General features: G+C 38.6%; 2 protein-coding genes across 2 annotated transcripts; one reads left to right on the top strand and one right to left on the bottom strand.

Moving 5' to 3' along the window:
- Nucleotides 1-244: 244 nt before the first annotated feature.
- LOC147503616 (uncharacterized) lies at nt 245-44,577 on the top strand. Its single transcript, XM_086604906.1, has 3 exons — nt 245-530; nt 634-1,640; nt 44,503-44,577. The coding sequence occupies exons 1-3, from the start codon at nt 245-247 to the stop codon at nt 44,575-44,577; spliced, it is 1,368 nt and encodes a 455-aa protein (XP_086461032.1).
- A 4,927-nt stretch (nt 44,578-49,504) lies between these two features.
- LOC147503615 (uncharacterized) lies at nt 49,505-49,936 on the bottom strand. Its single transcript, XM_086604905.1, has one exon. The coding sequence runs from the start codon at nt 49,934-49,936 to the stop codon at nt 49,505-49,507; it is 432 nt and encodes a 143-aa protein (XP_086461031.1).
- Nucleotides 49,937-53,889: the final 3,953 nt, after the last annotated feature.

The raw sequence follows: 53,889 nt of genomic DNA, 5'->3' as shown, positions 1-53,889 counted from the left end.
CCGATACCAGCTCCCTTCTCCCACCCTATCTTCGTCATAAACCAGTGTTCATTGAGAATACTTGAAGGTATTAAGAATGGAAAATCAGTTGGGAAAAATGCACTGCAAGGGCATGAAGCTAATAAAAAAGGTAATATGGAACTATCGAGGCTAGTATCCAATATCAACTTTGGTGAGGAGATTGTGGAAGGGAGTTCTAGGAGAGGGGGAAGAAACCAAATTGTTATACATGGGGCATAAAATTATGTCGTGGAATGTTAAGGGGCTAGGTAGCAATAAGAAGAGATTTGTTATTAAAGAGGTCATTAGGAAGGAGAAGCCTTTAGTTGTGCTGCTCCAAGAGACTAAGTTAAATTGTTTTGATCTTAAGGTTGCCCGAGATATTTGGGGAATCAATGAGATGGAGTGGATAGACATACCAGCAGTTAAGTCAGCTGGAGGGATTTGTGTTATATGGGATAAAGAGAGGGTTGAGGCAGTGGACCAACTCCTTGGATCCTCTTCCGTGTCCATTTCTTGTATATTTGACGGTGAGGAAATCCATAAGCTTGTTACTTGCGTTTATGGTCCTTCTAAGAGGGCCTATTTTCCGAGTTTCTGGGCTGGACTTGACGACGTTTATGCTTTTAGTAGGGGGGGTTCTTGGTGTGTGGGCCGTGGTTAGGTTTTCCTATGAGCAGAAAAAGGGAGTTCCTAGTCCCACTATCAGTAGGAGATTTGATAATTTTATTAGGAGATGTGAGTTGGTGGATTTACATCTTATCGGGGGTAAATTCACGTGGTTCGATAGAAAGGTTGAGCCGATTCTATCTCGTTTGGATTGGTTTCTAGTGAGTACGGAGTGGGAAGAGAGTTGGCCTTCTCTTGCCCAGTCAGTTGTTGCTAGCTCAGCTTCTGATCATCACCCTATCTTGTTAACTAGCGAGGTTGAGAGGAGACGCCCGACTACTTTTCGTTTTGAGAACATGTGGCTAAAGGACAACCAATTTGTGGAGAATGTGAAGCAGTGGTGGAATTACGAGACTGATGGAGATAAAGCGAGTATTAGACTCGCAAAAAAGCTTCAAATTGTGAAAAATAAAATTAAGGAGTGGAACAAGAATGTCTTTGAGCGCGTGGACAGGAAAAAAGAGAAACTTTTAGAGGATATTAGGAAAGTCAATCTCAAAGAGGAAGAAGGAAACCTCGAGTTGGATGAGAGGATACAATGCCAGGATTGGAGGGCGGAGTTTGAGAGGGTGGTTTATTTGGAGGAGATGTCCTGGAGACAAAAGGCTAAGGTCAAAGATATCAGGGAGGGGCACTCTAATACAAAAAAAATTCATCAAAGAGCAAGGGCTAGAAATAGAGAGAATATGTTAGAGAGTTTAAGGATTGATGGTGAGGTTATTTGGGGAGAGGATAGCTTGAGAGAGGAGGTGGTTTCTTTCTACTCTAGGCTTTACACCGAGCCCGTAGGTAGACGCCCTCTTGTAGATGATCTCTTCCTTCCTAGCATTTCGAGAGAGGAGAGTGTGGACATAGAAAGAGAGTTTGAGGAGGAGGAGGAGGTTTGGAGGGCAATTGGCGATCTGGGGAACGATAAGTCTCCGGGACTGGATGGGTTCAATACTAAGTTTTTTCGGAAGTTTTGGGATACAGTGAGAGATGATGTCATGAAGACCGTGATAAGCACCCAAAAGTGTATTATGAAACCCCATTGAGACATATAAATTTGGTTAATTATGTGTTTAATAATCATGAAATAAATATGTTTTCATACTTTTGCAGGTATTTGCAGTAAACATGGAAATATTGGTTAAACTGCGATAAAAGCCACGAGCGGAACGCAGTATATATGAATTCTTCAAATCCATACGAAGCATCAAACTTCCAAAGCTCCTACCTCTCGAACGGGACTCGAATCGACAAGAGCTGCTTTCGGTTTAATCAGGCGATGAACTCTACGCATAGGCGGGAAGTTGTAAAGCGCCCAAAAAACGGACCGATGGGGTACATGCACATGGACCCACTATGTGGGGCCACAAGATGGATGAGTCATCAATCATGGAGTATGTCAAGACAAAAAAATAACAAATTATTGGTGCAAAGTTGACACCTTGCATGTAATAAATTAGATTAGGTGTTAATAGTGAAAAAAAGGCAAGGTGTCACTTTGTTTTAATGTGGTGGATAAAAATGAATTAATGTGGTTTGATGATTCACGTGGGAGGAAATGAGATTTTTCTCAAATGGAGAAGAAATAAGTCAAGGGAGTCAATGGAATGTCCCCCACCCTTGTCTAATTTCTTCTCCATTTGAGAGAAATCTCATTTCCTCCCACGTGAATCATCAAACCACATTAATTCATTTTTATCCACCACATTAAAACAAAGTGACACCTTGCCTTTTTTTCACTATTAACACCTAATCTAATTTATTACATGCAAGGTGTCAATTTTGCACCAATAATTTGTTATTTTTTTGTCTTGACATGCTCCATGATTGATGACTCATCCAATCTTGTGGCCCCAATGATAATGGGTCCATGTGTCCCAGTTGGCGTCCCGGTATTTTGGGTAGTTTTACAACTTCCCGCTTTACGAGAGAGTTCATCGCCTCGATTGTCCGAAAGCACTCTCTTGTCGATTCGAGTCCCGGGTTCGAGAGGTAGGAGCTTTGGAAGTTTGATGCTTCGGCGGATTTGGAAGAATTCATATATATGCCGCTCTCGGATTTTTATCGCAGTTTAACCAATATTTCCATGTTTACAACAAATACCGCAAAAGTATGAAAACATATTTATTTCATGATTATTAAACACATAATTAACCAAATTTATATGTCTCAATGGGGTTTCATAATACACTTTGGGTGCTTATTACACTACCCCCCAAACAACACTTTGCTTGTCCTCGAGCAAGAAGAGACACTAAAATAGATAAGTGGCCAAAAATGTGTAGTCCTAAACTAATTCTGGTTTAGAGAGTCTTTGTTGCATTGACCATATGCAACAAAGGCCTTAAACCACTAGGAATTCCCTAGTGGACAAGTTATAGCCTCGTGAGAGTTTTCGGAAAAGATACTCACAAACTTCATTTATACTACAACGACTCGGTGATGTAAACTCGTTTCCTAAATTAATCTCGGATATCCATACATCTCCTTAGCGGGGGGAACGAGGATTGATTTCTTTGAAACTCAAGTTAATATGTATTCAATAATTAAAACATCTACATATGATTATTCATGCAGTGAACTTTTCATTGGAATGTACTAGCAGGGTTGTTTCTGGATCCTTTGGAGAGCATACCTAAATGGGTTCTCACAGGTATGTGTTGAAACACAAATTCACTCAAAAATTTTCCACTCAGGTTTTGTTAACTCCGATTAAGTGGGCACACTTTTCCTTACATCTCAATGACGGTCGAGGGAGCCGATGTCGATCAATCACGTCTACTACTTATTATCACACCACCCTACTCCTAATTGAGCTAAAGGTCTTTATTAGGCATTGTGGGGCTTAGGTGATAGTGTACAAGAAAATGGAAATGGATAATCAAAATTTACGAAGTATGAGAGAATAGGGTCTTCATATATTTACATTAGAGAAATCCTTGTTTCCTTTCCTTCTTCTAACTAAGTTTTTCCAACCTTGTTCTTAAGCCTCACGGATATCGATGATGATTTATATATATATATATATATATATATATATATATATATATATATATATATATATATATATATATAAACTTAAAAACATGATTCTATTTTTTTTTCCCGGAAGCAAGTAACCGACTTATATTTAGGACAAGTCTTTCTCTTTATTCTTCCACATTTCATCCTATTTCTCATACTCATCACTTAGGTAGGTTCTTTTATTTGGTTTAATAGATGGGTAAGGAATTTTGTGGTGAAAGTGAAAGGTTTGATGAAAGGTTGATTGGAGTGACTAGCGGTAATATTTTGTAAGGTAAGAATTTTTAGCTATGTCGATCTAAAGAAGGCCTAAATTCTCGCCTAGGGTTGGTGGTGATCAAGTAAGTAGATCGTGATTTCCTCTAATCGAAAAACTACTCCTCCGTGTCATCACACACAAATCACTCATGTCAAGGCTTTTGGTTAGATTCTCACAGATTTATAGTTTAAGTAACTAACCGTTGGTTCGAAACTTCTTGCTATGTACAATTGATGATACTTTCGCATACATGAATATTCATGAAAAGATGTATAAACTATTGCATCATGATTATCTAAAGTTTCTTAAAACAAATCCTAATTAGGATACTAATGTGAGATTTCTAGACAATTTTCATCATTGAAAAGTAAACAAGACTTTGTCACTAAGTACAATTATTAATATGAAAATAAAAACTATATACAAGGCTACAAGATGCCTAATTTTTGCTCTCTGGGTTTAAAGCACCCCAAACAGAATGATGCTTAGTCCTCGAAGTATCAATAATTAAAAGAGAAAGTACCGAGAACCGTGGAGCAAAATTAGGACTAGATTCTTTGGAACGCGAAGGTTGGAGAGCATAATATATTATTCAGAAAGAACAAGAAAATGTTCAATAGTACACTAAACATAGCACACGAAATAATAAACAATAGCATACGAAACATGAAAAATAATAGCACACCAAGCATAAGGTTTAGCTAGATATATGTACAATGGCAAACTCTAGTTTACCATCCAGTAGGATGTGAAGGTCTGGCGTCCTCTTTAAGGAAATGCATTTCCTTAGCATCGCGCCAATAGATAATAGTCTGCCAAATTTCTGCCCATTCTTTGTCTCCGGATTCCCTCAAATTGGTCTTCATCTTTTCGTCCTTTGGGTAACATCGAACATGCCTCGGTATCGGGGGGACTTCCATTGACGAAAACCTCAATGAGCCGAATGATTACGTTTGCTGGGCACATGGAATCCACCTTGACCCAGTCATGAAAAGTAGCTACAAATTGTGGGAAATGTGTCTTCATGATCCGGCAAGCGGTGACTGGTAAAAGTATATACTGATCCTGAAAAGTGCGAGCTCGTTTCAGGTTGGAGACAACACAACCTAAAATGTTAAATAATGCATGACCCTGAGCTAGTGCACTGAATACGACGCAAGCAGCCTCATTGGCGGTAGAAAAATGCCAATCTCCCATAATGTTAGGAGTACAAATAACATTGCAGTCCCCATGTTCATGGTCATGCTTGCTAATGGAATGGTGATGTTGCGCCATGGCACATGGCCATTGCCTTCTCGTTTGATCTCAAGACCATCACCATAAGAGTCCCGAAATGCTTGCCACTGAAAGGAACGGTAAGAATTATGATAGATGTAATGCCAAGATGCAGGAGGTTCGTGGTATGGAAGGTCCAAAGTTAGGGCAAGTTGTTGTTGAGAAAAAGATATGAGGTGTGTCACCAACTCGGATTGTGAACCCGTCTAAGTAGAAACCATGTGCATGGTTGAATACTGGTGTGTCTTCCATATTAGCATAAAAGTATGCAGCCAAACTCGGAGAATAAGTTTGGTCAGGTTGAAGAATTAGGGAAGACCACCCAATGTTTGTGATGTAATCATGGAAGAGATGGCCATAGACATTGGAATCCATCATAGATTGAAAGGATTGCTCAGGAATGAGTTTGGGAGGTACCATGGATGATGAAGATGCAATGTTTGATGAAGATGCCATGGTGGATGAAGTAAAGAAATGGGTAACGATACCGGCAACTGGATGGAAAAATGAGTATGTAAGAAAATAGATCCTCCTGTAGCACATGTTAAAATTATATTAGTCACAACGGAAATGATGACAATCCTACTAAGCATTTCATACAAAAGAAGACAAAAAGATAAGACAAAATACATAGTATGACGGAAAAACGTAATAACATATATGATTATATACTTATTGACTTAGTAATATCATGGATTCTTATATTGATCTTGGAGATGCATATTTTGCACTAGACTGTTTAGGTCTTCTATTTGTTGGCCGAGCTGCATTTGAATGTCCCCTTGGCTGGCAGAGAGTACAATTTGATTTTCCATTAGGAGAGCGTGATTTTGCAAGGATTGAGAATGATTTTCCAAGATCTCCTCCCCATTTCAACATCATCGTTGCTTGACGATCTTGAAAATCTGAAGAGTTGTGATGATGATATTCGACGGCGTGTAGTTCCTCAAACCCCGATGAAGAAGTTTAATGCCTTCCATGGGATTAACAATATTCAAAGATGGCATTTTCATCAAATAAAAATGGTCAATTTGAGCTTGGGTTGTTCTCGCTCATCTATCGAGTATCGGGGGTCCAAAAACCAACGAGGTAGTCTGTTTGGAGTAATTTTATATATGCTCTTTGAAGGGGTGTCTCTGGAGAAATTATTGGATAACCCCAACGATCATAATCTGCATTACAAAAGTGGGTAGGGTCTTGACCTTCTTGTTTTCTTGGTGATTACGTTCGAGGTGTTGGATTAGACAAAAGTCATCTCTTTGAGTTTGCAAAATCCAAAGTAGGTGAAGTTGAGGCTTTGTGACTTTCGATTGGTGTGATGTACCTACCACATTATGTCCCAACCCGTGGAGCACAACACGTTGATTCCGTTTCAAAAAGCGTTGAAGAACAATGTGATGTGTATTTTCGACGTCGCCATGAGATACGGTGAGCTTCGTAGTAAAGGTTTTTTCGCGGAATCAAATGATGACTCTTGAAAAAGGGACTCACGGGTATTTATTGGGATTTGAAGTATGTTGGAGATCATTTCCTTATTCAATTCCAATCGTTGTCCATAGGCATTGAAGTAGAATTTTCCATCTTCATATCCGCTAAATTGGTAGAACATCAAAACCAATTCTCGGGAATAACCATTTCTTTGAATGATATAGAAGAGGCGCCCATCCATGACGTATGATTTGGTGTCAAAATAAGGAGAAAACCGCCTTCTTGAAAGTTTTGAGGGTTGTCTTTCTCTGCCGTTATTTTTCTTGGTTGAGCCATTACTGAGGGAAGGATAGTGAAAATTGTTTGAATAAGAATGGCTGAAAAAGAAGAGATTTATAGCCAATCTATGAGTCTATACCAATTTGGAGTCCAAGTGTAGTTAATGACCCATGTGATTATGAACAGCATCGTAGGGGATCCACAGTAAGTCTTTGTCATGTCAGATATCCAAATACAATTAATGAGATGGTTTAATGTTAGAAAATACGGAGGAAAGTTTCACAGGGTAGTTAGACTTACACGTAATTTCAGAAATGATGATCATAACTCAGTAATAGAATATGGATAGAATAATCGAGCTGCATGTGTGACAAGTGTTATGTGTACCTTGTAGCATGCGCGATTTTCTCTGAACACCATGTGTATCCATTAATTATTTTGGTGAGTTTTGGATGGCCTTTCTTTGTTATGGTTTATTTATTTATTTACTTATTATTATTTTTGTTATTATTATTATTTTTTATATATTATTATTTTTTATTATTTTTATATATTTTTATATTTTTATTTTTATATTTTTATATATTTTTATTTTTATATATTTTTTTATTTTTATATATTTTTATATTTTATATTTTATATTTTATATTTTATTTTTTAGAGAGGAAAAGACAACTAATATACACAAATATTTAATCTGAACTTCTCCATTTTAATCGTGAACCCGCATACAAATGTGTGAGAATTATTTAACACACCATACTAATATACAAAATGAAAATCAGAAAAAAAGAAAAGAAAAACGGTTACATAGATCTAGATGTTCTGGATCATGTTATGCATGAGTGACAAGAGAATAATGATAAACATTATTATCACGATTAATGTGATAGCCCATTCGCGTTGCTCCTTTTCCCATCGGTCTATTTGATTCATTATGTTCAAGGAATTGAAAATTTGTGAAGAAGAATTTGTGAAGAGTGAGAGAAGGGAATGAGTGAAAGTGGAAAGGAGAGTTGTATTTATAACTTGATTTCTGACAGTTGGGCATCTGACCGTTTGGATCAGTCCGTTGGGTTTTGACCATTGGGCTTTGAGAGTAGGCCCAATGAATCAAGGAGCAAACTCATATTTTTGAAAGTACTATATTCGCATAACATAAATAATTTTTCATTCAAACCATTTGGAGATACAAAATTATGAGAAATCAACCGATATATAATAATTTAGCACTAAAAAAATAAGAAAAATGCAATGCATAAAGGAAATAAATGACATAGTCATTGCTAAGCCTAGGAAAATAAACAGCTATTGTGAATCCTCCGGGTTAGCAGAAGAAGAACCCGGGTTTCTACGTCTTCGGCCACGATGAACTTCAGCCGAAGCCGACCGTGCGGAATGTGGCCTATAGATCAGAATAACCGATCTTGGAATTCTTCTTGCTGATTTGCCATCATCATTCTCTGGAAATGGCCTTGGCGATTTCTCATTTCTTCTTTGGAAGTCATGCGGGAAGTAAGCATCTCTTCCTGGCGAAGAAACATCCTGTGCATACTATTATTCATGTGCCTCAAGGCATCCATAGGAGTATTGATCCGGCGCATGGTATCTTCATTAAAACAGTCGGGTGGTGAAGGAGGAGGAGGAGGTACGTTATCATGCTCAATGTCATCTCTAGCTATTGGGTCCCGATGGTCTAAAACACAAGTCTCAAAAATTCCAAAATTCTCGAAAGACCTTGTTTCAATGAAAAAGAGTAGCGGATTTGGAACCCTAAGTTAAGCATAAGCCGAGTAACAAGCACACAAGAGGAGTCGACTGCTTGATTTAGTCGTAAGAATATGGCCCGTGAAATGGACCATACGTAAAGTGTTCTTCCTCTCTTGTAGGATCCACGGCCAGATGCAAGAAAGTCTTGTTCCGCGTCGACGTCTTTGAAGTTCCAATGGCGTTTACGCCCAGCCGAAAGTGACGGCTAATTGGTTTTTGCGGCGAATCTTTGGTACACGCAGATTCGAGCCGTTGTTGTACTCTCCCTCGAAAAGCGTGTCAAACATCAAATCCCCTCGTGGTCGGATACTCGACAATAATGGTCGGACTATCGAGTTTATCGGAATGCGGGTTTGAAATCAACTCCAGCGTGAGTTCACGTTCCAACCCATCCGCCGTAATCCAAAATTCGTCACCCGAAACCTCCATTGTTGTAAAATTTCAACACTAAATCCTCGAGTAATTGAGCTGGAATTGATGCAATAGATATTCCCCTCTCTACTAGCAATTTCTTCATCGAAAAATGGGTGAAACATCCGAAATTGTAGAGATTTGCGAAAATTCCTCTCAACTGTAATCCACCTTCGTGCTGCCATAGCGGTGTAGAGGATATTTTGAGGGTGCAAATAGCAAGAGGAGGTGGAGGAGATGGTGCTTTGGAGGAAGGGGTTGAGTTTGGTGGACTTTGGCACAGCGCGCGGCGGGTCGAATTCACCTCTGCCTAGTCGCTGCCGAGTGAGTGATGTGTGGGGGGACCAAGATCCGATTTTTGTGGAAGAAGAAATGAGAGGGTGGACGCCGTGGGTGCCTGTGGCGTGGGCTTTGTACCGGATTTTTGATTTTTGGTCGGGTCAAAATTTTGGCCCAAGCCCAAATGAATAACATAAATTCCCCTTATGTCCCAAAATGTTCCGAAATTTCAAACGTGGAAATTCGATTCGTTTCAACTCTAAATTGAACGGATGAGATATCAAAACGATCGGCATTAAAATTGCAATCCACTAGAATATGAAAAAAAAATCACATTCAAACATTTTTTTTTTTTTTTTTTTTTTTTTATTTATTTACACTTTTATATACAAATGTACAAGTCGAGAAGAACCTGTCAACAACACCGGAAGTCCAAATAAAACAACACATCAAAACAGCTTAACTCAGGCAACTTTCATGTCGGCTCTGGGCGAAGCCAATCCAGCCAGACTGTGGCTTATCCTTTATGTTTTGGGGGCCTAGGGTTCAGGACGGTACCATCCCTGACCAATGTGCAATGGTCTAATAATAATATTACCCTTAGTACATATGGTATATATAGCCTCAAACCGCCCCGAAACAGTCACATAGAAAACTGATTGGGGTTGGCCTGGTGGAATCCATTGCCCGTACGAACTAGGAAATGTCCGATGGTGCATATCACGACTCTCTTTGGGCACCATGCTGGGTGCTAAAAAAAAAAAAACGAGTATATACATGTTGAGTCTTTTTACGTCAGATCCTCAAGACGAATGTGAGTCTTTAAACGTCAGATCCTCAAGACGATTGTGAGTCTTTTAACGTCAGATCCTCAAGACGAATGTGAGTCTTTTAACGTCAGAAATGTGAGTCTTTTAACTTCAGATCCTAAAGACGATTCTCAACCTGTGGGAATAACGGGACGACGACGAAGTTTATCCTGCTGAGCTGGTGTCAGACAATAATATACCTTATACCGGCTCATCTCGGATAGAAGATCAAGACCTGGACAGAAAGTAGTTTGGAGGTTCATACACCACCCCATCCTTTTCGCGACGCCGCCGAGCAAAAAGTACTACGACCATTACCAATTCGAGATGGGTGAGATTTACACCAAATGATGAGTTGGAGTTCGCGAGGAAGAGAATAGAAAAGGGAAGAAAAAAAAGGATTTGAAATTTTTGGCACCCATTGTTTTCCAGAAGGCACGTTTGCTCGATTATCAGAAGACATTTATACTCAGTTCTGAAGTAGAGTTTTGTGGACTAAGGTTCCGGCGCTTGCAACCACACACTAGGGATTTTTAGAAAAGAAAATAGAAGAGGGCCCGGCTACCCTAATGGCATACTTTTCCTGTTTAAATACATGAAAAGAAGTACACCAGCGAATCTATTAGTCTGTGTAGACTGGATCATTGAGAAGAGTCTCTTCGACATCTTGAGAGCGCAACTCATGATAATGTTTAAAAGTGGCCATTTACTTGAAATTCGCTACCATCATTTACGTTTTTCACGAGATAGCCCCATGGGGGGGTGGCAGAGACGATGAAAGGACCGGACCATCGAAGTTTTTAATTTTCCGGAAAATGTGTAATCTTGAGTTGTACATCAAAACTTTTTGACCGACTTTGAACTCTTTTCTCAATATGTGCTTGTCATGCACTCTTTTCATGTTGGCTTTATAGGATTTCGAGAGATCATAGGCATCACTCCGAATTTCCTCAAGCTCATTTAACCGCAATTTTCTCTTTCACCGCCACGTTAGTGTTATAATTGAGGCTTTTGATGGCCCATAGAGCACGGTGCTCAAGTTCAACCGCAGATGACAAGGTTTTCCAAAAATGAGGCGATCACGGAGACATCCCTATAGGTGTCTTAAAAGTCGCTTCAGTATGCCCACAAGGCATCGATAATCGTAGAGACCGATCTTTCCTAGATGGATTGACAGTTTTTTTCCAAAATGGATTTGATTTTCGATTAGAGACTTCTACTTGACCAATCGGTTTGAGGATGATACGGAGTTGCCACTTTGTGCGTGACTCCATATTTCTTTACTAATGATTCAAAAAATTTTATTGCAGAAATGTTTTCCCCGTCACTAATTATAGCTTTTGGAACACCAAATCGAGAAAAAATTTTTTCTTTACTTAACAAAACGACGCTTTTATGATCGTTAACCACGACATGCCAATGCCTCAATCCATTTTGACACATAGTCAACTGCTACAAGTATGTATAGGAAGCCATGAGAATTTGGAAATGGACCCATGAAGTCGATGCCCCATACATCAAAGATTTCCACAATTAGAATGGGATTTAAGGGCATCATATTGCGTTGAGTAATGCGACCTAACTGCTGGCAGCGATTGCATGCTTTGCAATTCTCATGTGCATCTTTAAATAGTGTTGGCCAATAAAAACCACATTGTAGAACCTTGGCCGCAGTTTTCTTACCACTAAAATGACCACCATAAGATTGTTCATGGCAGAAGGATAACACATCGTTGTGTTCCCAGTCGGGAGTGCAACGATGGATTAGTTGGTCTGAATAATACTTGAAGAGGTAGGGATCATCCCAGAAATAGAATTTCACAGTGGATAAAAACTTTTTCCGATCATTACGAGACCAAGATAAAGGGACTTCCTCGGTAACTAAGTAATTTACTATGTCTGCGTACCAAGGGGACGAAAAAATAGAGTACAAGTGTTCATCCAGAAAGGAATCACAGATAGGTTCGGTATCAGTATCAACATCATTGACAAGTCTTGATAAATGGTCTGCAACCACATTTTCGCTACCTTTTTTATCTCTAATTTCGAGAGTAAACTCTTGCAAAAGGAGAATCCATCGGATCAACCTTTGTTTTGCATCTTTTTTCGCTAATAGATAACGAAGTGCCGCATGGTCAGTGTAGACAATAGTTGGAGAACCCACTATGTAAGGACAAAACTTATCCAACGCATATACAACGGCGAGAAACTCTTTCTCAGTGGTGGTATAGTTACGTTGAGCTTCATTAAGGGTTTTACTCGCATAGTAAATGACAACTATCTTATCTTCTCGACGTTGCCCTAGTACAGCTCCTATAGCATAGTCGCTCGTGTCACACATTAATTCAAAAGGTTTCGACCAATCAGGTGGCTGAATTATGGGAGCGGTAGTTAATGCGGGTTTTTTATATCTCAAAGGCTTGTTTGCAACTGAAACTGAAATTAAAAATGGCATCTTTAAGCAGGAGATTGGTTAAAGGTCTAGCAACCTTTGAGAAATCTTGAATAAATCTCCTATAGAAACCTGCGTGTCCTAAGAATGCGCGAATGTCTCGAACTGTTTTTGGTATAGGAAGTGAAGCAATTTTTTCTATCTTAGCTTTGTCGACTTCGATTCCGTCCTTTGAAACGATGTGTCCTAAAACTATTCCTTTAGTAACCATGAAATGACATTTTTCCCAATTAAGAACAAGGTTTTTCTCTTCACAACGTGTAAAGACCTTTTCAAGATTTGATAGACAGCTATCGAAAGAATCTCCATAAATTAAGAAGTCGTCCATGAATACTTCCATAAACCGTTCAACCATATCACTGAAAATATGAAGCATGCAGCGTTGGAAAGTACGTGATCGTGCAAAGGCCGAAAGGCATTTGTCTATATGCAAATGTACCAAATGGACAGGTGAACGTTATCTTTTCTTGATCAGCAGGGTCTATGACTATCTGAAAATAGCCTGAATAACCATCAAGAAAGCAGTAATAGGCATGATGATAAGAGCCCAAAACTGTAGTTTTAACCCTTTAACAGTCATACTTTTAGACCAATTATATGAGTAATAATTAAGAGTTAACACTGATTACGTGTTTTTATGCATTTCAGGCTTCAAAGTCCATTATGTGCAGAAATGTGCCACTTTAGCGAGATAAAGGAGCAAATGTCGGTTACTAAGGAGTTCCGTGATTAAAGGCCAAGTTTCGAGAAGACAAAGCCTTTCTAAAAGCCCGGTCAAAAGCTGAAAAGTCGACGCGGGCCGAAACAGCACACAAAGTCAGCAGAACTTCCGAAGGACATATCTTGGGACTCAGACCTCGGAATGGGGCCTACCTTATGTCAAAACGACCGGCTCGGAAAGATCTTTCCAATGGTCTAAACTTTCACCCAATCAGAGGAGCAGAAGTGGACGGAAAGTATGTTGAAGGCAACTGCAGCTGAAGAGCGGCAAGCCGACCAGTAAGCCGTTGAATTTCCTTCTTATTTTTTGGTGATGGCATATCAATAATGGCACGGATCTGATCAGGATTAGCCTCAATACCTCTACGAGTCATGAGGTATCCCAGAAATTTTCCAGAAGAGAGGCTAAAAGAACATTTGGCGGGATTCAGTCTCATGTTATACTTGTTAAGCCTATCAAAAACAAGTTGAAGATCGGAAAGATGATCACCCGGTGAAAGCTTCGATTTAACCGACTATATCATCAATATAAGCCTCCATTATTATTCCCAGCAGATCGGAAAAATTGTATTGACAAGCTTTTGGTAGGTTGCGCGGCATTTTTCAGACCAAAAGGCATAACAATTAGTAGCAGAAAATGCCTTGGTCAAGAATGAAAGCGGTGAACTCTTGGTCATCAACATTCAAAGAGATCCGGTAGTACCCGAAGAAGCATCCATGAAAGATATTTGGAATCGAAGTGGCATCCACTAGTTCGAAATTCGTGGCAATGGATACGGATGAATCGGACAAGCTGCGTTAAGGTTTGTAAAGTCAATACAAATTCTAATTTGTCCGTTCTTTTTTTTTGGCACCGCGACGACATTAGCAAGCCATTTCGCTAAGTAACTTCGTCGGATAAAGTTAACCGCAAAGTAGCTTATCAATCTCCTCTTTAACTTTGACCTTCCGATCAGGTGCCATTCTTCTTGGTTTTGGCTTAACCGGAAACTTGGATCAATGTCAAGTTTATGACAGGCAACAGAAGGGTCTATTCCCGGCATTTCCTCAATTTTCCAAGCGAAGATACGCTTATTTCGCTGTAAAAGGGAAACCAACTCTTGTTGTTCTACGCTCGAAAGTTCAGCGGAAATAAAAGTGGTTTCTTCTGCTGAATCTCCTACTTGCACTTCCAAAAGTCGATCCACTGTCGGCGGCCCTTGCACATGAGCCTCAATATTATAGATGGAGGGCACGCCGCTTGGTAACTGTAACTTGGGCAGGGCACTTGCAAGGATCGTATTACCTCGAACTTCAGATTTTTTATAGTCATCCATTGCTTTGTCATGACAGGAATGGGCAGATACCTGGTCACTACGAACCTTGCAAATATGCCCAGAGAATGGGAACTTGACACACTGATGAAATGTGGAGACTACAGCCCCCATGGAATGTATCCAATCTCTGCCCAAAATTGCGTTATAGTGGGATCGACAGTCCATCAATAAGAAATCGAGCTCAACTTCTTTGTTCATTAATTTGATCGGTAAGGTAATTCTTCCAACCGCTGAAGATGTTGTCCCATCAAAACCGATGATAGGATTGTCTTCGGCGATGATCATACCCTCGAAGTTGCATCGAGAATAACATCCATCGAAAATGGCGAAGAAGTGGCCCCGTGGTGTCGATCATTACCCGTTGAACACGAGAAGCACCTATAGACACGAAATTATAAACTGCATCATAGTGAGGGTGATATACACCCACGAAGATCATCATCGAGGGGCTCTTCTCAGAAGTCTCGGCGGATTCCTTTGACAAAATCGACTTTGTTGATACGGTTAAATTCACCAACATAACTAACTTTCAAACGCTTTTGATTCTTACTCTGACTTTTGGAAAGAGACTCAACATGAGAATGGGAGACATTAATGACATGCTCATAAGTTGCAGCAACTGCCTGTTGAGAGTTTTTCGTAAGATATTCGTTCAAAAGTCCTTTCTCCACTAATTTCTGAATCCGACCCCGGAGAGAGCGACAAAGTTCTGTCTCATGGCCATAGTCATTATGGAATTTACACCATAAGGCTTTGTCCCTTGTCGCTTTGGTATCTTCTGAAAGTGGATACGGCGGGGAAAGAAGATTCCCACTTTTCAACTTCTCATATATAACAGAGTACTTGGCATTGAGCGGGGTCAGTTTTAGCTCAGGTAGAGTTTTTCCATCACGATTGAAATTGACTTGCCGATTGTCATTCTTTCCATCGTTATGTTGTTGATCCGATCGTCCTTGCCCGGCTTAAAATTTTTGCTTTTCAGAAAAATCTTTACTCGAATATCTTTGTCCCTTTTGCTTTTCGCCCGATAGGTTCTCCTCGATCTGAATGTGTTGTTCAGCCCTAACATACAGATCGTGATCGAAGTTTAAGGACATCTTTAATTAGAGAGTGGTAAAGATCCCTTACAATGAAGTTCGAACTTCGTCTCTTTCATAATATAATGCTTCTTTTAAAGGCGAAAAGAAGCATCCCATCAAAAACGGAACATCTGCTGCGCTTCGAACCTAGTAACAAAAGTATGTAACTTTCGTCACGCGTTGTTGCTTGATGTTGAAGTGAGTCGACATCCTTTGGCGTCTTGCAATTGTGGGCGGAAACGATTAACAAACTGATTTTCTAGTTCATTGAATTGGTGAATTGATCTTAAAGGCAACTCACTAAACCAGCGTAATGCTTCTTCCTTTAGAGTCGATGGAAAGAGCTTACATATGAGCGGATCATCTCCACCCCATAACACCAACTTATTTTTGAGCGATAGAACATGCAAGCCGGGATCTCCTTCCGACTTATCATAAAGTTCAAAATCGGGTTGTTTGAAGTCGGGATGGTGGTAAGCTTCTTGAATGTCGACCGAAAACTTATCAAAGCACGCCATCATTGGATTGTCAAGTTTTTCGTTCTTACATCCCTTGACTCTCTATCGTTAAGTTCTTTTGCAATCAACTCTTTCAGTTGTTGTTCATTTAGAGTTAAAGTATTGGCTCGAATAATTTGGGGGCCCCGGTCGTGCCTATGTGGAGAAGGATACCTTCCATTATCTCTTATTAGAGTTAGAGATCTTTGGCGCATTACCCACGATCAGCTCCAACCGGTGATTGTCTTTGTCTATCCTCGTAACCCAGCTGTCTAGGCGGTAGTCACCCTTGGCGGGTGGTCGGAATAATTATACCACTTCTCCATGTTTTTTTGCTCTTATGCGGGATGCCCGCCTTCCCAATCGTGTCGGACATATCTCGGATGGCGGTCTTCCCGAAATTGCTTCTCGAGGTAAATCTTCCCTTTGAGATCGGACATGTCTAGGGTAGTAGTTATCCCCGCCAATCCGATTCTCCCCATAAGTACGGGTAATAGGGTCATTACTCTAGTGCCTTTGGTTGATTGTGCTTGAGAAATAGCACGTTGTTGAGGACGTCGAAGTGGATCGTCAAGACGGTCCCATACACTGGAATGGCCTGCGTCCCTTCGTGGTCACCTTGATGTTGTTGAATTTGCAACATCGTCCACCGGCCTTTGCCTCTTTGCCAGCTTCCTTCTCAAATTCCTGTTTAAATTTTTGACTCGTCGTAACTCCCGCTCAACCGTATTAGGGGTGAATTGGCTGTTACTATCACCTTTTCCGCTAGTTGGCGTGAGAGTAATGTCCACGTCCATATCCATGTCAACTGAAGGATCGACATGGACAGACGACAGATCGCATGGGGGACTACTGACTTGTCGATTTTCTTGTTGCAAGGCCGTTAAGGGTGGTGGCACTTGTACTGCTTTTTGCGGAGGCGGAGGCGGTGGCGGATGCGCTGCTACAGTCGGATGTTGAGAATTGATCCTACTACTAGGAGCAACTTGATTGTTCAACGGTTCATGTATCGGCCGATTTGAATTTCGAGGGTTGCGATTCTTGTTAGTAGGAGGAATATGTTGACTATTTGGTGTGCTTCTCGTGCTTACCATCTTGATTGTTTCACGTGATAATGAATTCTCGGTCCCCACAGACGGCGCCAATTATGTTTCGGCAATAAACTGCTTCAATACAACGAGAGCAATGGTGACGAACGCACTAAGAAACAGAGGATTTTGAAGTTGGGGGAGATGAAACTGAACCAAATAATGGCCCCACATTACCCAAGATCTGTTCTCTAGGGATCAAGTTTCCATGTAGTTCCTTATGAAAAATAGTTTGTTATTTATAGAGGTAGAGTAGAGAGTCCTTGTAGCTCAAGTAATCTTGTATCTTGAGTAATTGTGATAGAGTATAACCGTAACCGATAACTATCTCTTTGATAAGAAATGAATCACGGACATAAATCAACGTATATTAGTGGCAAGCCATGTGGCTAAGGTTCAGCCTTAGACACATGAGTAAATGGGCCTGTACATTGATCCATGATATTGCGAATTGGGCTTTAGCCCTGTTGATTAAATGAATAAAATAGAGACCCCTACTAATGGACGTTTGCCACGTAGGTGGGGGTCGAAACAATTACTGTCATTTATTTTTATGTAAGTTTATTTTCGTAAGTTGAATTTTGTAATGAAATGTACTCCGCATGAATTATTTTTAATATAATAGGTCATTTTCATTATGCATGGTTGTTTAATATTGACCCCACCTTCCCAACTTGTTTGGGGGTGGTTTTATCAATTCAAGCATTATTTTTATAACCCTCGTGTTAGAATTTATTGCGGAGTCAAGGTGAAAATATGGCCATTTAGGCATATCTATGATTGAGTATCATTGTAGGATGAAATCTAGATTAAATAGGTACATTCTATCATAAAATCAACCTAAAAGATACTGGGTTTGAATTAGAATCAAGGATATGAGTTGTTTCCGTTTTCGGGTTTGGAAATTTTAGGATTTCCGGAAACTGCCGTAATTAGTTTTGGCAACTTCCCGATCCATTTTAGTAACTTTAAACCTATATAAACTTGATACAATCTATCCTCACAACTCACACTACACCTAAACTCCATCACTCACCTTTCACTCCCGCGATTCCCTTGTTTCGGCTCATTTTTTGAGTTTACTCGAAACTCTCGCTTTTCCTTCTCTGAGGGCAGACTTTCGCTCTGTATATTTTTTTGAGTTTTTGTCGAGCTCGCTTTCGCTTCAAGCTGAAGCGACCCACGCTCAAACACTGGAAATTTCAATTTCTTGAGGCTTTCGCGCTTCAGCGCTATCGAGCGACTTTCGCTACGACTTCGTGGACCGGGGAAATTTCCGGTTTTAGATGCGCGATATCCGGATCATTCGCAGCTATTCCAAAGCGTAATTTTGAGATGACATCTCCAACATTGATACCGGAACAGTCTTTCGAAGATTTGTTCCAAAGCACTACTTATGGTGCTTGGTTTCGCGAAGCGATCACATTCGTTGGCTGGGAGCCGCTTATGGTAAGACCGGATGCACTTTATTCTCCGACTCTAGCATCTTATTTTGACGATAACTGCATTTTCTTTGAAAGACCGGATGGAGAACAAGTGTTCTCCATCAACATTGATAATGAACCAATGGAAATTACCGGGTTCTTGCTAGCATTTGTTCTTGGGTGGCTATGCGGTTGAAATACAAGACCCATGGTGCTATTGGGTCGATAATATGTATGTCTACACTTACGAAGTTTTTGCATGAGTCGTATGGCGGGCATTTTCGTTATTGAGGACCAAGGGGAATATAACGTCGCCTTTGGTAGCCCGGTCCATAAACATCGAATCTGTTATGTTTTGGATCATGCTAAACATTTTAGGGAATGGCATTTTTCTTACGTGAATGATGCCACTTGCGGCGTCTTCCTTGCTTTAGTCACGCGGGGCGTATGTGTCATGACCTTCCCGAACCTTGATGTCTAGTTTAGCTTCGATCCCATAGCATGAGGCATAAGTACCTTCTTATGCCTATTCTAGTTTCTCGTATTATGCTATGTTTCTTCCTTTTTTGTACACGCTTCACGGATTGGATTACGGTCGACACTATACGACCCACCAATAGTATTATTCGATCTTTCCGTGCAATGACTTGGCAAGGGTGGAGGATACAACCTCATTTGGTTGCACCTTACACCCCGTCAGACCAAGTGGCTCTTAATAGGTTAGCAATAATAGATGATAAATGGCGGGAAGCCTGGCAAATTATCATGGCATGGCGGATTAAAGGAACCTCACTTCTTTATGGAAGAAGATGATGAGTAAGATGATGAGTAATCGCGGGGGATAAGGTAAGTTTTCATTCTAGTTAGTGTCGCTTATGTCCCAAGCAATTTCATTCTTGTTAACCCCATAATGGGTAGAACTTCGTATAGAGTTGGTCGGGTTTTATTTCCTATATTAGATGCGTTCTAACCTTGTTTTACAGATGTTCCTAAATTTCACGCGTTTCAATGGTATTTTTCCTACCCTCTTTATTTAATTGCTTTGAAGACAAAGCATGCTTTTGTTTGGGGGCATAGAAACACATGTAATTAAGGCATCTGTTAGGATATAGATATGTATAATATGCATTTATTTCTAGTTAAAATTTTAAAAAATTCAAAAATATAAATAAATAAGTTCATGCTATACACTTAGGAATATTGGTATTGTTTCTTTCTCCATGCTCTTAACAATCTAGAAGTCTCAATGTAGGCATTTGCATCGGAATAATTGTTAGAAACTTAGGTTAATATATAGGTAATAATCTTTGCATCTATCTATAAATATATTACATGAGTATCTATGATTGTTAGCGATAAGTTTGAAATCTAGGCTAGAGTACTTATTCTACAAATCCTGTGAGAATATAGCCTAAAGCCTTATATGGCCCGAAACATTTGAGAAATGACACAAGGGAGAAGTAAAATCCGGATAGAGAAATCACACATCCACTTGCTTGATCACTATGCCATATCCTAAAGCGAGAATTTAGGCCCTTTTTGGATTGATATAGCCAAAAATTCAAACCTATGAATTATTTCCGCTAATTAAGCCCCTCCTCCGAGCATTTCTTTAGCCTTTCATAAACCACAATCCCTTTACCCTGTTACAAAAAAACAAAAACAAAATAAAAAAATAAATCAACCTACCCAATTTAGAATAAGTCCGAGAATAGAATGAGGAAGAAAAGAAGAAGAGAAAACCCGTGTAAAACAAAAGTTAGTTAATTGCTTCGAGGAAAATAAAGAAAAGAAGTTTCCATCCAAGGAAAGAAAAATAAAAATAGAAATAAAATAAAAACTCCAATAAAAGGGAGTCAAAAGCCAAAGAAAAAAAAAAAAAAAAAAAAAAAAAAAAAAAAAAGAAAAAAAAAATATGGCTAAGGATGGAAACAAAGTGTGCAAAAGTAAATAACAAGGTTTTCTCTAGTTACATAATATGAAGACTCTATTATCTCAGACTTGTCCTTTTTGAATATCTATTTCCTTCCTTCTTAAACCATCTCCTAATCCCCGCAACACCTAATAAAGACCTCTAGCTCAATTAGGAATAGGCTAGTGTGATAGTAAGTGGCAGATGTGTTTGATCGACTCCGGCTTCCTTGTTGTCATTGAGATTGTAAGGTAAAAGTGCCCTTGGCTGCAAGCACTAGAGTAAATAAACTTGAGTGGAAAAATCAGAGTGTTGTATCTTGACTATTATTGTGAGAACCTACTTAAGGGCCTTAATTTCGAAGTTTCAAAACGGACACGCTAGACATTTCATAGTATTACTCATTGTATATATGTTTATTATAGATGATTGATTATTATGCATATATTAGTTTAGTTTTTGACTTGGTTATTCTTGTTCATAGCTAGTGAGATGTATAGATAGTTTGGAGCATGAATAAGGAAACAATAGTTTTATTTCTTAGTCGTTGTAGTATAGATGAAGTTTGTGAGTACCTTCATCGGAAAACTCTCACGAGGCTATAACTTCGTCCACTAGGGAATTCCTAGTGGTTTAAGGCCTTGTTGCATATGGTCAATGCAATCGCTCGCTAAACGAAGTAGATAGAACTCATTTTTGGTCACTTATGTTAATTTCTCATCTTTGCTTGAGGACAAGCAAAAAATGCTGTTTGGGGATGGTTTGATAAGAGCCCAAAATTGTAGTTTTAACCCTTTAATGATCATACTTTTTAGACCAATTATGTGAGTAATAATTAAGAGTTAACACTGATTACGTGTTTTTATGCATTTCAGGCTTCAAAGTCCATTATGTGCAGAAATGTGCCACTTTAGCGAGATAAAGGAGCAAAGTTACTAAGGAGTTCCGTGATTAAAGGCCAAGTTTCGAGAAGACAAAGCCTTTCTAAAAGCCCGGTCAAAAGCTGAAAAGTCGACGCGGGCCGAAATAGCACACAAAGCCAGCAGAACTTCCGAAGGACATATCTTTGGACTCAGACCTCGGAATGGGGCCTACCTTATGTCAAAACGACCATCTCGGAAAGATCTTTCTAATGGTTTAAGCCTTGACCCAATCAGAGGAGAAGAAGTGGACGGAAATTCTGTTGAAGCCAACTGCAGCTGAAGAGGCCTTTTTGGACTGAAAGAATTGGGTTTTGGGCCTGATTCTCTGGCCGAAAACATGGCCCCAAGCCCATGTATGATTTTTGGATCTGAATGTATAAAAACAAAAGCTTAGCTCTTTGTTAATGGTAGATAGTTAGACCTAGAAATAGATTAGATTAGTAGCTTCCATTAATGAATTCTAGATCTAGTTTTTCATGTAGATTAATTAAGTTTAGTTCCATTTCAATTATTGTATTAGATTAAACCTTTGAATCTTGTTCTTCATTTTGATTAGATCAATAAAGTAGTATTTTTATCAATTTCGATTTTGTCATTTCCATTCCTAGATCTAATTTCAATTCCTGTCTTTATTTCATTTGAGTCATTAAATTAGATTTCATTTTTGTTTAATTAAGTAAATTTCAATTCTTTATATCATGTTTAGTTTAAATGTAATCGAAATGATTAGCGTAATGATTCTCGGCTAAACCTCCATTAGGGGTTAAGAAGCCTTGATGAAAGCTTGATTACGAATATCATTAGAATCATCGTAATTTCCTTTCCACTCTAAAGCGATTAGTTCACCATGAGAATGGGTTTAATCGTTCACATGCTAGTTATGAATTGGTAGGAATGCCATGTGTAATTAGGGATTAGGAAGAACCAATTGTTCTCTTGGGCGATTCAATTCGGATTACTGACGATTAAAATCGTTAATAGGATAAGTCGAGTTAAGGTGGAATCAATCCCCTCTAACTCCTTATCATAGAATCAACGTAGCATTCCCTTAGTTATTCCCATCGTCGACTAGTTGCATTTCGTGAGTAGTTGCATCGTAGTCTAGTTGCCTTTTTCGTAAATCTCTCGTTAGACTTTAAGTTTAGAGTACTTACACTTGAGAACATAGCATGCGGAAGGACTAAGAGTGGAACGAATCACTCTACTCCACTATATCTCATAGACTTGAGAGTAGAATCTTTGATAAATATAAGCATCATAAGATTAGTTTAGTTTACTTACGTTTTGATTTCATCGTTCATTTCGTAGGTAAACTATTCAATTTTATGTTTATCACATGACCAGCTAAACGTTCGAGCATCTGATCGATGAATGGAAGTGGAAAGTGATCCTTACGAGTGACGACATTAAGTTTGCGATAGTCAATGCATATTCGCCATTTTACTGGGATACGAGCGGAAATGCATTCATCTTTATCATTTTGCACAACTGTAATGCCAGATTTCTTTGGAACTACGTGTACATGACTCACCCAAACACTATCAGAGATAGGGTAAATAATACCCGCATCTAGTAATTTTAACACTTCCTCTCGGACCACATTAGGCGACGCTGTGGTTCACGATGTCTTAGCATTTTCTTCCAAGTGTATGCGATGGGTGCACACATTAGGTTCAATGCCTTTAATGTCATCGAGAGACCATCCAATAGCAGAAAGATGTTGTTGAATGACATTAATTAAATGAGCTTCCTGATCGTCAGTCAATTGTGAAGAAATAATAACTGGGTGACGACCATCGGCATCAAGCTGTACGTATTTTAATTCCGAAGGAAGAGGTTTTAATTCAGGGGTGGGCTGAGTGGGTATTAAAGATTCTTGAGGAAGGTCATCATCCATGTAGTAAACAGATTGATGATCATCCAAGTTACTTGACATCACTGTTGTAGGGTCAAATAATGTTACTGACTCTAATAACTCATTTACTTCTTGTGTATAATCATTGTCCTTAAACTCAGATTTGCTAAAGGAAAGAAATTGGTACACTTCATCTTCAGGAAAAGAGTTTGTGAAATACTCTTGCAGAATGTTGTCAACCCTGTTGACCTCACCATCAATGTCAGGCTCTGGAAGTTGTTTCATCAACTTGAACACATTCACCTCGACCGAAAGATTTCCAAAGGACATGGTCATGGAACCATCTCTACAGTTAATAAGAGCATTAGCAGTGGCGAGGAATGGACGTCCTAAGATGATAGGAATGGAATCACATGCAACTTCTATATCCAAAATAACAAAGTCTACAGGATAGAAGAAATCTTGGACTTTTACAAGGACGTTTTCCACAATTCCTTTTGGATACTTTATGGAACGATAGGCTAATTGTAGAGTCATGGTGGTAGGTTTGAGCTCATGAAGACCTAGTTGTTTAAATAAATAATATGGAAGTAAGTTCACACTAGCTCCTAGGTCTAGTAGTGCAGTAGCCGTGTATTTGTCACCTAAGGTGCATGGAACCGTTGGTCTACCAGGGTCCTTATATTTTACTATACCATTGTGTTCGGTGATGGAGGGAAACTGTTTAGTGAGGAACGCTTGTTGAGGAACATTAGTTCTCCTTTTTGTGGTGCACATATCTTTCAGAAATTTTGCATGTTTTGGTAATAGTTTTAAGGCATCGAGAAAAGGTAAGTTGAATGTTAAATTTTGAAAAGTCTCTCGAATTTCAGCAAAATTCTCATCAGGTTTATTCTTTGCCAAACGTGCAGGAAACGGTGCCTTAGGGCGGAATTTGGCAAAGGGGTCTACTTGCCTATTTCCTACATTCAGAGGTGTTGACTTTGTTGAATCTGGGGAATCTTCCGTAGGTTCATTATTAGAAATAGATTCCTTGGAACCCTCTTTTTCCTTTGGTTGATCATCTGGCATACGTATTTGATTGTCTACAGTTTTTCCAGATCGTAGAGTAGTGATTGCATGCACCTCACCTTGGTTGGGGGTGCTTGTACTAGGGGCATTGGTGAGTTCAAAGGCTGTGTTTGCTAGTTTAGGGTTTGGAACTGCTTGTGCAGGAAACACGCCTTCGACTCTTTTCTTGCCAATTCTTTGAAGTGATTGTTGGATAGGCGTTAAAATTTGAGATTTGTTGGTTCATGTAAGCCAAGAAAGTCTCATTTGTCCTATCCGTAATGGTTGGCGCAGGTTGTGCAACAGGTAGTAGTTCTCGATTATTGCTTAGAAGTTGGTGATTATAGTTTGGATCTGGATTAGAAGGAATAAGGCTGCGGCTGGTTTGATAGTTAGCATTGGAATTATTTTGAAATTGACCTTGTTGGTATTGTTGATTATTTCCTTGGCAGTATGGAATAAAATTGTTGGTAGGTCGAACAGGTGGATTAGCGAAACCTGGAGGAGCCCCCATTTGTTGGTTATTTTGGCGCCAAGCGAAATTCGGATGTTGTCTCCACGGTGCATTGGGAATGTTGAATGCACATGCCTCCTCCGATTGTTAAGTAGGGGAAGCATATAACAAGGGATAATATGCATCAGGATGGTCAGGACTAAGACAAAGGACACAAGGGGCGGTGTCAACGTTCATGACTGGTTTTGGTAGTTGATCGTTTACTTGAACTGCAAGGGCATCTACTTTTTTAGTTAGGGATTCTATCAAATTTTTTATTTCGGGATCGGGTTTTACCTCAGAAATAGATGTGGCCTTTGTAACATTGTCCTTTGATGACCGAGACGACTCAGTGTTACCCCAGTGTGTACCTTTTTTCGCTTGTTTTTCAAGAAAAGTATAAGCTTCAGTAGCTCCTTTGTCCATGAAGCAACCTCCATTCATTATATCAAGAGTTTCTTTTTGATGATCAGAAAGACCATTAAAGAATGAACGAACAAGGAGAGCTTTGTCCAGTTGGTGATGAGGACATTCTAACAAAAGATCAGTAAAACGACTCCATGCTTCTGTAAAGGATTCATGAAGATTTTGACGAAAGAATTGAATTTTCTGAAGCATTTCAGTTGTTTTCTTCTGAGTGTAAAATTGAAGCATGAAAGCTTGAACTAGTTTATTCCATGTGTCTATGGACTGTGGCTGTTGTCCTGCTAGCCAAATTGACGCTTTTTCCGCTAAAGTGAATGGAAACAGTCGAAGCAAGAGTTGTTCCTTAGAGGCTTCTTTGGATGGTGAAATGTTGTTGCCACTTGTTGGAAACCCTAAGATGATGATTGTAAGGTTTTTCGTGCTCCAAACCATGATATATAGGTAACAAACTGAAAACGTTTGGTGGGATACGAAAATCACCGACAATGTCCTTAAGTTTGATGCAGGAAGAAGGTCCTTCCTATAATGAAGTATAGAAGTCCGAGAGGGGCTTCTCTGCTGGTGGAGGATCGTCGGCCATAATGACAGAAGTTGATGGCGACGAAGGATTGTGATGAAGGTAATTAGCAGAAGAAGAACAATTTTTAGGTGAGAGCTTACGCAATTGCTTATCGTATTTTTTTCGACGATAGGTATGTTCAATTTCTTTAGTGGAACCAGACCTTAATCTCATGCAAGCATAAAATTAGATCTAACTTACAGAAGGAATTTAGTAGGACTCGAATTTTATTATTATCTTAAGCATTAGAGTTTAACAACATATGCCTAAGCTGCTGTTAACGTAGCAGTGAAGCTAGGAATACGTGTGCATAAACCAACAGCCAGGTCACAAGAGAGATATGAGGGAGGCTTTCCGTGCAAGCACGGTTCTAATTAAGTAACCTTAATCTTTCAAGTTTCCTAGACACCATCGGAATATGATTAAGATTTATGGAATTAAAATTTATGCAAAGGCGGTATTAATTTTAATTTAATTTAATTAATTAATTAATTTTTTTTAAAGATTTATGCAAGGGTGAAAATACAAACATGCAAATACATTCTACTCATACAATACTAGGTGCAGTAGCATGTGAAGGTACTCTACTCATACGTATAGCTATACGAATAGGCAAGCTTGTGTTATCGATAAATATTTCCATACGTACAGGCAAATATACATCAGTAATACATATATGTATGCTAATTTGTAAATCGATATTACGTAAACGTATATTAACAGTAACAGGCAAATTTGAATCACTCATACGTATCTAAATACATAAGCATGCGGATATAGTATACATACGCAGATAAATACGACAAAACTAAACATACAAGGTATTATACATAAACTAAAATATGACTCTTGTATTGCATAATAATTCGATTTCGACAATACTCATTGAGATTGTGAATGTCATATAGAGAGCAGCTTTACCCCGTAGGGTTTAGAAACAACTTACCCAACTCAGATTTTAACCCTCGTTGGAATGTTCTCCTCTTTCTTGACAAAATCGACTTATTAGACAATACCGCGGTAATGATTATCGTGAAATATTAAACATGTAACAAGAAACATTTATCATTAGAAAGACATATACCCATGCAAAACAAGTACCATTAATATGTAAATATACATTAATATGCAATTCATGTCCGTGTAATCGTATATAAATATTTACTGGTGTACGAACTTGATTCATGCATAATTCTAGGCTAAAACTTAAATAATAATCAATAAATTTTTCCTAATACTATATACATGGCATACATGAAAAAATATTAAAAAAAAATTACAATAATCTTGAAATTTTGGAACCTCAGAAGCTTCGCTTTTTCGCTGTGGAACCTAAAACAAAGCGTTTCAATTGCCGACGCCGATTAATCCCAAAGGATTATCAAATTTTTCAGTCTGAGGGCCAGATATTTAGGCCTGGAAATGGATCAAGGTAGATCGAGGAGATCTTTGGTGGTTGAGCAGAGCAACAATCGAAGAAATTCACCCATGACGCTGGTCCCACTCAGCGCAAGACGCGACTCCACACCAGCAAGACGCTTGTCCAGTAATTCAGAATACTTTCAAATTTTCTCAGAAGTCTTATAATCACCTGCATTTATCTTTCCCAGTCCTAACTTTTGGTACCTGGAAGTGGAACGAAAAATCCGTGAGCTTACAGGTCTATTGCGAGGCAAAAATACGAAAAAACAACAAAAACGTAAAAACGAACGAAAAGGAAAGGAAGAAAGAGAATGGGGGTTCCCCCTTGATGCAACTTCCGATCCGTAGCACAAGTCCTATGGCTTTAGAACAGCAGCGGTGCCATTTGATGTGACTGTTTCGGGGAGTTTTGGGGAGTTCAAACCGCTGAAATTATCTAAGTAGTAAGGACCGCTCGGGAGTTTTGGGAGACATCTTTTCTTTCGAATAGCATAAATAACACCTTCATCAAGCTCATCCCTAAAAAGAGAGTAGCTGAGGACATTAGTGATTTGAGTCCTATCAGCTTGGTTGGTAGTGTATATAAGATCATATCCAAGATGCTTTTGATGAGATTGAAAGTGGTGATTTCTAACGTCATTGCGGAGGAGCAAGGGTCTTTTATGAGTGGTCGTCAAATCCTTGATGCGGTGTTGGTCGCTAATGAGGCGATTGAGGATAGGAACGTTAGTGGGATACCAGGTCTGGTTTGTAAGATTGATCCAGAGCTTATGACCATGTGAGTTGGGAGTTTTTGGACTATGTGATGAGACGTATGGGGTTTGGTTGAAAGTGGTGGAAATGGATTAGGCGATGTATCTCATTATGCTCATTCTCGATCCTTATTAATGTGTCGCCAACAGGTTTCTTTAGGAGTTCTAGAGGCATTAGACAGGGTGACCCCCTGTCTCCACCTCTTTTTTTGTTAGTAGTGGAGGTTTTGGGTAGAATGATTAGTAGAGCTAATGATCTCGGGTTTATCGAGGGCTTTAGGGTGGACCAAGACCGAGTTCTCGTCTCTCATTTGCAATATGCAAATGATATCATGGTGTTCTTGCGTAGGGACCTCTCACAGCTTAGATTTATTCGTGGGATTCTTTGTTGCTTTGAAGTGATATGATCTCAGGGCCTAGGGTGAATATGACTAAGAGTAAAGTGTATGGGGTGGTTGGCATGAGCGATATTGATAGGATGGCTAGAGCCATTGGGTGTTCTGCTGGATCTTTGCCCTCGAGGTATCTTGGGCTTCCTCTTGGTGCTCGATATAAGTCTGCTACTATGTGGGAACCTGTAGAGTAGAACCTCCATCAGAAACTTGAAGGGTGGCATGGGCGGTACCTATCGAGAGGGGCGAGAGTGATTTTGATTAAGAGCTCTCTTTCGAGCCTTACGGTTTATGTTATGTCTCTTTTTAGGATGCCACAAAGCGCGGTCAAAAGGGTTGAAAGGATCATAAGGAATTTTTTATGGGATGACGAGGAGAATCATAGGTATCATTTTCTTAATTGGAAGATTGTCTGTATGTCAAAGAAGAACAGGGGTCTAGGATTGCGAAGGATTTGTGAGTTTAATTTTGCCCTTATGGGCATGTGGCTTTGGAGATTTGGGGAAGAAAGTGAGAGGCTTTGGAGGCGTGTGGTCAAATCTAGATTTGGTGAGTCCAATCTTGGGTGGTATAGCGGGGGGAATTCTAGTCCCTGCGGGTGTGGGGTTTGGAAAAGTATTCAGAGAGGTCTCATGGAGTTTCAGAGAGAGATCACATATGTATTAGGTGACGGGGGTAGAATTAGGTTTTGGGAGGATAGATGGGTAGCAGAGAGACCGTTATTCTTGTCTTTCCCGATACTTTATGCCATCTCAGCTTTTAAAAATCGCACCATTTGTGATTTAATGCGTCTAAATAATGGTAATCTTGGGTGGGATTTGGGGATTCATGTTCACTTGACTGATCGGGATATTGCGAGCATTGCCACCCTCACGCTTATGCTAGAGGTGATTCCTGCTATGAGACCGGATAGGGATCGTCGGCATTGGACTATAGAAAAGAATGGGAAATTCTCAGCCAAGTCTTTCTACTTTTCTTTGTGTTCTCATCTACCAGTTAACAACTGAGGGGTCATGATTCCAGACTTTCCTAGTTCTTTTATTTGGTCAGCAAAGATTCCTTGTTTTGTTTCTTTTTTCATTTGGTGTGCGACCCATAATAAGATTTTGACCATAGACAATCTTATTAGGAGAAAGAAAATAATCATTAACTTTTGTCCCTTTGTGTATGGTTGATGGGGAGTCAGTGAGTCACACTCTCATTCATTGTCCTTTCTCTTGGGAGATATGGAGTTACTTTGTGAGCCACTCTGGGGTGTATTGGGTTGTTCCTCGGTTAGTGAAAGATCTATTGAGCTCTTGGGTGCTTAATGTCTATTCCCCAAAGGGATGTAGAGTGTGGAACATCTTACCTTTTGCTATCATGTGGGCTTTGTGGCTGGAAAAGAACAGAAGACACTTTGATGGATGTGTGATGACTAGGGAACAGGTGATTGTAGCAATCAAGGGATTCGTCTTTCTCTGGTCAAAGTTCTGGGAAGAGTGGACAGATACATCGTTCGGGGACCTTATGTTCAGTTAGGAGTCCTTGCTCGGCCATGCATAATTGCATCCTTTTGTTTGAATTTTCTCTAATAGTCGTAGTTTCTTTTTTCTAGTAGTGATTTTGTATTTGTCTTTTCCTTTGTTGTATCTGAGTGGGATATCTCATCCTACAAATTTTGACTTTATGATTATATATACACATCACATTTTACCGATAAAAAAAAAAAAAAAAAAAAAAAAAAATACTTGAAGGCGATTGGAGCTTTTAAAAACCAAGTTCGCTGGCTCTCGTCTCAAATCCACCATCTCTCCTTCAATCGCCTCATGCTTTTAGGGTTAGGGTTTGGGAATCTGGTTTTCATCATCTTTTTTTGTGGATACCCCAGTTATCTTGTAGGAGTTGTTTTCTGTTTGATGTAGGGAGAAGATTGCTTTTCCTTACCATTAGTCACAGACTTACAGTCTATACTACACACGATTAGATTTTAAAATTGTGTTATTTGTAAATGCAGTAAATTGTTTTATTTATTTTTCAGCTCATTATATGTTTTTGAATTTTGTGCAGGTCCGTATTAAGTTATTTTAAGTTTCGCCTCCTCCTTTTCAGCGCCTTCTAGGTGCCAATTCAGCTTCACAACTTTTAGAGAAGGTATTTCACTTTTATCAATTACTTTTGATGCTCTTGTAAGTTTCACACTTCAGTCTGCATTGAGTATGCTATATTATCAGAAAACCACATTGTTTAGTTACTAATCAATTCCATATTGAGTGGATGGGGATTTGTTATAACTGTTGTTTAGTTACTAATCTTATCATTCATGAAATAGAATTGTTTTTGGTCGATCTGCACACAAAAAAACGGAAACCAAAAAAACCACAACCCCATCTAGTACTAGCAAACAAGCTCTTCCTTTTAACACACCTAGATATCCCCGACATTGAGAAAGTCCAACTCAAAGAAGAAGTTTTAACCATAGTTAAGCCAAATTGTAATAATATAAAGGCCCATTTGTTTATATTATCTTAAATATGAATAAAAATATGATCTTTAGTTAATTTATCGTTAGTTCACTTTTGCCATAGTTAGCGGAAACCAATGTTATAAAGTTATAGAAATTGTGATAAATTACTGCGGAAATTTTCATGTCTCATTTGATTCCTGGAGTTACATAGAGTGGTGTTAAAAAACATGTGGTCACGACCATGAAACTAGCTTCATTGTAACTGAACCACTAATTTACGGGAGGGAGGAAATATTGTCAGGATATTGGAGACAATGCAAGCACGAGCAGTCAAAACAAACTTTTTATCTGTTCCATATTTGGAACTAGTGGTTTAAGATAGATGACCATGCTCGACTGACCTGTAATGATGAGAGAGTAGTCACTGTTTTTAATAGGAAAAAGTGAATTAAGGCTTACTCTTCGAGGCTGCACACACAAAATTGGATTGAGGCTATAGCGGTATAGCCTCACATACAGTGCGAGAGGCATAACTTCTTGGATTGTGTTTACTTTTACTCATATAAATCCCATACTTTTAAGTCATTAATTTATCTATTTATTTATTGTCTGGATTCTTAAAGTGCACTTTTATGGACATTGAAAGCAGTTTAGTGGTAGACAATGCCAGCAGTCAAAACAATTATTCCATCTATCCCATATTTGGAATTGCTATTTTAAGAAAGACTAGCCTTGCTCAACTGACCTCTAATGATGAGAGAGTAGGCAGACCTTGGAAAAACACATCAAAGCTTACAGCTCGAGGCTTGCCTTAAAGCGTCGTACACTCACATTGGGAAAGTGCACTGAGGCTATACTGCTATAGCCTTACAATTACATGTTGTTTTTGCAAAATTTATTAGTTTACTTATAGTTTCTGGAGTTTTATAGTGTGTTGTTTTTGGACATTGAGTTTACTCTTCAATAACCTTCGGAATATGCCTTAAGTCTCCTAGATTTTGGAGACTGTACAATTTTGAAGATTGGTAAGATACTGAGATGTGAGAGATCTCCCAAAATGCACGACATGTATTTGTGAAATGTGAATCATTGTCAGCTACTCCAAGCACACTTTCTAAACTCCATTAATTTTGACGTTCAGTACTTTTCAACAAATATACATGTATTTTTCTGTTGAAGCTCTTGGTATGAAGTCTTTCATGACTTAAATATTTGAGTGCTAGATTGAGGAGTTTTTGGGGACTACCTAGGTAACTTTGGTTACCTGGGAAGGGTATTCATGTAATAGAAGATTTGTTGTATATTCATTATAAGTGACTTCTATCTATAAGGAAAGGGATCCTCTTTTAGGAAAATGATTTGGGAAGAGTAGGAATGTAGGATTACTAATTATTTACATAAAGTAAGTGATACGTAGCTTCCTTTTTTCTTGGGATGACAATTTTTCATATAAGGATGGGGGATACTCTGACTTACGAGTTTTCAGATGAAGGAAGGATGACAAATTAAGGGTATCTTGAAGTTGACAATGAGGTTTTGAATTATGTCTTTCTGTGTTTATATTTTTTTTAAGTCATTTTGAGATAGCATTAAGGTGAGATAGGTGTAATAGGAAAAATATGAGAGGGAGAAATAATGGAGTCGCAATGGTGATTATAATTTAATTCATTATAAAAAAAAAAGATAATTCTGAGGTCAAGATGAGGCTTATGTATTTTAATCTTGGGATGGCAGGCTAGGTCGTGTAATTTGTGTCAACATATTAATAATAAGTACGTACTATAATTTATTCATAGAATAGTTTGCTTACTTGTTAATAGTTTGCTTACTTGTTTTCTAGCTTGCTAGCTTTTTACACGGTGTTGTAGTCTGCCCAATCCAGTAGCACTTGATTGATTTCTAGCAGCCTTTTGACATAGTTTGAATCAAATTTAGGTTTCAAGAGCCTACATAAAAAGATAGTATTTTATGTCTTGTTTTCTAGTGAATCTTCTTTTGTTGCATTTGGCTACGATAGTCAGAAGTTATGCTCGGTCTTACTTTTATATAGTTGTTTCGGCAGTAAACTGCTTCAACACAACGAGAGCAATGGTAAAGAAGCACTAAGAAACAAAGGAATTTGATGTTGGGGGAGATGAAACTGAACCAAATAATGGCTGCCTACGTACCCAAGATCTATTCTATAGTGATCAAGTTTCCACGTAGTTCCTTATGAAAAATAATGTGGTATTTATATAGGTAGAGTAGAGAGTCCTTGTAGCTCAAGTAATCTTGTTGCTTGAGTAATTGTGATAGAATATAACTGTCAACTGATAATTATCTCTTTGATAAGAAATGAATCTTGACATAAATCAATGTACATTAGTGGCAAGCCATGTGGCTAAGGTTCAGCCTTAGACACATGAGTTAATGGGCCTGTACATTGATCCATGGTATTGTAAATTGAGATTTAGCCCTGTTGATTAAATGAATAAAATAAAGACCCCTACTAATGGACGTTTGCCACGTAGGTGGGGGTCTGAAACACCGCCCCCTCTTTGTCATGCGAACAAAGTTCACATGGCAAAGAAGAGAAGAAAAATGAGCGGAATGTATAACGAAGTGTCGTGCGAAAGGAAATGATAGGAAAATTGACTGTCGAAAAAATCGTGAATTATCGGGAACGAAAAAATGTCAAACTAACATATACGGAACGCAATGTAATTAAATAAAAGATGGCCGAAAAATGCACAGAAATAAAATTGCAAAAGAATTCGATTGCCAAAAACTGTACCGAACGCATAAAATAACAATATGAAAGTTGATTCTGACGACGTCAGGCCAGCGAAATAGCGATACTAGTATAGACCGTTGAAATTATATGTAGGGGCAATTTAGTAATAATAGGAAGAAAAATAAGTGAAATACGAATTGGATTCCAAGGTGAAGACTTGAGCGACTAAAACTGTATGCCACCCCAAATTAGATAAGAATCCGAGTTAGATAAGAATCCAACCAGCAAAACGTATCTACGAAATATTATATAAGTGCTGGCTATACTCCATATGCCAAACAGTATACGAAAAAAAACTAAGTAGAGAAAGATACAAGGGTGAGTGATATGGCGTGGCAAGGCAGCATGCCATGAGGAATTGGAACGAAAAGGTTAGTATAAATTGGTTAGACTGATTCGCAATGTTCTCCGCCTCTTCTCTCCTTCTTAGATGCTACTTCTCAAACTATGGGCGAGTCGTTCAAAAAAAAAAAAAAAAAAAAATAATAATAATAACAACGTGAACACGTTGAGTACGTATTAGTACAAACAGATACAAGGTGCTTTCTTTTCTCGCTCCTCCGTGGTGGTTTTTGTTCCGTCTTATTCAATAGGTTCTAATATATCTGGGAAGTGCAATCAAACAATCTTTAAGAGTGTGTCAAGTGGGGTAACAAACTTGGAAACAATATCTTTACTAATACTGAAAATTTAAATGGTGGGGCAACATATAACAGTCTTTTATATCTGGATTGGGTCCGGGCTAGGATTGATAGATTATTATCAGATAAAGATCGTAATCTTGGTGTTCCTCCCTGATTAATTGTTATCCTAATTATTTGCACCTTCTATTAAGATATGCGTACATGACCTATTCACAGACTTAATGTTATGTAGGTTATGGTTAAACGGTTTCAAGCATAGGGGCACATAGCAAAAGATATGGCAGACCCAATGCTAGAAGAAAGTAGTTCACACGGTAAAGACGGGAAAAAAGACAAGTGCCGAACTCGAGAAGGTTAAATATCCGTTCGTGAGGGTAGATCCAATGCTAGAAGAAAGTTTGTTGTTGTTTACAGAGAAGACAATAAACGACGAGCCCGAGAAGGAGAAAACTCGTTTTGTGTTGACAACGATTATGGAAGGGGTAAATTTTCTATATACAAGGTGCACACTGGCAAGAGCACCAAATCCGTTTAGGGTCTTGTTTGGGTGATATTTATGGGTGAGGCATACTATTTCTATTTCACCGCAGAAAAACTGTCGTTCACCGTGGATAAAAGCAAAAAATAATGTAAGTGTGACCAAAACACGGATAATTTCAGAAAATATGATAAAGCGGTGTCAATGATTTTCGACAGCATGAAATAGGTATGTTAGTAATTTTTATCAGTTATCTTAAAATTTTGGTTAAGTCTAAAAGACTGACGAAAAGTTTAATTTTGTCGTCGTAGGTAGAAACGGCGGAATTACGAGCAAAAAATATTGACGAAAAGTTTTGAGCGGAAAGATTTCAATGCCTTAGAAAAAAAAATAAAGAAGCTGAAGAAAGGTTTTGCTCAGGGTGACCGCGCCGCAATGCCGTAGAAGAAAATAAAAATAAAAATAATAATAATAAAGAAGCTGAATAAAGTTTTCGCTTAGAAAGTTAATGTAATGCGAATTTTTGCCGCACGGAGAAACGACGGTTGTACGAGCCTCGGAAAGTTTCGCTCAGAAAGTTCGGCTTAATGCCTTAGAAAAAAAAAATAATAATAATGACGCTGACGAAAATTTTTGTTCGGAAAATTTATCGTAGAAAGATCTGTAGAATGCCTTAGAAAAAATAACGACACTGACGACAATTTTCGCTCGAAAATTTTTTCGTAGAAAGATCGGCACAATGCCTTAGAAAAAATAATGAAGCTGACGAAAATTTTCAATGCCTTAGAAAAAATAATGAAGTTGACGAAAATTTTCAATGCCTTAGAAAAAATAATGAAGTTGACGAAAATTTTCGCTCGGAAATTTTTTCGTAGAAAGATCGGAACAATGCCTTAGAAAAAATAATGACTGCGAAAATAGTTAACCGAAAGCTAAAAAGTTTAACTTAAGATTTCGAAGAAGAAAATGAAGATTTAATCGAACAACCGTAAGACAATTGGCAGAGATAATTGATTAGGTAATTGTGTTAATGTAATACCATAGAGCTAAAACTTCTTTTGATGAAAAATAAAAATAAAGATCGGTTTGTTATTGAATATTGTTGTTGTGTTAGATAACATACCTGCGGTAAACTGACAATATTGTAGATTTATGCAGTTGAAATGAAATAGAACGAGACGCCCCCAATGCGTACTTAACTTTGCAAAATTAGGCTAAGCGAGCATAAAAACGTTCAAACTTAGGCTGACGAAGCTAAACGTGGTAACCTCGTCAGATTTTGTCGGAACAATAGTAATGGACTAAGCAAGCGTAAAAGAGTTCAAACTTAGACTGGCGAAGTTAAACGTAGTAACTCCGTCAGATTTTGTCGTAGCGATAGTAATAATTAAGCGAGCGTAAAAAGCATTCAAACTTAGACTGACAAAGCTAAATGTGGTAACTTCGTCAGATTTTTTCATAATGATAGTAATGAACTAAGCGAGCGAAAAACGTTCAAACTTAGATTGACAAAGCTAAATGTGGTAACTTCGTAAGATTTTTTCGTAATGATAGTAATGAACTAAGCGAGCGTAAAAGCATTCAAACTTAAACTGACGAAGCTAAATGTGGTAACTTCATCAGATTTTTTCGTAATGAGAATAACGAATTAAGCGAGCATAAAAACGTTCAAACTTAGACTGATGAAAAGATGACTGCAAAAGTGATGCGTCTTGACCCTTCGCTTCTAACGGCGGCGAAGAGATAAGCCAATGAATCGGCATGACGTAAGTCATTTCGGGGTCTTTGAGTGATAGAGATGCAATCAAATTGTTGAGCAAGACTATGTATCAAACTAAGATAAGCCGCCATACACTCATCTCTTGCTTCAAAAGACCCACCAAACTGATTGGCAACAAGGGGAGAATCCGTGTATAACTGGAGCTTTCGCGCCCCCAGTGTCAAAGCTGTTCTCAAGGCACAAATGGCAGCCTCATACTCGGCTTCGTTATTTGAATCGGCAAAGCCAAGTTGCACAGATTTCCCAATCTTTTCTCCGTCGGGTTTAACAAAAAATGCATCCAATTCCAGACCCAGATTTACTATGGGAGCCATCTGAGTAAACAATCCATAGGTCAATGGGATTAGGAATTGAGTTTTCATGTTGGTCTTTGTCACCCCCAGTTATTGGCGGCAGAATGTCTTCCATAGATTCTTCCTGGCGCAAGAAATCGTCAATAGGAGAATCATCAATCATCAATAAGCTCTTACAAGAGTTAGAGATTTTAGGCGGTACACACGTTCAGGTCCGACTGGAGATTGTCATTTTCTTTGCGTGTAACCAGCCTATCTAGGTCGGTAGTTTGTCTGGGATTGTGGTCTTCCCTCTAGTTGTTTCTGTGACACCTTCTCTCCCTGCCTGGTCGGACCTGTCTGGGATGGCAGTTTTTCTCAAATCTGCGAGGTCGGCCTTCCCTATCAGGTCGGTCCAGTCTAGGATGAAGGTTTCTCTTATACTTTCTTCCGTGACACCTTCTTTCCCTATCTGGTCGGACCTGTCTAGGATGGCGATTTTCCTCAAATCTGCGAGGTCGGCCTTCCCTGTTAGGTCGGTCCAGTTTGGGATGAAGGTTTTCCTTATACTATCTTCCATGACGCTTTCTTTCCCTGCCTAGTCGGACCTATCTAGGATGATGATTTTCCTCAAATCTGCGAGGTCGGCTTTCCCTGTCAGGTCGGTCCAGTCTGGGATGAAGGTTTTCCTTATACTGTCTTCCGTGACGCCTTCTTTCGGAGGCGTTTGTACCGCTCATTTCGCGGTAGAAATGTCGGCGCAGTCTTTTCTTTGCTTCCGGAACCTAGTAACAAAAGTATGTAACTTTTTGTCACGTATTTGTTTGATGTTCAGAAGTGAGTCGACATCCTTTGGCGTCTTGCAATTGTGGCGGAAACGATTAACAAACTGATTTTCTAGTTCATTGAATTGGTGAATTGATCTTGAAGGCAACTAACTAAACCAGTGTAATGCTTCTCCCTTTAGAGTTGATGGAAAGAGCTTACACATGAGTGGATCATCTCCACCCCATAACACCAACTTATTTTTGAATGATAGAACAGCAAGCAGGATCTCCTTCTGACTTATCATAAAGTTCAAAATCGGTTTGTTTGAAGTCGGGATGGTGGTAAGCTTCTTGAATGTTGAGCAAAAACTTATCAAGTATGCCATCATTGACTGTCAAGTTTTTCATTCTTACATCCCTTGACTCTCTATCGTTAAGTTTTTTTGCAATCAACTCTTTCAACTGTTGTTCTGTTAGAGTTAAAGTATTGGCTCGAACAAACTGGGCGCCGATGTCGTGCCCATGTGGAGAAGGATACCTTCCATTATCTCTTATTGGAGTTAGAGATCTTTGGCAGTACGCACGATCAGCTCCGACCGGTGATTGTCTTTGTCTATCCCTGTAACCAACCTGTCTAGGCCGGTAGTTACCCTTGGCTGGGTGGTCGGTATAATTATACCACTTCTCCATGTTTTGTTGCTCTTGTCTGGGATGCCCGCCTTCCCAGTCATGTCGGACATATCTCGGATGGCGGTCTTTCCTAAAATTGTTTCTCAGAGGTAAATCTTCCATTTGAGATCGGACATGTCTAGGGTAGTAGTTATCCCTGCCAATCCGATTCTCCCCATAAGTACGGGTAATAGGGTCATTACTCTTAGAGTGTGCACTGGTTGATTGTGTTTGAGAAATAACACGTTGTTGAGGATGATAAAGTGGATCTTCAAGACGGTCCCATACACTGGAATGGCCTGCGTCCCTTCGTGGTCGCCTGATGTTGTTGAATTTGCAGCATCGTTCACCGGCCTTTGCCTCTTTGCCAACTTCCTTCTCAAGTTCCTATTTTAAATTTTTGACTCATCGTAACTCACGCTCAACCGTATTAGGAGTGGCGATAGCGGAGGCGGTGGTGGTGGTGGTGCTGCTGCTACGGTTGGATGTTGAGAATTGATCCTACCACTAGGAGCAACTTGATTGTTCAATGGTTCTTGTATTGGCCGATTTGAATTTCGAGGGTTGCGAGTCCTATTAGCAGGAGGAATATGTCGACTATTTGGTCTGCTTCTTGTGCTTACCGTCTAGATTGTTTCTCGTAATAATGAATTCTAAATTCCCCACAGACGGCGCCAATTATGTTTCGGCAGTAAACTGCTTCAACACAACGAGAGCAATGGTAAAGAACGCACTAAGAAACAAAGGAATTTGATGTTGGGGGAGATGAAACTGAACTAAATAATGGCTGCCTACCTACCCAAGATCTATTCTCTAGGGATCAAGTTTCCACGTAGTTCCTTATGAAAAATAATGTGGTATTTATATAGGTGGAGTAAAGAGTCCTTGTAGCTCAAGTAATCTTGTTACTTGAGTAATTGTGATAGAATATAACTGTCAACTGATAATTATCTCTTTGATAAGAAATGAATCTTGACATAAATCAATGTACATTAGTGGCAAGTCATGTGGCTAAGGTTCAGCCTTAGACACATGAGTTAATGGGTCTGTACATTGATCCATGGTATTGTAAATTGAGCTTTAGCCCTGTTGATTAAATGAATAAAATAGAGACCCCTACTAATAGACGTTTGCCATGTAGGTGGGGGTCGAAACAATAGCCATGGATCTCATTATAAAGACTCTTATATATGTTGTTGTTGTTGTCCTCTTTCTTCTATAAGCAATTAAATGATTTTCAATTAGTTTGATTTGTTTAGTAACTCTTAGTATGTTGTTGTCAGAATGTGTGGCATTGATGACAAAGGATGTGACAATTGTCAATTTGAATGCTCCCTTCGCTGTACTCAAAGATACAATTGTCATTTTTAGCTATACTTTTTATACTTAATTTTTTTGTTTATTGGGTACAAGTTTTTCAGTGTTAGTGGATTAGTATAATCCTAAAGCTGAAACTTTTTAACCAATTTGATTGGTTAATATTAAATTTTCGTTTAACTGTTACTAATATTGGATCGAGTCTCATTTTTTAACTTCACTTTCATGTACTCAGTATAGTAAAGAGTCAAAGAGGTTGGTTGATTGTGGTTAGATATTTGTTGCATGTTAGCTATTCTCGTCATTCTGGGTTTTCAATTTCAGTTAGATGATGGTGTTCTCTTTCGGGAGTGTCCAAACCTGATGCTTTTGCCTTTCGAATAATTTTTTAATCCCCTCAGTTGGATCTTCCCTAGCTTGCTCAACTGATATTTATTTGCCAACTTATTCATGCTTTCTATTTATTGGCAACAGGTTCAAGCATCACGGATTTGAGTGGAAATCTCATGCACATATTGCAGCAAAATAGTTATTCAACCATATTTGCTCAAGAAATGTGTTCGAGTTTACTGCCTCACCTGAAAATGTGAACTGCGAAATCCGAATTGAATATATAGTTTTCATGATGCAATTCAACGGTGTTGTAATTATTTGACTTTGTTGAATTGTCAGTTATTTTGTTGCTTCAATTCGTAGGGAAACCATATTGTGCCTATAGTAGAACCTATATGAGCGCACTTTTCAGTTGTGCTGACTTTTTTTTTTTTCTTTTATGTTACTTCTCAGTTAATCAAAATTATATCGTTATTCAAATGCTAGGTAAGTGGGTAGATTCTTATGAAATTTTATTTGGATATTGTTTAATTTTAAGAATGCTATAATTTTGTCCAATGCTGTAATTTTGTCCACGTCTGGAGGAGATGACACATGTAATTAGAAGATAAGATCATCAAATTTGTGGCTCCAAGTATATGTATCTCACTAGGGTACCTCGAGGTGAGCTAAGCTTTTACCTCCGGGGGAGTTTAGTATGTACTAATCTTTGGTTTTTAAGATAGCGCCAAAGGTGTGCTGAGGTTATTAGTGCCATACGGCACAGGCAATTATTGATGTCTAATGGGATGGACAGGTTGTGTAATATATTTGGAATGTATGGTAGAAGAAGGTGCAGGTAGCCCATGAACAATACTGTAGGTGGTATAATAGCAAAATACAACACAATATTTTTTTAAAAAAACAATGAATCATTAGTAACGGATACAAAACCGTTAGAAACATTCTAACAATAACGGACAAACTTCCTTACTATAAAATCATAGTGACACTTATATCCGTTACTGATGGAGAACTAAAAAAAATTGGTATCCGTTACTAATACCTTGTAACGGTTACGTATCTGTCACTAAAATTAATTTCAGTGACACTTTATATCCGTTAGTAAATTTGCTAACGGATATGAAGTGTTACTAATTTTCGTTACTAATATTTGTCACACTTTTGTGTCAACGCAAGATAACCGTTACTAATATTTGGCAGTAATGGTAGTATATCCATTACAAATAGACTGATATGGTGTAGTGATTGTCTTTGACTAGGTCATTTCCAACATGAGAGTGTTGATGACTGAAGATTCAAACAATGCTGCAGCAGTTCTTTCTTGTTAGATGATGATTCAAGGTACATAGGTCAAACTATTCAATTTTGTTATCCATTCATTTCCTTGACTCCATACATGCAAATCTGATAACGTAGTGATCATTTGCTTCCTTCCATTTACCTCACAGCATACCCTTTTCAGTTTATGACATATCGAAGTCAATGGAACAGATTGACATATCCAACATTGAACCACCTCCACTCATCCTTTCAATTAAGGCTTCATGTTTCTACTTCCACGTGTGGAATAATCAGTCTACTTCCCATGGGGTTTTGCACTCTAGATGTATTTACTTTCATATGAATCATGATAGCCTTTAAATCATTCTGTTACCTCTTAGGATTACCTTTCTGCATCGAAGAAATGCCCTTCTGACATCCCCAGTCAAGTATAGAATTAAATCCAAGCTTCACTAGCATTATATTGCTCTCTCCGACCTGACGAGACAGTCTTCCACCATTTTGTTGTAGTGTTCTTTTTGAAGTGTAAAATTTTGGTTCTCTTATTCATACACAATGTTTGATATTCGTTCAGATGTAAAAGCCTAGGTTGACCTGTCCTTGCAATGGAGTAGCATACAGACTGACTTTGTATACTACTCGATGTAACTAATTTGTTATGTACTAATTTTTATAACAGTATTCGAGACTTAGGCAGGACAAAAAATATCGGTATTTGTACTTGTCTACTGTAGTAATCCAAAGTATAATAGTCTTCCGAGTTATCTCATTTGTCAAAAATTATATTTTGAATTTCTTTCTTCATCTTCATTACTTTGGTATGATAGATTCAAATCAAAAGATATATTCTACTGTCATGTTTATTGGTGAGAGAAATGTTGCTAAAAAGTTACCCCCCCCCCCTCCATCACGTCACTATGTCAGAAGAATGTGTCAATGTAGAATTATTGCTCATCCTCTGCACTTCATCACTCGCAGTACTTCATGTACTAACTCCGGTGCTTGATATATATTCTCCCACCTGCAACTTGTTTGTAATTGACCTGTGTCTTAAATTCATTTATGAGTATACAAATATCTGAATTCTAATGTAATAAGCCGGTTCACGGAAGCCTAATAATAGCAGTATGTCACTAAACATTTGTCTGTTAATATGAACTGTCATGCGCCTTTAGATTGCACACACTCTCACGTGATGAATAAATTTGATGCCTATGTTAAGACACAAGTCATCCTTATATAAAAATAAAAATATTAGTCAGTTGATAAGACAAATATGATTAGCTTTTGACTAGTTAAATTAACTAGCTAGTTTTAATTGTTAATTTTTATTTTTTATGTGAATTTTCTTCATCTTTGACGGACAAATATTTTATGATAGAGCAAATTTGACAAAGAATAGTGATATCGTCATCAAAATTAAGATGATCAAAGTTCAGAGTTATGTTCTGAGTGAGAGAGACATAGATTAGAGAGTTAACAGGTCCATATTGGATCGGTGAAGCTGTTAATTAAAACCATGAACGGTATTACACGTCGTCCAAAAAAACTATATTTGATAATTTTGTGTATAAAAAAAAAATAGCAGTTCTAGAGTACACCCTTAATATGGGTGTGCTGGCATCTAGAGCCTTGGTTATAGACTTTGCCATGCAATACACCCTCACCTCTTGCTTATTAGAGGGCCCAGATATGATAGCGCAGGTACAGCCTGCATACTCTAGATTTTGGTTTAAAAAAAACTAAAAATTTAAATAATGTGATGTATCCAATCAAAATAAACTTTTTAATCAGACACAATAAATTGTAAAACCTACACCAATACACATCATGGTCAATATCATCTCTGGTGTGTACATATCTCTTATTAATTCATGGAATGCTGGCAAGGCCGGTTGACAAAGCCCTTGTAAGCATGGTTTTACAATTCGCCCGGTTTGACCTGGATTGGAAACTCCCCAAATTGACGTTTCACTATTGAACCGGGTTGAACCAGTTTTTTAACGGTTTGAACTGCCAGATTCAAGTTATGAACTAGGGCAACTCGGTTGTTCAAATGTTATAAAAGGTGTTTAACTTGGGAGTTTCTACTCAACCCGGCTGAGTTGATTCAACCAAATACTTCCTTTAGTAGCGTCAATTATAATTAGAGATTACAGTCAAGTGAGCGGAGCGAATGTTTTGGACCGAGGGGGGGGGGGGTATGAGGCAAAAAATGTGATTTGGTTGGTTTCTGTCTGCCTGTCCTCAATTTTCTTCTTTTCGTCTCCCTCCACTCTCCACTCTCCACGCCCTTCTCCCTCTCCCTCTCCGCTCACGCCCCAACTGCTTTGCAGTATACTAGTCATATTGTTAAATCTACTGTGTGCAGGCTGTACCAAAATTAATGGCGCGCGATTTTTACTTAACAAATAACCGCTCTGGTTTCATTTGAATTAGTGGTTGGAAGACTTTGAACTCCAGTTTAACCTGATCCGGTAAAAAAACAAGTTTTCAAAACGACCGAGTTTGACTTTGACCCAAATTGAGTCAGTTGGACGAAATCACTTTAGTCAAATTTCACCTGTCATAGTCATACTGTAAATACAAATTTCAAAATTTTGGTGCAAAAGAGGAAACCAAAGCAACTGCAAAATTTGCCTAAATTTGGAAACCAAAAATCGCACTCTATCTCAATTAACTGTTAACAAATTAGGGTAAGTAGAATACTTCAGTCATCTCTCAATTAACTGTTAACAAATTGTTTTTCATCTCTCTTAATTGATGATTTTTCGTTTCTCTACCTTAGATTTTGCTTGCATTGATTCTGCTTCGATTTTTCTTTATGTGATTTTTTCTTTGATTTTGCTTGCATTGTTAGTTATTGATGTGAATTTAATATATCGATACTGTTCAGGTTGTGCTTGGTTTTCTTCTCCTATGTGATTGTTTATGGCCGGTGTCCTATGCGATTGCTTCTATAGAGATTTTCTAGGTGTTTTGGATAATTGGCCTGGTAGAAGTTTGATTCTTATGATACCTTTTCATTCTTGTGCTGCTGATTTATTTTATTTTCATGTATTCGTCAGTTTAGTGACGTTTAGTTGGCGATGGAGTCTAACCAGTCTAGATTCGGTTTATAGCGCTCATTGTCGCCTTATTGATGACTAAATATTGGCTATCATTTTTGATTGTTTTTCCCCTTGCAGGGTTTACTTTGTTCTTCTCGACGAAGGAAGAAGCCGATTACTCCGCTTGCGCCCCACTGCAAAGCAATTTTCTAGTAATTGTTGTTGAAGAAGAATGGGTAAAAGGAAAAGAGCAATTGCAATTTCGGGGGGGGAGATGACGTCATCGACCCAGGTGCATTGAGGTTCAAGGAGCCTCGTAAGGTAGATAAATCACGTAAAGCATCCACTGCTAAATCTCAGAAAGTTTCTGCTTCTTCAAAATCCGAAAATCATGTGAAGAGTCACAGGTAAAATCACTTTTAAACTTATTTTTTTAACTTTAAAGATCTTGTTGCATATCCAATAATTTTCTATAAATTTCAGAAAAGCCAACTTGAAATGTCATGTTCTGGAATCGTATATATGTTTGTTTGTTTGTTTGATTATAGTTTTTTTTACATTTAAACTAGTTTCTTCAAAAATAATTGGAATTTATCGAAACAAGTCAACATGTTATATGTATTTGTTAAATGTTAGTAGTCCATGCACAAGCAGTTGGCTCCAATCCAAATGTCAGAGTGCAGCAAAAAGTAACTTCTCCCCATAATAGTTTTTTTTTTTTTTTGGTTGGAAAGCGAGGTTTTTATAGAGGTCCCCTACCCTTTTTCATAAATAAAATCATAGCTTGTTACATTCTCTTACATATTGTTTGCCACTTGCATCATCATACGTTATTTTCTTTACATCTTCTGAAAATAAACTAGGTACTAACTCTATATAGCTAACAGTAGGTATGTTACTAGCTAAAGCATCAGCTAGTTTATTTGCTTCCCTAAACACATGGATGATACTAAATTACTCAAAAGCTTCCTTCATCCTTCTAGTGCCTCTGATCGTTTTCTCTGCTTGCCATGGATGCTTTTTGTCCTTTGTGAGAAAGGTTAGGACATTCTGTGAATCTGTTTGTACTCTTATCTTCTTAATGCCGTGTCTTATAGCCATCCTTATCCCGTACTCAGCAGCTTGTACCACAGTGTTCACACTGAGGATGACCACGTCCTTGTCCACCAAAGTGACTAGTTCCACGACCCATGCCATTAACAGCCATTGCGTCATTTTATTGTGAATTTGTGGAAGATAAATGAAGAAGATGCTATTATATTATATGTAGTTAGGGGTAAGGGATCATTCGCTTTCTCGCAGGAGCTAAGAAGTCTAAAAAAGTAGGTAGTTCACCCGTTCAAGTAACAACTTCATGTCCATAGCTCAGGGAAGCGGGCGAATTTTAAAACCAAAGAAAAAGGCGGATGTAGGCAGCGTTCGGAGGTCCATAGCTCAGTAAAGGGATTATTAAATACTTTGCTTATCATAATCCAACATCCACTTCCACTAATCTGTGTGAATAAAGGGATCAATCAAAAAATAATAATCCACGGAGAAAGAGAAAATCAATAGAATAAGTAAGTTGCGCACTTAAGGAGAGATCGATAGACCAACCCACAAAATAGTTCTTTGTTCATGATTCCATCCTGATCTATGTTCCCTTAGAAGCAAATCCATTACTCTCCCTTAGGGCGGTCACGGGCAATAAAAATAGAGTCAGTCAGGGATTAATCCTTATGCTTGGTCGATTGTCTTTCTAATCTTTAGAATCCCTACGGAGTTGGGTTAGGGCAAAGATTTGAATTGGGCTAGGCTAGAGAAAGACAAGGGTTAAGATAGGGTTCCGGATAAACGAATAATATAATATATACTAGGCAGTGAGAAGAAAGCAAAGTAAATGCATTCCCGACCCCCTTAAAAGAGGGGCGCTATCGAGTACGGTTTTGTTTTCCATCGATTAGAGATGGGCTGTCTAGCTCAAAGGAGATAGGCTCGAGCGGAGATCTTTCTTTAAATTATAGAATAGTCCAGGTAGGGCTTTATCTCTCAACAATTACAAGTGAAGGAGAGAAACGGTGTAAATACGAGATAACTCTAGCTATAGGGGCGGGCAACTATGAAGAGTTTGTTTGAAAACCCCTGCCGTGCCGTGAAGGTGTACTATCCTATTGGTCAAATCAATGCGTATTCGAAGCATAAGCCTTTTTTTTAATGAAATTCAAATAGAGAATTCCGATTATCGCTTGGATAGCCCGGTGTTTATGGCCTGGAAGGTGTTTCATGCAGGAAAACAAGCCCATTTGACGGCCAAAAACAAGCAAAAAACACAATGTTTCATCACTTTTCTCAAATTGAGATGCCCCGTATGAAAGGAATTTTACTTTAAGCCATTTTTACGGGGGGAGATGAAAAATTGCATGATTGAATTCCCATTTATTAAAGGAATTTGAGTCACAGCCAAAAATCCCGGGGGTTAATGAAAGTTGCACTATTTCGATGTCTCATATGATATGCCATTTTGACCAGGAAAACGGAAAAAGTCCTATTGGAATGGACGAAGCTCATAAGGAAGAGGCTGTTGCAAGCAAGTAGGAGTCCCATTTCGTCTTAGGTCAAGATCGAGTCTAGTTATATTGATTCAAAGAGAGCATTATTGATTAGTTTAAGGCAGAATCAAAAGGCGAAGCTAAGTAGTCTTCAAAGTGCCCTTAAAAAAAAAGAGGGGCTAATAGGAAAGGAATGGGCTCAATATCTCACTATTTAGGAAAGCTCAACATCTCAGTCTAGTGTAAGTAAACTTACCTATGCTTAAAGGACATAATAATCCAATCTGACATAATATACTTAAATTTGAATTCCCCTTTATTATCCGTATACGAGACTATAAGCACCAAAGCAAGCACCAATAGCAGTTGATCGGGAAGTATATCCAATAGTAGATCCGGATGGATTTTCTGTTAGGTTCTTCTTTGTAGCAGCCGGCAACCCTTTCTTATTTTACTTCACTCTACAATCTCTTCTTTCGATCCAGTAGTGGAGATAGAGATAGAGGCGGATGCATTTGACCAAGTGGAGACAGCTGTGGAAGCAGCAATCCCTTGCCTCCTGGAGGAGAGATTAAGTAAGTAGGGTCCGCATGAGGAGCAAACTAGTCCCATCTTCTCTTTGTCTTAACTCAATAGTATAGATGCATCAGTCGAGACTGTGGATTCTGTTTATTCCGTTTCTTCCGAATATCGATCCTTTCTGTTCGTCAAATCATGTCTACGCGGGAATAAAGCTTTTCAAAGCTGCAGGAAGGAAGGAGATAGAGACGAAAAAAAAGTATACACTGGAGGTTTCCCGTTCGTTAGGGACGGTTTATAGATCATCAAATTCCCACAAATGGAATGAGAAGTGGGTCCATGTAAATGATCGATACCTCGCTCTCGCAATGTTGATATTTGATTTAAGTGAATCTCCGCTATTTTCATATTCAAATCTAGCAATACTTATTCCTTTAATCATTCTATTCCCAGAACCCATGCCCCCTTCGTCCCGTGAAACGCCTGATCCTCAAGCTCTCATCACCCCGGTACCGCTGCTCCGGAAGCATCCGCTCATCCTGATATTTCCAAAAATAGGCTCTCGCTTGCCAGCCCTGCCTTGGCTCACTATGCTTTCTAATATCGGGTTTCTGGAACTGACTCTCTCTTTGCCATCTTTCTTTAGAACTTGAACTTCTAGCAAGTCATTCAGGGCGATTAAGAACCCTGCAAGGCCTGGTCGGAACCTACCTCTAGGGGTGGTAAAATTTCCTACATTTTCTTATATGAATTCTAGGTTCAAAAACATCCTCCTTTACGAAGAAATCTCCCTCTACTGGTGAATCCCCTCTGTACCCCGATCTGCACTGAATTCATGAAATTCATATTCCCGCCTACCATGGACAAAGACAAAAGAAGGGTCGTGTTCCCTCCTGGGTCGCAGGGTTCAAAGACGTGGTTAGAGCTTTACCCCGCTACCCTCGCCTCAACGGAATTGGTAACTCGACTCACTGTCCTGTCTGTCTCGGCCTCTGCCTGTGAGGGGGTAGGGTGGTGATGCACCACTCCCATTTTTTCCAAAGTAAGATTCTAAAATCAAATGCCTTCACCAACATATTTCATTGCTAGGGGAGCCAGTACTATTACATGAGGTCAGAGATCTACATATAACTAGCGCGCTACCTCTCCTTCTCTGCGGACATGCACTATCCCCTGCACGGTTCAATCCACGGAATATGGGATCATCTCCGCGAGCCCTGCTCCCCCGATGCCTTCTTGTTGGTTGTCTAGGCCACTAGTGGTCGAATGCTTGCTTGGCTTTCGAAGGCTCCCGAGTGTAAGGTGACTCTTGTAGCTAATCTTTGTAAAGTCGTCACCCCCGACGCATGTATCATAAAGACCTCGTGCCGACGCCTTTGTAGTGATCTTTTTTTCGTTCGCATTTGTTGTGTTTTATGGTTATATTCTTGAAGGCTTAGATAGAGTGCCTCTTGCCGGTTTTGATAGGGGAAGTTGTCTACTAGCAGTTCCACCAGTAGCTTCAAGGTTACTAGAGAGAGAATCGGGGCGTCCAATCTTAGTTTAATAAGACGCATGGTTGAAATAATATTATAATAATGGAAACGGATACCGTTGACGGAGAATAAGCGGCTGTTAGACCTACTTTAAGTTTAAGCGAGACTGACTCAAATAAGAAGGCTTCCACTGAGTGGTAGGCATCCTCTCATAGCTTGATCAAATGGTATGAACAAAAACACCACTTAACGCCTTTTGGGCCCTTTAGGTGTGTGTTACATTATTGGGGTATATCAATGCACATTCGACAGTAATGAAGTAGGCCTTCTTATTGGGTCTCATTCCGTACCGTCACCAGTCGTGTTGTGGAAAAGCGCTTCTTCTTTCTTGTATGTGGTCTAGTCCGCATCTTTAGTTGCTTGTTCTGTGTGTGATGGCCCCTGTTTTGGCCTTTACCTGAGACATTCTTGTAAACCTTACTGACTTGGGGTAAGGGATCATTCACAATAATTTGGCTCCGAATGGGGGCATAAGTATCATTAAGGCCCAAGAGGAATTGGAAAACACGCTCTTTTTCATGCATGTACTTGATGCTTTTGGCTGCGCCACAAGTGCACTCAGTTATGGTGACACTTCAATTGATAAATTCTAGGATTGTTACTTTGAGAAAAACGCTCTTCAAGATCGAGCCATACCTCGTGAGAAGTTTCTTCATAGATAATGCTAGATATAAGTGTTTTATCAATGTAGTTGAGAATCCATGATAATACCATGTCACTGCATCTTTCCCATGCCTGAATTTCAGTTGCACCTGCAGAAGGTTTAGATAGACTTCCATCAACAAATCTAAGTTTGTTTTTGGCATTCAAAGCCATCTTCATAGATCTTCTCCATGTTGGGTAATTTTCACCATTTATTGGAGTGGAAACTAGGATTGCTCCAGGATGATCAGAAGAATGGAGAAAGTAGGGTGATGAAACATCATTTACAGGATTCTTTGTGACGATGCTTGGATTTGAACCAGTTCCTATTGTTGGACCATTTGCCATAGTATTGACATTAAATGGATTGGAGAGTTAAATGGATTGCAGCAGATTTAAGTGCTCTTGAATGGAGGTCCTTGTGGCTTTATGGAAATTGGTAGGGGCCTTCGACAAGGAGACCCACTGTCTCCTTTACTCTTAGCCATTACTGAAGATACTTTGAGTAGGGGCATCAACTACTTTAGGGACATGAAACTGATTAAGCCCTTATGTACTGCCAAAGGGTTCCCTAGCCCTTCTCATCTTGTTCTGAATAAATTTCTACAAGTTATTAGCTTCTGTTATCAGTAGGTGATAAAGGAAAAAATGAATAATTCTACTCACGAATAAATGATAAAATTCAAACGCAAGTAAAACTAAAACTCTTACGAAGACAGTGTTTATCAAAGATTTCTACTCTCGAATCTATCGAAATAGAGTGGAGTAAAAGATTCGTTCCACTCCTAGTTCTTTAGCATTCGATGTTTTCTATGACTATCAATCCTACCAAAGTCAATGAGAGTTTTACAAAGGGAATTATACTACGATGCAAATTCAAATAACAAGATACTAACTATAGTGATTCAACTACGAAATGTTACGGAATACTACGGTTTGAATCTAGAGTAAGAATTAGGGGGGGATTGAATCCACCTTGAATCCAACTAAATAAACTATCATAGATTGTTGTAATCCAATTCTTACGTTCTTACGATAAGAATTGGTCGTTCTAATCCATAATCAATCATGGCGATCTCTACCAAATAATGACTAGCATGTGAGGAAGTCCAACCCATTCTCATGGCGAATCAACGACCTTCTAGAGTGGAATATACTCTTACAACGATTCTACACTACACAATCAAGTTTTCATCAAGGCTTCATCAAACCCCTCTAATGGAGGTTTAGCCTTGATTCATCAAACTATCATTTCCATATGAAATTGAATAAAACATAATATAAATACTATAACTTTACTATATCAATCTACTCAAGAATTCAATTTGAAATTAAACAACTAAGAAATGAATAACAAACAAAAATTGAAATTAGATCTAAGCAATTTTAAATAGCAAAAATCGAAATTATCAAGAACTAACTATTTTATTTATCTAATGAATGATAAACAATGATTCAAATAACTAATCTAAAACAAGGTATGAAAAACTAATTAATTAACCAATAAAAATTCTCAAACTAGATCTAGATTATTCTTTAATGGCTACTTTTTATCTAACCTAAGCTAATCCTTCCTTAAGAGCTAAGTCTTGTGTATGGAAATGGAGGAGACCAGATCCACATTTTCGTGCATGGGATGAGGAGCCATGTTTTGGGCCGGAAAATCGAGCCCAATGCCCAATTTCTTCAGTCCACAGAGCTTTTTTCAGCTGGCTTTGACTTCAACAGACTTTTCATCTACTTTTGCTCCTCTGATTGGGTCAAGGTTTGGACCATTAGAAAGCTCTTTCCGAGCCGGTCATTTTGACATAAGGTACGTCCAATTCCGAGGCCTGAGTCCAAAGATATGGTCTTTGGAAGTTCTGCTAACTTTTGTGTGTTGTTTCTGCCCGCGTTGACTTTGACTTTTCAGATTTTGACCGGGCATTACAAATTTTTTCTCCTTGAATCTTGGCCTTTAATCATAGAACTTCTTAGCAACCAACCCTTGCTCATTTATCTCGCCAAAGTGGAACAATTCTGCACATAATTGACTTCAATGTCTGAAATACATAAAAGCACGTAATCAGCATTAACTCTTATTTATTACTCGCATAATTGGTTTAAAAGTATTATTGTTAAAGGATTAAAACTACAGTTTTGGGCTCTTATCAGTAGGCCCTAATTTTCTTGTTTAGTCTTAATAACCTTTGAAGGCATTAATCAATATCTTATTTGACCCTTGTGGTGTACAGTTCATTTAGTGTGTGTCCCAACATTCTACACCGATATCCCGTTATAATTATTTTGCGATTGTAAGCTTCTATTATACTTAGTTTGTTTATATTAGGATTTTATTCCCATTTTTCTTTTGTCTTTGCATCCGTTTGATTTAATTATTGGTTTCATGCATTCTTATCGGCATTTGATTATTTTATGTTGCATCTTTATATGTTGGCATGTCACAGAGCATGCATACATGAGTTGTGTTAAATGCAACACGCTTGTAAGATTTTATTTGTGAATTTAAGTGTCATCGATTTGTTATATGTTGCATGATGGATGATGCACCGTATATATTATGCCATGTGTATATATTATCTAATGTAGTATACATTGTTTTTACAAAACTATCCCATGTCTTATGTCTTCCATTACATTGTTCACAACAAATATCTTATATTAGGAACTGAGAAAGGACAAATCTAGAGGAAAAGACAAAGCAAATGAGCAAGAGCAAGAGGTAGTGAGGAACAAAAAGAGAAAGGTAACTCCATTCCGGAGTGGAATGTCGTCTTTGGTGAAGGTTATGGGTGAACACTCTTTTAAAAGTGCAATCAAAGAGTGTCACTTGGAAGAGATGAAGAAAACCCCTTTCTTCCCACTATTCAAATGTTGATATGATTTGAAGCTGACCGAGAAGATGGTTTCGAAGTCTAGTCAAGTCATCAAGACTATCATTGAAGCATTCAACGCAGAGGAGGGGTGTTTCTTAATACACGGAGTTAGTGTGCGACTAACTCCGGAGGATGTGAGCCTAACTTTTGGGCTACCAAAATAGGGTGAGAATGTTGTTGAAGCAGTAAGTAAACCAGACAAGAAGTTTTTGAGTGGGGATGCACTTGATTTTAAAGTGAAATACTTCAACGCTAGCATCATCACCACTTCTGAAATTCGGAGTGCACTAGAAGGAGTTGTGAAGAAAGAAGATAAGGAATCAATAGCCGACTTTGCCAAGCTGATGGTGTTATTTATGCTCAACTCTGTCTTCTTCACAAAATCAAATTTTAGTCTGGCTTCAGCATAAGTGTACTACGTCTATAGTTTCGAAGAAATGAATAAGGTGTCATGGCCAGCAACAATCTCCGACCACATGATGAAGCAGATTAGAAAACATAGTGCTAAAAGCCCAATGAGCATTGCTACATGTGTGGTACAACTACATGTAAGTATTAAACCCACTTTAGTGGTATTATAGGTTTTATTATTGAGTGATTGAATAATTACTGTGTTTTTTTTTTCAATGATAGTACTAGTTCTGTGAGCATACGGTGGACTTCATCTCACCGGTCAATGATTATGAAACGCAATACCCTAGGTGCGCAAAGTGGGATCTGAGTGTGCTCAATCACAAGTTTCCACAAGTAGTAGGTGAGGGGTTGGACAAAAAGAGTAAAGCAAAGGTAAGTTTTGGTTTTGATAAGTGTGAAACACCACATTTTTTAGAACTCTCCTAAGTTATTAGGGTTTTGTTTGTACGACCTTTTGTTGTGTTTAAAGAAATTGCGACATGTTAATATAGTTTTCATCTAGTGTTGGATTGCGTGTATATGAAACAACATTTAGAATTGAGATTTTAAAGAATGTTATTGAGAAGGACAAGTTTGAGTAAAAATATATAAAAAGTACACAGAGGAATATTTAACTGAAGGGCGAATTGCTAAATTTGTAGGGACTAATATGCAATAAAAATAGTCGAGAGGGCGTACTCGAAATTTGTGAGTGAGAGAGATCATTCTAAGTGAGTGAAGTGAGAGCTCCTCTTTGTATCAAGTTTTGGTCTGCCAAAGTAATGGATGATACATACAATGTATCATCCATTATTTGGAACGCTACATACCATATACCATCCTATCCAAACACCATTATCACTTGGTTCTCACCATTCTTACTGGAAGTTTTGGTTTGCCAAAGTAAGGATGATACATACTATATATCATCCATTATTTGGAATGCTACATACTATATACTATCCTAATTGTAATCTTCTATCTTGTTCATCTAGTAAATCATTGATTTCTTAGAAGTAAAATTCCATCTAT

This window comes from Coptis chinensis, chromosome 4, assembly GCF_015680905.1.
Source record: "Coptis chinensis isolate HL-2020 chromosome 4, ASM1568090v1, whole genome shotgun sequence".
NCBI lineage: Eukaryota > Viridiplantae > Streptophyta > Magnoliopsida > Ranunculales > Ranunculaceae > Coptis > Coptis chinensis.
The sequence above is the reverse complement of the archived record's forward strand: the minus strand, read 5'-3'. Positions and strand labels throughout refer to the sequence as shown.

Bases quoted from the DNA above. Each gene is read 5' to 3' on its own strand.
- LOC147503616 (XM_086604906.1), top strand. From the start codon at position 245: ATGTCGTGGAATGTTAAGGGGCTAGGTAGCAATAAGAAGAGATTTGTT. The intron at 531-633 runs GTGAGGAAATCC...TGCTTTTAGTAG, and splicing joins CATTTCTTGTATATTTGACG to GGGGGGTTCTTGGTGTGTGG. The intron at 1,641-44,502 runs GTGAGAGATGAT...TTCCCCTTGCAG, and splicing joins TTCGGAAGTTTTGGGATACA to GGTTTACTTTGTTCTTCTCG.
- LOC147503615 (XM_086604905.1), bottom strand. From the start codon at position 49,936: ATGGCAAATGGTCCAACAATAGGAACTGGTTCAAATCCAAGCATCGTC.